The sequence below is a fragment of the Leptinotarsa decemlineata genome, unplaced genomic scaffold, assembly GCF_025532065.1.
Source record: "Leptinotarsa decemlineata unplaced genomic scaffold, Ldec_3_MD MMD2_P_RNA_scaffold_14, whole genome shotgun sequence".
In the NCBI taxonomy this organism is placed as follows: Eukaryota; Metazoa; Arthropoda; class Insecta; order Coleoptera; family Chrysomelidae; genus Leptinotarsa; species Leptinotarsa decemlineata.
Window position 1 is genome coordinate 6,522,244 of NW_027412528.1, and position 72,089 is coordinate 6,594,332.

General features: G+C 34.1%; 4 protein-coding genes and 1 long non-coding RNA gene across 5 annotated transcripts; 4 read left to right on the forward strand and 1 right to left on the reverse strand.

The window, feature by feature from the left end:
- Window positions 1–6,589: 6,589 nt before the first annotated feature.
- On the forward strand, window positions 6,590–12,739 carry LOC141483136 (uncharacterized). The gene is made up of 2 exons (XM_074177549.1): window positions 6,590–6,641; window positions 11,958–12,739. The coding sequence occupies exons 1-2, from the start codon at window positions 6,594–6,596 to the stop codon at window positions 12,633–12,635; spliced, it is 726 nt and encodes a 241-aa protein (XP_074033650.1). The 5' UTR covers window positions 6,590–6,593; the 3' UTR covers window positions 12,636–12,739.
- LOC141483120 (protein FAM200B-like) lies at window positions 7,321–10,228 on the forward strand. Its single transcript, XM_074177473.1, has 3 exons — window positions 7,321–7,876; window positions 7,968–8,594; window positions 8,680–10,228. Exons 2-3 carry the CDS (start codon window positions 7,969–7,971, stop codon window positions 10,226–10,228), a joined length of 2,175 nt encoding a protein of 724 aa, XP_074033574.1. The 5' UTR covers window positions 7,321–7,876; window position 7,968.
- Window positions 12,740–20,777: 8,038 nt separating the features above from the next.
- LOC141483133 (uncharacterized) lies at window positions 20,778–22,684 on the forward strand. Its single transcript, XM_074177532.1, has 2 exons — window positions 20,778–21,539; window positions 21,857–22,684. The coding sequence occupies exons 1-2, from the start codon at window positions 21,084–21,086 to the stop codon at window positions 22,226–22,228; spliced, it is 828 nt and encodes a 275-aa protein (XP_074033633.1). The 5' UTR covers window positions 20,778–21,083; the 3' UTR covers window positions 22,229–22,684.
- A 10,990-nt stretch (window positions 22,685–33,674) lies between these two features.
- LOC141482371 (uncharacterized) lies at window positions 33,675–36,131 on the forward strand. The gene is made up of 2 exons (XM_074175477.1): window positions 33,675–33,877; window positions 34,169–36,131. Exon 2 carries the CDS (start codon window positions 34,170–34,172, stop codon window positions 36,129–36,131), a length of 1,962 nt encoding a protein of 653 aa, XP_074031578.1. The 5' UTR covers window positions 33,675–33,877; window position 34,169.
- Window positions 36,132–41,335: 5,204 nt separating this feature from the next.
- Window positions 41,336–55,311, reverse strand: LOC141483141 (uncharacterized). The gene is made up of 3 exons (XR_012465930.1): window positions 55,096–55,311; window positions 50,502–50,646; window positions 41,336–41,560 (listed from the first exon to the last, which is right to left on the reverse strand). It is a non-coding gene; the product is annotated as an uncharacterized lncRNA (long non-coding RNA).
- Window positions 55,312–72,089: the final 16,778 nt, after the last annotated feature.

The window sequence follows — 72,089 nt, forward strand, 5'->3', positions numbered from 1 at the left end:
ATACAAATGTATCTCTGTCTCATAAGGTGTTACTTCTGCTCGATAATCACTCTTCACACGTCCACATTAACGCACTAGACTTTTGCAAGAACAATGGCATTATCTTACTATCTTTTCCACCCCACTGCTCGCACAGACTCCAGCCACTTGATCGATCGGCATATGGCCCTTTGAAGAAAGCTGTCAATTCAGCCTGCGATGCATGGATGCGAAACCATCCAGGAAGGACAATGTCCATTTACGATATACCAGGGATTGTAGCGTCTGCTATGCCAGTTGCTCTTACGGCTTCAAATATTCAAGCCGGCTTTCGCAAAACAGGAACTTATCCGTATAATCGGAATCTGTTCACTGAGCTTGATTTCGCTCCTGCATTTGTTACGGATAGACCAAATCCCGAAAATACTACAGAACGAGCTGTTGTTCCTGTACCAAATACTACCCTACCTGTAGAGCCTGTATTTGTAACGGATGTGCCAAACCAAGAAAATGCAGCAGAGGTAGCAATAGTTCCTGTATCAGTTACAAATCCACCTGAAGACGAAACTCCGCCATTATCACCTTCTCTATTAAATTACAAACAACCCGCAGATATGGTCGCTCAACCAGGAGCTATCAATAGTTCATTAGTCCCTATAATTGAAAATCAGGAAACTGTAACTACACCACCCAGACACCACAGCAGCATTAATATTCAGGAAACTTCTCCGAAACCCAGTACAAGTGCTCAAACAATTTCTTCTATTATTCCCGCTGTATTTTCACCGGAAACAATATGACCATTTCCGAAAGCTGCTCCGAGGAAAAATAATAATAAAGGGCGCAAAATCAGGAAGTCTACTATTTACACTGATACTCCAGAGAAAGAAGAGATAAGAAAAGAGCATGAAATAAGATTGAAACGAACAAGAGCTAAACAAGTGAAGAAGCAATTGGATGGAGGAAGAAAGAAGCAATTGAATAGAGGAAAAAAGAAGCAACTTGATGGAGGAAAAAATAAAAGAAACACCATAAAAGGTAAACAGAAAAATATACAAGACGAGGTATCATCAGAAGATGAGGAGTACTTCTGTCTTGTCTGTATGTCTTCATATTCAAAGAGCAGACCCGGAGAACAGTGGATCCAATGCATCAGTTGTAAACTGTGGGCTCACGAAGAATGCACAGAAAGTGGTCTTAGCTATATTTGTCAGAATTGCGACTCTGATTGATCTTTAAATTTGGCTTATCCTAATTGGACTAATGAAAGCCAAAAATTGTTTTCTTTCAAACTTTTTTTTAAATATTATTGTTTAGTTTGCTATGTTTAAAAAACAAACAGTTGATTTTGGTTTAATTTACGTAAATTTTATATCAATGTTAAGTAATTTGTAGTGACTTAGTTTTTTGATGGTTGATAATATACTTATATTTTAAATAGTGTGCTTTAAAACATTAAAGGCTGATTAAAAATATCGTTTCAAGTATATAAATATTGAAGACTGATTACTAATGTCAAAGGGTTACTTAATTATACTCAGATTTAAAATAAACAATTAATAAAACGTGTTGTAATATTATATTTTGTATTATTCGCATGTGTTTCAACTGACCCCATTCACTGTTTCAACCGCCCCTGGTATGGGGACGGTTGCAACAAATCCGATTTATTTTTTAATTTGATCTACTTTTAAAAATAACACACCTGGGACTAAAAACATATTGCCTATTAGTAGACAGAAACATGCTCTTTTATTTAACATATCTTCTTCATCGCTCGGGTTATAAAAAGCAGAACTATGGACGTTATAAGTGAAACTGTTTCAACCGTACCCAGTCTACCCTATTCCGTGTCTAGAAGAACGAAGAGATGGCCTTTGGTTTTATTTTTTCAACTTCTAAATATATCTGGCATAAATAGCCAGATCTTGTATAACGCGTCCCACATAAATAACCCACACAAATATAGGAGGAATTTTCTAAAAGCGCTAGCTATTTCTTTGATGAAGCCTTACCTGGCGGAAAGGGCTGAGCTAAAATTTCTGCCTTTGGACATTCAGCTATTTCTTAAGAAATACAAAAATCAGCCAGAAAAAGAGCCTGAAAAAGAACCACCTACAAAGGTAAGGGGAAGGTGCTTTTGCTGTGGCAGACAAAAAAATAGAGTCACTACTATTTCGTGCCAAACATTTAACAAACCAGTTTGCAAACAACATGCAATCATTTCAACTACTTGTCCAGAGTGCCAGAACCAACCAGATGCCGACGAATAGTAAAATGGAAATAAATTCTATTTGAGGAATGACTACATGTTAGGAATTTCTTATACATAACAATCAGTATAGTTGACCAGTTTCAGTTTTTACATTAAACTTTATTTCTGTTTTATTTTATTTTGTAACCTATGCTAGGAATTTCTTATACCTAATAATTAGTTTCAGTTTTTACAACTTTTATACTTTTATTTTTGTTAACACATGTATTAATGTTGAAATAAGTATTTAGTATGTGTTTTTTCAACATTAAAGTTTTATTTTTTAGTATTTTGTGTTTTTTAGAAATGCACGTTACCCATATGTTTTTAAACAACGGATAATAAATTAGTTTTCAGTAATATTTTTTATTGGTGTATAAAATACACCACGCGTGTACTTGTTTATAATTTTAGGGCGCGTGTAGTTAAAGGTTAATGAAAAGAATTTTTCAGGAATCACAAAACCGAGAGGACCAGGAAAAACACGACGAAAGTGATGGAGGAAACGCGGACAAGGCCGAGGACGAGATATCAAATGCAGAATACAATGATGCCGTTACAAGAACACCGATTAAAAAAACATTTACTTCCCCCAAAAAACCACTTAAAAAACGTAAAGTAAATTCAACTTCTGATGTCAATGTACCTATCATTGATGATGCAGTAAACCTATTGAGAAGTATTCAGTCAAACAAGCAAAAGAAAGATGAATATGAATTATTTGGTCAGCAGGTAGCAATTCAACTTAGACATATTACCTCACCAGAAGCAAGGTTTACCGCCCAGCAGCTTATTAATAGAACATTATTTGAAGCAAAAATGGGGATGGGCAGTTTTTCGTATAATTCTCAACCGGTATTTCATCAAACATATCCCAACATGTATCCTTCTGGAAATAATCAGCCCCAGCTTTCCCCCTACCAATCGGCTCAGCCTCCAATGGTAACTTCACCACACCAATCCTCAACCTATCCTGGCTCACACTCAACCTCACCTGCATCCTTCCTATCTGATACCTCTCAACATAATTGCAATACCGAAAATCAGTACGAGTTCTTGTAACAAGTAACCACCGTAACTTTTATATTTTTCTAAACATTATGAAAATAAAATTTAAAAAATGTTAAAATAAATGCTAGTACCTACATTAAAACTTTTGTTGTACTTTTCATACCTTTACGTAATCTCGTATCGCTAATGTCAGGGCATCACAGACTTCCGGTACAATGTCAGCTGATATTGCTTGCTTTGAAATTTTAAAGAGGTGGCCCAATGATACGTAAGAATCTCCTGTTGCCAAAAAACGCAGAGTTATTGCAAGGCGGTCGCTCACTGAAATAGCTGGTCTGAATTTTGTGTCTTGTTTAATGATTACTGGTGCAATTTTCCTTAATATATTTTCAAAATCGGAATTACTCATTCTAAAAAAGTTTTGAAAGCCTACGTCACATCTGTATTCCAAGTTCAAATCATCAACATCATTAAGCAATAAATCCTTCATAAATTCTTCAGTACTATACTTTTTTCTACTTCGGACAAGGCTGGGCCTTACCCAAAACCTCCTTGGACGGCGACGACGGCGATCTTGCTAACTTTCTGCAACTGCAATGATAATTGCAGCAGCCGCCACTGCAGCGTCTTCTGAGTCACTCATTTAAATTTATTGAAAACTTTAATTTAAACTTTAACGTGAATACATAATACACTTTATTACTTTAATTCAAATTCACTTTTTATCTGTTTACACCGGCGTGTACCGCCCGACTAGTCCACATATACAGAGGTATATGGACAAGTCAAATATCGAACGTGTCGATCGACACGTGCCGATCGACTTTGTCGATCGGCATAGTCTGGACGCGGCTTTAGACGTGTTGTTCAGAGCTGATATAGGAGAATTTACCCCCGCTCACAACGTACGCAACACTGCTGGTTACTACAGTTCAAATTACAGTACACCCACACCGACTTTGTCTGGAGGTAGTTACCCTCCAACTCCTACTCCTCCACCTTCCGATGCTTTACTTATTCAATCAGAAATTGATTCAAGGCCTCCACTACAAGAAGGCACGTCCTTACTACACTACCTGACTAACATTACTCCTGAACAAATTGAATAACATGACATGTTGTAATATGCAAGCTACATTGTTTTACATTACAATATATTGATCTTTTGAAGGAAAGTGTTTTCTTACCTTTATGGGCTTCTATCAGTGCATCACATACTTCTGGAATAATCACAGATATTCGTTGTTTGGATATACGAAAGAGGTATTGCAAACTTGTAAATGAGTCTCCAGTAGCTAAGAATCTCAGAGTAACAGCTAATCTTTCCTTGGTGGTAATAACACTTCGCATGTACGTGTCACGTTTCTTCACGGCAGGCTCTATCAATGTAATTAAATGTTCAAAATCTTGCTTGGACATTCGCAAGAAATTTGGCACGTCTTCTTCGAACCTCACGTCTTCTAGGAGTCTGTTCCCATATTCAAACCGATTTCGATAAATTTTTTTGACCCACCAACGGGGTTTACGTCGCTTTTTCTGTTGTGTTTTCCTAATAATCGTCGCCATCACGATAAAAGCAGCGGCAGCAACTTGCGCATTTCTGGAAAAAACAAACATATTGTCCCGACTGTCTTCACTACGAATGCGGGTGGTTCGCTTGCTCGCAGTGAGCATTCGTGGTCACAAACAGCTGCTAGCTGAAGAGCTCACCCTGAGACGAGGCATTCGCAGCGAGCAGCCCCGCACTGTCGATACCGGCCTTAACGATGTTCGTAATGCATCAGGATCGAAGAAACCGATATGCAAACGATGATAGTCGCGACCCCGAAAGAAATAACGATCGCGCCAGGTCAAGTAATAATACGACACCCGAAAAATCCGAGATGTTGGCGACAACCCCTATCGCAGAAGAACACGATAAATTAGCCTTATCCAACCCCTTTTCTAGGAGTTATTGGAAATACGAAGATGTCAGGATAATAACGAGATAAAGTCAAAGATTGTAACCTTTAAGGAAAAATCAAAATGTGTTGATAATAACAAAATAAGTTAAGGCTCAGATTATTCTGCCAATTTATGTAATAGATATAAGAAAATTACGACTTAAGATATGTATACTATAAATTCTCCGATAACTTGTGACCCAGCGACTAGTTATCGCACAAGATGAATGTTTTTTCATCCCTATTTAACATGCAGAGACAAAGTTTTAAGCTCAGTAATAGTGACGACGCGAGTGAATAAATATTTAACCAGAAACTATATCAAAATACGTGAAGCCGTTTGAAGGGTGTGCGAATTTTTTTAAAGAGTGTAATGCGAGATTAAAAGTTAAACGCTCAACGTTGATTAGAAGTAAAACCTCTACGGTTAGTCGAAGTGTGTGAGTAAAACCGGCGAAATTTTATAAAAATGGAATCTTTGTTGGACGCGTTAAGATATGTGGCGAATCCGGAGTGCAAGCGAGAAATACTCCGGGTAGTATTGAAATACCTAGTTCTGGATTCTGATCAAATTCATGTGATCTTGGATAGACAGGATTTGATGATTAGGAGAAGTGAAGTAATTGCTAATATCGTCGTGTGCCACATCGTGTACACGCGAATACTGCTAGAATTAGGGATAGACCGCTGCGATTGCCTGTGGTATCCTGACCCAATGAGACCCATCCAAGCAGTCCGGCCGCAGCGAGACGCCAGTTTCACCCCTTAAGCCGCGGTCAGACTATGCTGTTTAGCAGCCGCTACTAACCAGCCGCTGGTAATATTGCCAGCAAGCAGCCTAGTCTGACCCAGAACCAGCGGCTGGTGAATGCCAGCGGACTAGCCACAATCGGAAGTTGAACATGTTTAACTTTTTAGCGCTGCCTACCATCCACAGGCAGTCACGTGATCTCGCTGGCGCCAGCCAGCCAATGTGAACCCCTAGTAGCTCACAAGCGGCTGGTGAATTAACACGTGTCTAGTTAAAAGAAGTGTTGGTTTTCTATATTTTTCTATTCTACTGTATTTTCTATTCATTTTTTCCAGTGAATATGGTCGACAGTAACAAGTGGTCGGGTAAAGATATAATTACTTTCCTAGATATATTCCAAAATTATCCTTGTCTGTGGGACGCTTCGTGTGCAGACTATATCAACAGAAATGCCAAAGACTCAGCATATAAGGAGTTATTGCAGAAACTTGAAGAACGAGGACTGAAAGTAGATTTGGCCCCACTGAAGAAAAAAATAAAAAGTTTGAGAGATACTTATCGAAATGAAGTGTACAAAATAAAAAAGTCAAAGAAGAGTGGTGCGGGAGCAGATGACGTCTACAAACCTAGACTGGTGTGGTTCTTGGCAGCCCAAATGTTCTGGAGCAGTAGTATTGTTGGTCGTGACTCATCATCGAATCTGGTAAGTTTAAAATTATAGCAACATACCTTAGATTTGTGTTAAAAATATAAAACTTAAAGATTATTCTTCAAAACTAATTTTTTATTACTTGTATAAATTTGTTAACTATTACTAAAGGTTTGTTTAATATTTGACGAAATGTACACAAAACATGTCAAGTATAAGCCTATACAGGAGCAAAATATTAGGGTTTTGAAAATTCATTTGAAAATGTTAAAAGTTGCCCCTCATTTTGGCTAAAACCAATAAAAACCATTGTATGCGTCAAAGTGCCAGTTAACTGGTTAAAGTTTATTTTAGTACAAATTTAATCTTTTTAAAGTAGTCTAAAAACTAATCTAGTACGGTAATCGTGAAATTTTTAAGGTAGAGACAATTACTTTTGGAAAACATTGTTTTTCTGCAAATTAAAGTTTATTTGGGAAAATGATGTACATACAAATACTGTCAATTTTCCTAAAAAACAAACATTTCTTCGTGTATGTATCAGATAGTTCTTGGGCAAATTAGTCGCTTTCAGTACATTCATGTCCGATAGATTTCATTTGCCAAGGAACAGCCAAGGTTGTTGTAAACTCCTGGGTAAACCACTCTCGCACGTCATTTCCTTCTTGTTTGTAGTTGTTGGATGCATACAGTCTTTGTAATGGAGACATAGCAGCGTTCGGAACCGTACGATAATTATCGTACACATACGATAATTTTGTGCCTACGTACGATGTACGATAGCATATTATTATCGTACGCAGATTGTACGATAATTTCTATCATGATGAAAAATTTGAGAATTTATATTATTTCACTCATGCGTTGATAGTCTAAATCGCACTAGCATGATTTTATTTTGTCCAATAAAATCTTGGGAAAATACCGGGAAATACAAGTTCTCTATTCCTATTGGTCCTTACGATCCGCTCTACTAAGTTTCACCACTGTCGATACTGTAACTTTATCCAGCGCCTGCTGTACACGCTTTCTTATTGGTTAGTATAGCATCTACCAATGCGAACAAGAGAATATAAGTTCGATATTTCGATATTTCGATTATGTTCACACTTCATATGTATCGTATATTTTGTATAGAAAAGTTGGCAGTTATTTCGTTATATTATTATGATTATATGTCTGTATTCACTCTGACAAACGGAATTATTCAAATTAAGTGAAGAAAGAAGTAATTTTCTAAAGCAGCAAAATTTTGATTACACACTCGGAGTGATTGTTATCAATGGCAAGTAGGTATATTTATCAAATACATTTTTTCAGTGGCTGTATATTTTCTGTAACTTACTAACCTATTAATTATTTTTTATCTGTGCAATGAAGAATGAGTCCTAAATGCAAAGTAAATAGTACGAGCAGTCAACTGACTGAATCAGACTCGGATATCACACCTCCCAGAAAAATAACCAAGATCAACAAACATCGCCAGCAAAAATTCAGAGACGCCTGGCTTAAAAATGATGATTACAAGGAATGGCTTAGTAAAGTGCCTGACGACCAGTACAAAGCTAAATGCCGTACATGCAATGTAATAATGAATGCAGAGTTGACTGTGATAAAAAATCACATGACATCGAAAACTCATCTTCGAAAGCCTTTAGCATCTCAACAGTCAATTTCTACTTTTATAAAAAAAACTGACGAAATCAGCACGAAAGCCAAAGCAACTCAAGCACTTGAATTAAAGTTATGTGGTTTTCTAGCCGAACATAATATATCCTTCACCACTTTAGATCATTTGACAACACTATTGAAAAGTTCTGTGCCAGACTCTGAAATTGTTAAGAACATGCAGATGAAATCGACGAAAGGAACTGCGATAATAAAAAATGTCATTGCTGAGGCCGAAAAAGAACATCTGCAAAAAAAATTGCAGATCAATCGGTTCAGTGTTTTAATTGACGAATCAACTGATATTGGGGGCATACAAACGATGTGCATCATTGTGAGGTAAAAAATAATAATCATATTTCACTGCTTTTACGGATAATAATTATCTATTATGTGTTTTTATATTTTAAATTTTGTAAAACAGGTTTTTTGACGCTGAAGAGGGTCGAGTGGTCAGCAAGTTTTGGGATCTCTGTCAAATTTTCGAGCAAGATTCGGAGGTGGAGAGTGCTACGGCAGAATATTTGTTCGGACTAGTAATGAAGTCCTTTGAAGATTACGAGATTCCATTAGAGAACATCATTGGATTCGCGTCGGATGGAGCCAGTACAATGATGGGAAAAGATAACTCGGTAGCTTCAAGATTTCTCGAAAAATGCCCTGGCATTTACATTTTCAAGTGTATATGCCACTCATTGCATCTTTGTGCCAGCAATGCATGTAAAAAATTACCAAGAAGTTGTGAAGATCTGGCTCGTAATGTCTATGGTGAATTTAAAAACAGCGCTAAACGACAGCACTTGTTCAAAAAGTTCCAAACATTTTTAGACATTGATGTTCACAAAATTCTCCGCCCAGCACAAACGCGTTGGTTATCTTTAAAAGCGGTCGTTTCGAGGATAATTGAACAGTGGCCTGCACTCGAATTATACTTTAGAGACCAAATGCTAACTATTCGATTAAAATCTGTTGAACAGATTGTCCAGGCTCTCAACAATCCGATCATCAAACTATTTTATCTTTTTCTGGACTTTATACTACCTAAATTTACTAAACTAAATGAACTCTTTCAGTCATCGTCGGTAGTTGTTACAAGCCTCCATGATAAAATGTGTAAAAGCTATCAAGAAATTTTAGAAACGTACATGTCCAGAGATTATATTTATCGAACCGATTTAAGTGAACTAGACCCATGCAATGAGTCGCATCGTTTACGTCCGGAAAATATGTACTTCGGAGTTGAAGTCAGAAAAATGCTAGATCAGGTCGAAATTCGCAATAATGAAAAATTAAAATCAGATTTCGCTACGACTTGTACCGATTTTCTAATTGAAGGTTGTAAAGAAATTAAAAAGCGCTTTGATTTTTCAGATCCTGTTTTAAAATTAGTCTCGTATCTGAATCCGTCAAAAGCAATGTTGAGAAAGACCAGAGATATTGTCCCCAGTTTGCTGCCCTTGATGAAGGCTTTGCCTCGTATTGCATCAAGTGATCAACATCAAATAATCGATGACGAGTGGCGTCAATTACCGTCTTTCGAGCTCCCGGCAGGTATTGATGTAAATGATCCGGTCGATATTTTTTGGGCAAAGCTGTTGGAATGTGAAGAAGGAGATCAAGGAATGACTTTTAAAAACCTTTCAAAATTTGTGCTCGAAACAATTTCACTTCCACACTCGAATGCTGACAGTGAACGCATATTCAGCAAAATTAACTTGATTAAAACTAAGGCTCGCAATAAAATGACAATTTCGACGGTAAACGGCGTGCTATTAGCTAAACAACGAGTTAGAGGTAAAGAAAACGATTGCACAACGTATGATCCATCACAGAGTGAATACAGTCGGATGAACAAAGCGTTACTATACAAAAAAAAAATTACTACAGAAAGCACTGCTAAAACGGTTCAAGATTTATATAGTGACGCGGATGTAGAGGAATTTAATAATATTTTAATGCCAAACGATTTCTAAGTGATAAAACAAATAATTAATCTTTATGAATACCTTAATTATATTAAATTATTTCTTAAAAACTATATTAAAATATAAAAATTATATTTTCTGTTTTTATGAATATAAGTGTATATTGATATATAAAAGAAATTCTTTCATTTTTTATTTCACTACCCATTCATATCCATTTCTTCTTTATAAATACAAAATTTTGGCGTGTTTCATACCCAACTTGCATGGGAACAGTGAAATTTTGTCTGAGTGAATTTTAAGCTTGGCGCGTTTATTGAACTTAAAGTGGAAAGGGAATCAGTTCAGGTCTGTACCACGTGTAAAACATTTGGGTTTCAGTGTTCTGTTGATTTGACAGCGGTGGTTTAAAAAAGATAAACTATCGAGTACTTGCATGCATATCAATATTACAATTTATATGATTTATTTATCTATAAGAGACAGTATCCTAAAAAATACGATAATTTCGATCCATGTACGATAATTTTACGCCCCTGAGTACGATAGTCAGTCCACTTCAAGTTGCTAACGCTGAGACATAGTGTTAGGGTCTTGGCGCCATTCACCTGGGTTTATAACTCCTGTCATCAAGTCCTCTTCATCAACTGATCCCGGGGTCATATACGTCTGTGATGATGTCATTCTTAACCAGTTGTGCAGACCACAACTTACTTTTACAAGAATTTCCACTGTACCCACGTCCAACGGAATAGGTCTGCTGAATATGCGGAAACGGCTGGCCAAGATACCAAAGGCGTTTTCAGCAACACGCCTAGCTCGAGATAGTCTGTAATTGAAAATTTGCTCTTCCACAGAGAGACCTCTATGTGAATATGGTTTCAACATGTAAGACGTGAGACAAAATGCATCATCGGCAACGCAAAGTCCTCCTATAGGCCAGTTTAAAAGGTTTCTCTCAAGAGCAATTTTCAAAGTGGAATTGTTGTAAATGGTACTATCATTAGATCGGCCATCACATCCAACGTCAATATATCTGAAGCAGTATTCTGCATCCACCATGGCAAATAAAACAATACTATATGTCCCCTTGTAGTTATAAAATAGAGAAGTGCTGTTTGGAGGTCGTTGAATTCTGATATGTTTTCCGTCCAGTGCCCCACAGCAATCAGGAAAGTTCCACTTACATTCAAACGACTTTTGAATTTGTTTCCATTCAGCTATTCTATCAGGTACCTGAAATAGAACGTACAAAAGTAACAATTGTAATTTTCTTAAATGTACAGGGGGTTCCGTAAAAGTACCAAAACTTTCGTAGTTTGGTTGTCTGGGTCAAAATAAGCAAAAACGTTGATATGGACAAAAGTTCTATCTCGCTTCTCGCGTCTGTCGGCCTGTAAAGATTTTGAACAATCGTTACAGACTTTCGTATTTTTTTGTACAAAATCTGGAGAGACCGAAAGACGGGAAAACACGCGAGATCAAAGTTTTGTCAATATGAACTTTTTTGCTTATTTTGACCCAACGAAACACATTACGAATTTTGTGTACGAGGTTCTTACTTACGGAACACTCTGTAAAAAATTTATATTAATTTATATTAATATAAAAAAATTATATTATATATTATATATTATATTATATTATATATTATATATTATATTAATATATAAAATTAATTTATAATAATTTTACCGTCTGGAAGTGTATGTTTAATTGTTATAAGTTAAATTGTTATTTTCTTATCCTACTTTTTTTAAATTTTTTTATTTTTTAGGACCACATTACGGAGATGGCAATGCAAAATGAGGACTACGACTATCCATCTGAGGACACCGAAGCAATCACCTCTGTCAAGATTAACACTCCAAGCCCTTCAAAAAGAAATAAGTATTCAACGCCTTCTGCATCAGGTAATAAAGCAGCAAAAAGATCTCCTGAAAAAATGCTACCCCCATCTCGTCACTTGAATCATATTAAAACAACTTCTGGTAGTAAGAAACCTCAAACACGTTTTGAAAAGTCAGTGGATAAGTTGCATGATATAGGTAAATTAGTTGCTGAAAACGAAGATCAATTCGACAAATATGGCAAGTATATTGCTAGCCAATTAAGGGAGATGCCATTAAGAAATTTCATCGCCCTACAAAGCAAGATTAACACCCTTATCACAACAGAACGCTTGCTCTGTTTGGATAATGAGCAAGGACAGTGTTCGATGCAGCAGCGCTTGCAGTCACCATACAGCAGCGGTAGCTCTTGTTCGACCCCACATCCCCTGATGTCACCGTACAGCGGTAGCTCTTTTTCTCAGATGTCACCATTCAGTCACAACAGCTCTGGCCAAACACCAGGTATATCCAACCAAGACGACATTGGAGGTTTGGACATTGTATCCCAAGCCATGGTTGGAATCTGTGATGCTGGGACCCACCTTGCCGATTTTAATAACTGACTTTCCAGAAACTAAAATATTTCCAGTTTGTTTTACATAACAAAATTAATTGTTATACACAAAGTGAAGAAGATTAATAAACTACATTATTGTTAAAAGTAAAATGTGCTTATAAATTCTTGTCCTAGGCCTCCTAACTCTCCTGTAAGAAAATATCCCTTGCTCGTTTTTTCAGAAAAGGTCAATTATTTTCTATTTGATAAGCTAACTACATATACAAATAGGAGTAAATAATGTACCTACTACTGTACCTTGATAAACTGCTGTAAAACCTCGTAAATGCTGCTCAACACTTCTGGAACGAACACTGAAATTGAGTTATGAGGAACTCTAAACAGGTAGGCCAAAGACTTGTAACTGTCTCCAGTTGCTAGATAACGTAAAGTTATTTCTAGTTTTGTTTTACTTGGAATAGCCTGACGGAATTTGGTGTCTTTTTTCTGGATAAGCGGAGTGACTAACTCTAATAGCTCTTTAAATTTTGGAACTGACATTCTTAAAATGTTTGCATAAGATGACGGATCTTCCAATTCTAGTTCCTTAAAAAGTCTTGCTGATGCCCCCAGATCGTTTCTTCTTAATATCCAGGATCTAACCCACCATCGCCTTTTCTTTCGTTTCAACATCTGTTCACACAACTCTTTTATTCCAATATTTAACACACGTCTCAGAACTTCACGACTCACACCAATAGATGACATGATGCACACAACACACCACACACGATGTTTTCAAGTCACCAACATCAACTGTACTAGCGGCTAGTTACCTTAAATGTGAACCCCTCAGATCCGCTGGCTGATGGCGATATTTACCAGCGGCTGGTTAGTAGCGGCTGCTAAACAGCATAGTCTGACCGCGGCTTTACGGTCGACCACAGAGCGAGTGGACGCAGGCCAGTGTACGAGGAAACAGATCTCCGCCGGGATGGGACAGAATGGATAGGAGTGTTTAAGGACCCCTACCAGCCTGGACTGACCTACCACCGCCAATGACGAGACTCGAGGACCCACCCGAAGGACCTGAGGACTCTACCACTACGTACCAGAATCTCAGGAACAACACACCCACAGCATCCCCTACCGTATCGCCACGAGGTGTTCTGAGATGCACCGGGTGTCCGAGGCCACCTCCGCCGTCCGAAGAAGAAGAAGCAGTCGAGCCAGAGGAAAGAGAAATGAAACAAGAAGAACTGCCACACGCGGCTATCCGCCACGTGCTAAATGGACCTCGACACAAAATGCTAGTAATGAAGAAGCTTCCTCAGAGTAGCGACAGTGACGACTAAAAGAAGGTAAAGACACAAAGTAGTTAAGGTAATCAAGTTAAAGGCAATATTATAGAGAGTAAGCTTCAATATAGTTTTTTTTTGTAATTGATAAATGAATCAAAGAGTATTTAACCCGTATAACTAAGGATAGTTAGGAAATATGAGTTAGGAATTTTCGAATATGCCAGAAGTAAAGAGGTAGAATTAATGACATTGAATAAAAACGAAATGACACAAGATGAATTAAAAATAAAATATTATACGTTTATAAGTCGCGATGGAAACATATTGAATGATAACCATCTCTTGAGTAGGTGAGGAGGATTATAATGCGCCGAGAACAATTGAATCATCGAAAGTTGCGCGCGCTGCAGTTAATTAACAAAAGAGCCGAGATTTCCATATTATCAATTTAAACTAATTAAAATAAATAACATGCCGACGAATGTCACCGAAATAGGATTATAAATTACGTGAGCTGTCAAGCGGTATCGGCCCGACAAAATGTAATGAGCTATAAATTACTGAAAACATATATCACCACGAGATTATTGATCGATTGACATTTACGATCTCAGGTGGTCAACTGTTTGCGCGATAAGCCGGATATAAAAAAATCTCCGTCTAGCAAAAATAATCATTCAAGTTCTGAAAGTCAAAACGAAACCATGTGCATCAGTAATTCGCGAAATAGTCAAGTTCTTCGATATTAGTGAAACCCGAGTAGTACGTAACAATGTGAAACACAGTGCCAGTTGTGACAATTTGAATGTCCAAATTAGCACGCTAAAAATATTATCTCCAGTGAATTTAATTAACGTTGGCTGTCCGAAAGTTGGTGGCCTAGTATTAAACAGAAGATTATTGTATTCGAGAGAGAAAGTTTTCAATATGATCTTGCAAATATTCTTATGTGAGTATAAATAAGAAAAAGCCGAAATAGTGGACGCTGATTAATCAATGTGCGAATTCTACGAATAAACTCATATTACGTTAATCTCCGAAATAAAGGTATCACTTGATCTGCTGAAATGTTTGATTACTGCAAATTATAATCTTGTGTCATTTACGAACTGATTACCTATAGGGGAAGGTGGTACAAAATGATCCCTCGAGGTAAAATGATCCCTGACTCCTTTACCGACTTAATAGCGCCATCTAGGATATTTTTTGTGAATTTCTGGTTCCTATGGCCTAGCTGTACAATCTGTGTCAGTGTCATGGCGTTGTTCGTTGTAGAAAAGTTTTTATCACAAAAAATTCAAAATTCCTGTGTTCAATCTAAGGTAAGCTGTTATTTGACATTATGTAGCTTTAGTCTATGTACATATAACGTGACAGGTATGTTTGTCTCGGGTTTTGCTGTCAATTAGCTATCGATTTAACCGCCTTTCATGTCAGTATTTAAAAATCATGGGTTATGTTTTGATATTTTTCTTTAATGGGGCATTTGGGACAAAATGATCCCTACATTGGGTGGACAAAATGATCCCAGGATCATTTTACCCTGTGCCAATTGTGTTCAGTGAATTTTCAATAAATGGGTGTATACATGTTTTAAATAGGGGAACCAATCATAACGGATATCTTTCTGGGCCGATTTTGGTTTTGTAAATGTTTGTTGTAGTTCAAGGAAGGTTTGAATGGTGAGAATAAAAAGTAGGTATGTAGGTAGTAAGTAGTGTAATGTAGATTTATATGTTGCAGTGGAGGTTAGGGTAGTGTAGTGTAAAGCAGTATAATGGTAGTGTGTAGGGTAGGTTAGTGTAGGGAGGGGTAGTGAAAGGTAGAGTAATGTAGGGTAGGATAGGGTAGCGCGTACGGTAGTGTAGAATAGATCAGTGTAGGGCAGTGTAGTAGTTTATATTCTGAAGTGGTACGAAGTTCCCCAGGGGGCAGCTAGTATATGAATGTAAACCATGCATTTAATAATCTGATAAGTATTTAAGACCCCTTATTTTCTTGCTAAAAAAAGCCGGACTAATTCAAAATTATTTGCTTTTAGAAATCATGCCACGAAATTATATTCGAAAAACCGTACGCCAAAACTGGAATGAAAACGCCATGTTTAACGCCATAAATGCCGTAAAAGAGGGCATGCCATATAAAACCGCCTCCAAACAATTCTCAGTTCCACTTATGGCACTTAAAAGAAGAGTTAAAGGAAAAAACGTTCATGCTGTGGGTGCTTCTAAAGTTTTAGGGAGCTTAAAAAGAGTATTTACAGATGAACAAGAGTTGGAACTTGTACAACATATTCAAGATAATGAAGAGACTATGTATGGATTTACAGTTGATGATGTCCTTAAGTTTGCTTTTGAGTTAGCTGAAAGAAATAACATAAAACACTATCACAGTTCCACTATCAAGAAAAAAAAAGGTCACCCGTAGTATATCTGTCCCTCACCAGGAACATTTTTTTCTGCAGGTCTAAATGAATGGAGTTTGCTCTTTTAGTGCTAAATGCATATTGTCCTGTGTAAGGGACTACCTTTGTTTAGCGATTAAAAGCTGCCGCACGCCTATGGAGATTGTTGGAATAATTGCCGGTCGATATAAATCAGCTGATTCAGGCGGAGCACGTGTCGTGAAGTTGCTTTTGTATAACAAATCTATGTTTTACCGTTGTTTGACTAAAGAAAACGCTGTTATTTGTGGAATTTAGTAAGTATAAGATTTAGTTTTGCTATAACCACCAAAATTTCTGTATTTATACATAGTTTGGAGGTGGAACAGGAGAGGTTATGTTTGATGTCATTTAGTAGGGACAAATGAACTTCACCCCAAAATAATCTATGTATTAGTGCACATGCTTTTTTTGAAGTTTTTAGGTTTTTTATGATTTGAGTCTTCCGATATTTTTACACGTTGCTATACTACGCAAGTTTTTAGTGATGATATGTATTTCAGGAAATGTCGAAGTACAAAAAACCTCTTACTGCAGAGGAACTCATGTATTACCTGGAAAATGATGAAGAATCGGATGTTGCATTGTTGTCTGACGAAGAGGACTTCGAAGAACAAAACAGTGTCCATGATGATGACATTTTTGAAGCTGTAAATGCGGAAGATGATATACAAAATATAGTTGATGATATAGAAGATACGGAGCTGGACGAAACGCATGTGGAAGGACCAAATGAAAACGGAACAGAACCAGGAGAAATAGGTGACACTCTAAAACAAGAAATAGAAAAATTTCAAAGAGAATATGGCTTAACGGAAAAATCTAAGATTAAATGGATGAATAATGTACTGTATGAAACAAGAAATATTAATTGGTATAAACCCCCTTCGCTGGACCCCGTTATTGAAATGCCACCACCAATATCTTTTTTCATGAAATATATTCCTGAAGAAATAATGCAACAGATGGTCGACATGACTAATTTATATGCAACTCAAAAGAATATGCCTCGATTTTGTCCAACAAAATTGGAAGAGATTAAAAAGTTTATTGGCGTACATATTGCAATTGGAAATTTGCAGTTTCTCAGAGTACGTATGTATTGGAGTCCTAAGTATGGAATTCCACTAATAATAGATTCCATTAGCCTTCATAGATTTTTTAAACTCCGCCAAGCAGTTCATTTAGTAGATATAACTAGTCGCCCGGAAAATAATACAGACAGATTATGGAAAGTCCGGGACATATATGACAGTATTGAAAGGAGATGTCAAGAGCTTCCATTGGAAACCATCTTATGTGTTGATGAGCAAATAGTACCTTTTAAAGGCCAACTTAATATCAAGCAATACGTAAAGAATAAACCAAAAAAGTGGGGTATTAAAATATATGTTATGGCAGGACAAAGTGGTACTATTTATGACTTTTTGATCTACCAGGGTAGCACTACTGAAATAAAACCGGTCTATAAACATTATGGAAGCGCCGCAGGAGTTGTCATGCAGTTAACAGAAAGAATAAATGATAAGAATGACGGTCTGTACTTTGATAATTACTTCAGCAGCTACAATCTTTTTGAGTTCCTGCAAGCAAAATCAATTTTCGCTGTGGGTACGGTAAGAATAAACCGTTTTTCAAACCCTAAGCTACCCAGTGACAAAGAATTAAAATCGAGAGGGCGAGGCAATTTTTCTATTACACTTAGCAAGGACGGTATTATACTAACCAAATGGTATGATAACAAATCAGTTATCACAGCTTCTAATTTTATTGGGGTTGGAAACGAAAGCAATTGTACTAGATGGGACCAAAAAACAAAAAGGTACATTCAAATTCCAAGACCAGAGGCAATAAAATTATACAATGAAAACATGGGAGGGGTGGATAAAGTTGATTTTTTGCTAAGTATCCAGAAAATGGACTGTCAGAATGATGTGTCATGCAATTGACTTATCATTAGTCAATTCATGGCTGGAGTATAAGCAAAAAGCGGCTGCATTAGGAATTCAAAAGAGAAAGATAATGGATCTCCTGGCATTTCGAGAAAGCGTTGCAGAGCATCTGATACTGTTCAAGAATCCTCCTAAGAGGGGACGGCCAAGTAGTGACATAGATTCGCCAGTTCAGGTAAAAAAAAAGTTTGAGGCAAGGCCATTTGAAGAAATGAGGTATGATGGCTATAATCATTTTCCAAATGTGGATGAAAGGAAAGAAAATTCCAGATGCAAATTAGAGGGATGCAAAAATAAGACCCATGTGCTTTGTATTAAGTGTAAAGTTCATTTGTGTTTGATGAAGGGAAGAAATTGTTTCACGAAATTTCATTCAAAATAGTGTTTTTTAATGTTCTTATTTGAATAAATATTTCCATCAGGAATTTTGGTTAACATTATATCACTACTCCAAGACATAATGTTCCTGCTGAAGGACATTTCAAAAAACTAGGAAACATTATGAAAATATCATGTTTACGACTTTTATTCTTTAAAGCATGACAATCAACGTAATTAAATTGAATAAAATATTTTTTCCACAAAAAATGACAGATGTGTACTTCAGAGGTACTTATGACAGTGTCCCTCTGGAGGGACAAATACACTGAAAGGGTTAAATCCCAGTTATCCATAAACTCGCTTGTTCAGGAACTACCGCTTGATTCTGAACAAGTGAATCAAGCTTTTTTTTACACACTCATGACGTTTCGAATTACCCAAACATCATCTCCAGTATAATCCCGAACTGTAGAGAGGGTATTTAGATTGTTCAGAAAGTGTGGGAACCGTCTCCTCTGAGTCACCAATTGAAACCAGGCCAACCAGGTGATATATAATATACCCATGATACGGTATCTATAACGCAGATGAGTCAGAATTGCTGTGAGGCGTGTGAGAGTCCGCTTACAAATTTCACAAGGGTCTCAACTTGCGTAATATGCAATAGTGTCAAATCTGTGACACATTAACCGTGGGCCTTCAGGCCAATAAAACAACAACCCTTTTCAGGGCTACATAATTCATACAAACAGTAGTAGCATATGAAACAAAAATCATCATATTCGACATTAAACGACTTCAGCTGCATGAACGAAGATGCTTTTGGAGTGGACCTTTTGCAATATCAATACAAGCAATACAACAATACAACACAAATCATGTATTTTGCGATTTGAAGACACATTCACAAAACGGTAATTCAGTACGACCCACATATTCCATTTGATAAGATCCAAAGTTTTATTTCATAACAAATAATACATTTTAGCAACACATCACTTTGCATCTATTTTCCTGGAAAAAAATCATGTATCATGCGATTTGAAGACACATTCATCAAATTGTATTTCATAATATCCCACATATTCCATTCTATAAGTTAAAAGGTTATTTCTCACAACAAATAAAAAATATGAGCAATACAGCACTCAACATCTATTCTCCTGGAAGAAATCATGTATCTTGCAATTTGAAGGCACATTCAAGAAATTATATTTCAGTATTGACCCACATAATAAATTTTATAAGATCGAGGGTTATATTTCATAACAAATACAAAAATATTGGCAATACAACACTTCACATCGTGTATCTTGCGATTTGAAGACACATTCAACAAATGTATTTCTGTATGACCCACATATTCCATATTATAAGATCGAGGGTTATATTTCATAACAAATAATAAATATTAGCATTAACAATATAAAATATTAGCAATACAATACTTCACATCTGTTTATCTGAAAAAAAAACATGTATCTTGTGATTTCAAGAGAAGAAAAACGATTGAGAAGCAGCATACTACAAAGTATATACTGATATAATTTTTGCAATATTCAGCTCATAGTTATTATTGAAAATCAAATAAAGTAGTTGTGGAAATATACTCAATATGTCAGTGAAGTGAATTTATTATCGTCAATAACAATCAAAAGTGCAAATGATAGCTAATGCAGTGATGGGGCAGTAGCTTCAATCATGGATGGACACTCGATCATGTTAGCGAATCCATGGCCATCATCAACAATGGTTAAACATCGATTGCCCGTAGAATTATCTGTGATTACGAAGCTATTGGAGAAAGGTTAGCTACAACGCAAGCAGCTGACCCTAACCTACATTCTCTATATAGGTCATTTCAGACGAAGAACAACAAGAAACAGAATTGGAGAATTCAACCAAAAGACGTGGCGAAGTAAAAAATCCATTCGAAAAAATTGAAGTTTTCCAGTCGAAGATTTGTGAAACACCTACCTGACTTGGTTCTTCGAAGTTCAAACCATTATTTGAATTCAAAAAGCGAGTAACCGACTTAGAATTTCTTTTGGAGACGCATAAAACCAAGAAAGAGGCGACAGATTATAAAATTATCTTGCCGAGTTGGAAAAGCGAAAGGCTGTTATACAGGTTCGCATTGATACAATTAGAAAGACAATGTCAAATATCGATAATGAAAATATTCGGGAATGTCAATTTGAACAAAAAAGGCTTTTACAGCCGATTGCACCAACTTTTTCTTATGGCACCATTAACAAAGGGACTCTTAACTTTTATTGGTCTCTTAACTTCAAATGAGTTGCACCATACATTTACAAACCAGATTTTACTAAAGGACCATTAATTAACAGTACAATGTGGCAACGTGGAGCATATGTAGGGATTTTCTGTGAGTTTGGTTATTTCTGGAGAAAATCGACAGTTGATTACTTCATCATAAACATAAACTCCAAAAGTATTTTTTATATTGTGATTTAAAGTTTGTTCTTTGTTGTGTGATGGCGGACAAAGGAAAGAAAAAGCGGATTCGAGCAGTAAATTTTACACCTAGGGAACAAAATTTACTTTTTTCTATTTGCCTAAATTATAAAAATGTAATAGAAAATAAAGAAACTAACGCAGTAGTCAATTCAGAAAAAAATGAAACATGCACAAAAATTTGCCAAGAATTTAATTCTACAAGTGGTGACTTCAATAACCGTTCGGTTGATCAACTGAAAAGATGTTATGAAAATAGACGACAGAATGTAAGAAAAAGAAGGGCAGAAGTCAGACAGGAATGTTTGAAAACTGGTGGTGGTCCACCTCCACCCGATATAGAAGAAAAGTTGGTGCTTGCCACAATGGATCCACTCACAGTGGATGGGTATTTGAATCCGTTTGACTCTGACAGTGTAACAAGTGTTGGATCACCAAGGAAGCAAAATCAAATAGAATATGTTTTTGAAAATCTGGTAAGGAAATACAGTTTTTTGCATTATTCACCTGCACACATTTTAAAGCTCAAGTCCATCCAGTTGGTTATTTTTACATAAAAGCTTGACTTACATATGTTAGAATTAGAAATTTTGTTTTACTTCTGAATAAACTGACGTAAGATTGTACTTTAGTGCTTGATTTCTGTGCTAGTACCTAGTAAATACAGTTCATATTACAGTGCTTTCTGTTAATGAAATATAATGTTCTTCGTTTCAAAACATGCTTAGTTCTAATACATTGGATTGGGATTAAAGTAAAATAATTTGTTGATTTACATTTCTATTACTTTTAGGAACAAGAATCTGAAGTTGAAATTCAAGATCAGGAATATGAAAAAATCCAAATAAGAGACTCTCAGAAAGATCAGTCTCAAAAATCGGAGGAGATTGAAACAATAAAGTATAACTGGGAAACTTACAATGTTAATGATTTAAAAAGACCCTTAAATCCAGTATTACTAGAAAAAATGGAAGTGAAGAAGGCTAAACATGAACCTAGAAGAGACATTATTGTTATGGAGAGTAAAGAAGATGAAAAAGATGTGCCTGTAAGATCAAGAATAGATGCTGAACGTGGAAGAGGGATGAACAGGAGAGTGAGTATAAATATTACTTTTTCCAAAGTTATTCTTTTCGAAATCCTTCCACATGGAAATTACATTTAACATACAAGGCTGGCAGTATTAAAAATATATTATTTTTGATTCGTTATATTCTCACACCAATAGTTTTTTTAAATTTTATTTGTTTATAATACCTTTTTAATCGTAGGGACATAGAAGACCAACAGCAACAGTGGTAAGATCCCTTGCATCCTCCAGCTTAGCCCAAAAATATAATGACTTGGCAGATAAGAAAGATATTATAGCAAATCATGTAATACATAAATTAGAAAGGGAGAGATTGCATGCTGAAAAGGAACATGACTTAAAAATGAAAAGTCTGGCACTGGATATTAAAATTAAGGAAAAACAATTAGGAAAAATGTCAATATAGTTTTAAGATTGACACGTTCGTTTTGTTATTGATTTCAATAAAAAAAATGACCAAAATACATCTTTTATTTATAAATATGTGATTTAAAATCACTGAGCATGACTTAAGTGTAACTTTTCTTAGTGAAAACCTTACAAATTTCAATTACTTGTTTGAAACAAGAATGACCAAAAACATTTACATTGACCATGTCTAGTCTAAGAATTTTTAACAAAAATGTTGCTGACAAAGTGAGATAATTACAGATCTCGTCAAATGACCAAAGAAATACTAAAAAAGGAGTTTTTATCTGAACCTTTATTGAATACTAAAATTTTTTACAAATTGAAATAACGAATTATTTCATTTTGAGTATAATTCACACCCACATTTTCATGGTTATCCATTTGAATTTGTTGAGTATTGATAAGATAGTTTAACTCATCCTCATTGAGATCTTCTGGTACTGGTGGCTCAGGTTCATTCATATCCCTTGCCATGTTATGAAGAACAGAAGTAGCTACTATAATGGCTAAAACTGTCTCAATTTTTAGGCGAAGTCCATATGCAAGAACTGGAAATCGACGTTTCCATAGCCCAAAGGTCCTTTCTATGGCATTCCTTGTTCTAATTAACGCCTCATTGTACAAGTGGTCCCCTTGCGTGGCAGGATTTGCTAATGGTGTAAGCAGGTAACTTTTTAAAGGAGAACCACTATCCCCTGAAATAAAAAAATAAAAAATAGTTGAGCTACAAAACTTTTAGTTGGTACATACGATACATGGTACAAGTGATATCTACCTAAAATCACACATCCTGGGAAATGTCCTGCTTCGAATCTTGCCCTGATGGCTGAATTTGCAAAAATTGTGGCATCATGAGTTGAACCAGGCCATCGTGCAACCACATCCAAAAATTTTAAGTTTGCATCTGTCAGACACTGCACATTAATGGAGAAAAATGATTTTCGATTCCTGTATATTTCAGCATTTTGGCCTCCTGAAAATTATTAATTGCTATTTCTCTCAAATCTATACCTATATACCTGAATTTAGATAGGAACAATATATTACCAGGTGATTGGATCTTTACGTGAGTACAATCTATTAAAGCTTGAACTTTAGGAAATCCAGCAATTCCATAAAATTTATTTTGTGCAGTAACTGATTCTTGTGGCTCTTGCATCTTGACTTTTTGTGGTCGAAGGTATGCTATAGTTCTAGTTACATAAGCCACAATCCTGCATGCAGTTGAAATGTGCACGTTCATGAAATCAGCCACTTGAATGAGCTGCCCACTACTAGCATAAAATCTTAATGTAAGCAGTAGCCGATTCATAGGTGATAGACTGTTATTTCTAAAAAATAGCAATATTACAAATAAATTATATAAATCACAGCCTAATTTTAAGTTGGCATTTTTATAAATAGCAACAGGCAATAAATAAATGAAAAATATCTTTTACTTATAATCAGGGTACTCCAGTTCATTTTCAATCATCTCCAAAAGCTGCATTACTGTAGGTTTTGTTAGCCGGAACCTTCTAAAAAAGTCCAAGTCACTCAGTTCCTCATAATAATTGGGTCGCTCATTTAACCTGCGTGGAAACCCAAAATCTTGGAAGTCTACAACTTCTATGTCATCTTCGTAAATATCTTCAATTAAATCATTTTCCAAAACATTAATATAATCCATTATTTTTGAAAGGTAAACAATGGCAATATTAAAAGAAGCGAGTAAATACGAAGAAACCTAACCTTACAAAGTTAATGAACCGCTAACGTATGTTTAAAGGAGAAAATTTGGCGAGTTAAGTAAGGGTTTCTTAATAGGTATTTAATAGTCTCTTAAACTGTGGTGCAAACGCTAAAGGGCGTTAACGGACCTTTAATGTCCCATTAGCTTAACGCTCCCATAATAAAAAGTCGGTGCAATCGGCCGTTAGATATTTAACATTCAAAAAGTATCGAAGTACTATATCTATTGTCTTCATAGAAGTGCATATGTTGATGCTGAATGTTAATAGGGCCTTGTGATTTTTTTATTGTGTGAATAGAAAGCTTTGAAATGTGAATATGACTTAGTGATATTCTTTTCATTGTCTTAGAGCACGATGAGATTGTGGAAGGAGATATGGTAAATGATGAGGGTGACCTGAGTGATGAAGGTATTTCGGTAGAACCCACATATTCCATTTAACCCTTTCGGTCACAGTGTAGTCAATTGACTACGTCAATTTTTCAAAGCCCTTATGATCTTACAAACTGCTTGCAAATGTTTGGTTCATATTGTAGTCGTTTAACTACATCATAACAACATAATGTAAGACCGCAGTGCCTTCTAACAACAAAGTTCGGGACAAACAAAACAAAAACGTTAGCTTTCTGCAGGTGCCTGTCGGCCATAATAATAATACTAATTATTCATTTATTGACTACGTTATAAGAAAAATTATTTGTAGCAGGTCAATTACAAGATATATGTGACAATCAAAGCACCTTATCAATATAAATAAAAATATGAGATGAATATAAACTATTATATGATGATCATGTTGATAAATGATTTTTAATTGATTTGGGTTTTGTAATATTTTTTTTTATTATTATTGTTGTTATTATTTTTTTTATGAAAATTTTAATCGGCAAGACTCTTACGTTGAGTTTAAATCGTATACCTCAGTGTATAGAGATTTTTCTCAACCTCTCAGGTGGATTCAGGCAAAAACACAACAATTACTTACCAAACTTTGATTTTTCTAGTAGATTTCACCTGTGGAAAAATTTGGAAAAAGACACGATTGTTTTTAGGAAATATAGAACAGTTTTAATTGTAAAAGTAAAAATATGTTTGATTCTCAAATATATAAATTTATCAATTGCCAAAAGAGAAAATTCCTTAATTCTAAGATAGTCCTAAATCTACACCGAACAAATGTGGTAATTGTCAGTTTATGAATTGCAGGTCACTGTAATTCGGCAGAGTCCAATTTCTGGTTTTGATTTCAAGTACCTTTTATTCTTATTCAGTTCGTAGGTCTTTTCATTAATATATGCATATATTGTTTATAAATGGTTTAAGTAAATACCTTACTTTCCTCCAATGCTGGTGTGTGTGGTGTGATATTTCTATGAAGCTTGAACTTGAAAGCCCATTTTATTTTTTCAAATTGTACTTTACTGAGGAACTATTTGAGACAATGATGCAATATACTAACTTATATGCCACACAACAGAATTCACGATTTGCTTTTACATCTATTGCCGAGTTACACACTTTTGTTGGGATCCACATAATTATGGGAAACTTACATTACCCTCGAGTTAGGTTTTATTGGAATACTTCATATTCTATAAAAGTACCCATTGTTGCAGATAATATGGCTGTGAATAGATTTTTTGCAATAAGGAATAACTTTCATTTTGTCGACACACAAACCAGGGACCCAAATTCGTCAGATAGGTTTTGGAAAGTGAGACCACTTTACAATACCATCAGAGCTAGATGTTTATCGCTACCATTAGAATCGGAGCTGGCAATAGATGAACAAATTGTACCTTTCAAAGGCCGCTTAGATGTGAAACAATATATCAAAAAAAAAGCCCAATCCGTGGGGCATAAAGATATATGCCATATGTGGCTCCAGTGGTATGTTATACGATTTTATAATTTACCAGGGTGCTACTACTGAATTGGATGCCACTGAAAAAGATGTATTTGGGTTGGGTGGGGCAGTTGTCTCAAAACTAAGTACCCGTATTGATCAAGTACCTGTGAAACTTTTTTTGACAATTTTTTTTTCAATTATAATGTCATCCAATACCTTTAAAACAAATCCATTTATTGCACTTGCACGGCTAGAATCAACAGGTTTAGGCAACCACCACTGGAATCAGATGCAGTTATGAAAAAGAGAGGACGTGGAGCCATGGAAGAAGTAATAAGTGAAGACGGTCATGTAATGATGACCAAATGGTTAGACAACAAGCCACTGTATATGGCATCTTCTTTTCTGGGCATAGGTCAACCTGATCGTTGCAAACGGTGGGACAAAGTAAAAAAAGAGTATATATTTATTCAACGGCCAGAAGTAGTGAGGATTTATAATTAATCCATGGGAGGACTAGATAAGTTGGATTTTATGATAGCAATCTACAGGACCTTTATTCGGTCAAAGAAATGGACGTTGAGGATGTTCACACATGCTATAGATATGGCATGTGCAAATGCCTGGTTTGAATACCGTCAGAAGGCCGCAGATTTAAAAATACCTCAAAAACATATCTTGGATCTGCTGCATTTTAGAGCCCATGTTGCTAAAGCCCTAATACTCAGCAACAAAACACCAAACAAAAAACGGGGCCGCCCATTTGCGGAAGCTGAAGATCACCCGTCTTCCTCGAAAAGGTTACAAGAATTACGACCTGTGCGGGAAGTACGTTATGATTGGCCTATACATGAAGAGAAGAGTTTCCCTTACCGATGTAAAATGGATAAATGCAAAGGTTTTTCAAGAGTAAAGTGTCAAAAGTGTTCAATACATTTATGTTAGACAAAAACTAAAAATTGTTTCCTAAATTTTCATACCCACTAACACTAAGTTTTTGCATTTGTTTAAATTTAAATAAATAATTTGTATCCAACACAATTTTTTTATGGGACCAACATTATTTGTTCACAATGTAGTCAACTGACTACATCTAGCAAGACTTAATTAGGGGTACGTACAAATTTGCAAATATTCTTAAAAATCCAAAAAAAAACAATTAATCACTGTGCAACAAATCAGAATTGTTACTTCATTGATATTAATTCGTGACCGAAAGGGTTGATAAGATCGAAAGTTTTATTTCATAACACATAATAAATTTCAGCAACACATCACTTCACATCTATTTTCCTGGAAGAAAATCATGTATCTTACGATTTGAAAACACATTCATCACATTGTATTTCATGGTGTCCCACGTATTCCATTTTATAAGATCGAAGGTTATTTCTCGCAACAAATAATAAATATGAGCAATACAACACTTAACATCTATTATCCTGGAAGAAATCATGTATTTTGCGATTTGAAGGCACATTCAACAAATTGTATTTCAGTATTGACCCACATATTGAATTTTATAAGATCGAGGGTTATATTTCATAACAAATATAAAATTATTGGCAATAAAACACTTCACGTCGGTTTTTCTAAAAGAAAATCAGGTAGCAATACAACACTTCTCATCGGTTTTTCTGAAAAAAAATCGTGTATCTTGCGATTTGGAGACACATTCAACAAATTGTATTTCAGTATGACCCACATATTGAATTTTGTAAGATCGAGTGTTATATTTCATAACAAATATAAAATATTAGCAACACATCACTTCACATCTATTTTCCTGGAAGAAAATCGTGTATCTTGCGATTTAAAGACACATTCAACAAATTGTATTTCAGTATAATCCACACATTGAATTTTATAGATCGAATGTTATATTTCATAACAAATATAGAATATTAGCAACACCTCACTTCACATATATTTTCCTGAAAAAAAAACATGTAACTTGCGATTTGAAGACTCATTCAACAAATATATTTCTGTATGACCCACACATTCCATATTATAAGATCGAGGGTTATATTTCATAACAAATATAAAATATTAGTAACACATCACTTCACATCTATTTTCCTGAAAAAAAAAACATGTAACTTGCGATTTGAAGACTCATTCAACAAATGTATTTCTGTATGACCCACACATTCCATATTATAAGATCGAGGGTTATATTTCATAACATAACAAATAATAAATATTATCAATAACACTTCAAATTTATTTTCCTGGAAGACAATCGTGTATCTTGCGATCTAAAAACACATTCAACAAGTTATTTTTCAGTATGACTCACATAATCCACTTCATAAGATGAAAGGTTATATTTTATTAAAAATATAAAATATAAGCAATACAATACTTCACATCCATTTTCCTGAAAAAATAAAAACATGTATCTTGTGATTTCAACAGAGTTTTAGAAGGAATACTGATGAAGAGAAGAAAAAAAGAGTGGGAAGCATACCACAAAGTATATACTGCCCTGCTAAGCAAAAGTGCCGTATGTACAAAAATGGTCATTTTGAAATTTTCGGATGGTTGTAGAATATGAACATTTTGTGTCCTCTTTACCAAGCAAAAACTACGTATATAGCAGCAGAAGTGGAAATATTCGTTGATTTTGTTTGCCATATGTACAAAATTCACTGTGAATACTAGGAACGAAAGCAGTATATTCAGTATATTTAACAAAAGTGCGGCATATGCAATGTACATACGGCACTCTTTCTTAGCATATGTGAGTTACTGCCTTTTTGCTTAGTAAGTTGATGAGATGGCGCGATGCGCTGCTGTTAACTGTCTGTTTGGAGGTTACAAATAAGTAGTAGTTTTTGTTTGATTGTTTACGCCGGTGTATTAATTTATCAGGACTCATAAGTGACTTTACGATGTCGAGACGTATGGATAAAATTAAGGCACATTACAATACAGACTCTAAACAAATGATGAGTAGTTCTTCGGTGAAAGGGAGAGAAATTGAAGTTTTGGAAGAATCTGTCCCGACGTCGCTTTCTTGTGATGTCCATGAAGTATCGAAAACAGAGAGGCAAGCTATACTCCTGCAGGAAGGACAAGAAATAACACAACGTGGTTAGTTGTTACAAATTATTAAACTATTCTCAAATAATAAAACGTAACTGTGAAATTCAACAATAATCGATGAATATTTCAATTATTTTTAATTTTTAAACGTCATTACCAAGTTTCAAAACCAATATCACATCAAATTACATTTTTCAGATGATATCATGCAGTGGTTGGAATCATTACCAGTTGTACTTGCCACGGGAATTCATCCTGAAATCTCACAGATGGACAATGCTGTTGTAGACAATGACTTTCTGCAGAGCGACACTACCAACAATAATTATATAATTTTGCAAAGTACTCCCCAAGAAATTTTAAAAGACCAGAATGAAAAAACTGAACTCAACTCTGAGAATATATTAGTACTCAGTGGAAACAATTCGGAGAATCAGCGTGAATTCAATGCTGATCCACCTGATGTCATAAAAACATCACAAAACATCATAGATAATGCACCTGAAACCACAGATTTATTCACAAAAGAAGGTAATCTCAGAAAACGAAAAAAATACGTTGATTTCCGACGTTCGGAAATCAACGAGCAGTTTTGGAATTTGTCTTGGTTAGAGAGACAAACATTCATATTCAATACTTGCAAGCGTTCTGCAGTGAAAAGACGTCCGAAATCTGCGGAAACTGAGAAAAAACAAAATACATTTAAGTATTTTTTTTCTGCCGAAAGTTCATCAGCTGACGCAGTAACTTATCAAGTCTGTAAGGTGTTTTTTTGACCACACTAGGTTATAAGAAAACAAATGATCGGCTGATAACAGAAGAGTTGTCAAAAACTGAAAAGGAAAGCCTTCAACCAAATCGAGATGAACGCGGAAAACATGAAAAACGCAATACATTCCAACACGATGATTTACTTACACAGCATATAGAATCTTTTAATCCCACAATATCTCATTATCGTTGTGAGCATGCACCGCAGACTAGATATCTACCCAGTGATGTGAATATTTCTATAATGTTCAAAGATTTTGGAGAAAAGTATCCAGATTTAAAATTATTCTATGAATTGTACAGACAGAAAGTTAAGAGCTTACGTATATCGTTTGCATTATTAGGCCAAGAAGAATGAGAAGATTGTGAGAGTTTCAAATTACATGAACATTCAGAAGAAAATCTACAACTCCATTGTGATCAATGTCAAAACTGGAAAATTCACATAGATAAGGCCACTAAAGCTCGAAATCTATATCGCGAACATACTCAACAACAGTCATTTGCAGATGGCACACTTTGTTTTTCAGCAGATTTACAAAAAGTAATTATGTTGCCACGTGTCGACTGTTTCAAAAAAGTTATCTTCACAAAAAGGATCATTGTATATAACGAAAGCTTCGTTCCAGTAGGGAAAAAATCAGATCGAAAGCCACTTGCGTGTTTATGGCATGAGGGTATCACTGGTCGAAACAAGGACATTAATAGTACCTTCTACGCATTTTTTTTTGAAATATAGAGATTCACCACGTATTGTTCTGTGGTTGGACAACTGCTCCAGGTTTCAGGGATTTCTCGGAATCTGTTCAAAGTGCCAATAAGTCAAAAGTGGACGTGAAAGAAATGAAACACACAGACTTTTTTCTCTGGAAGGATTTCAAGTCGCAACAAAAAATTCAAAAGGCAGAAAACAGATTATACTTAACAGACATCGTCCATATAAAAGCAGTGAGGGGAAATTATTATCTGAAATGTAAAACAGATTTGGCGAAAGATGATTATATGACACTGGATTTTCTGTGTAAAAAGAACATGAAAAACAATGGAATGCCCGCACCAACCCCTTTATCATCACCATGTGGAGTGTCAATAGAGAAACGCGAAAGTATTCTCAAGAATCTCAATAGTGTTATTCCAAATAATAGGAAACGAGTTGGAAATCAGGCCCCCCTTGCCTTCAAGAAATTAAGAATTCATGATAAATTACAATGATAATGTTAATTAATATTTCAATGGAGCAATATAAAAAAGATTTGCAATTTAGTTTCTCTTTCACACTATTCAGCTAGTTACTACGCATGAATGCAGTATGTGAAGACTGCCCGATAATAAATCAGTATGTGCGTGTATATACTGCATTTTTCGTTTGTAATGATTCAACAATTTCTGCAGCATATGTTTTTTCTAGCGGAAAAACGTGGAGAAATTGAAAAATTACTATTGTGGAAAGTAAATAATGTCCAAGTTAGTCAAGAAACGCGTGTATCATTGCGCAATTGACCGTAAATTCTCTTGGTCAAAGTTAAATGCAAATAGTCGCATATCTCAAAATGGCTGTTTTGTACATACGGCACTTTCGCTTAGCAGGGCAGTATACTGATATAATTTTTGCAATATTCAGCTCATAGTTTTTATTAAAAACCAAATGAAGTAGTTGTGGAAATATATTCAATATACCAGTGGAGTGAATTCATTATCGTCAATAATAATCAAAAGTGCAAATGATAGCTAATGCAGTGATGGGGCAGTAGCTTCAATCATGAATAAACACTCGATCATGTTAGCGAATCCATGGCCATCATCAACAATGGTTAAACATCGATTGCCCGTAGAATTGATCAGTGATTACGAAGCTATTAGAGAAAGGTTAGCTACAACGCAAGCAGCTGATCCTAACCTACATTCTATAATGGTCATTTCAGACGAAGAACAACAAGAAACAGAATTGGAGAATTCAACCAAAAGACGTGGCAAAGTAAAAATCCATTCGAAAAAATTGAAGTTTTCCAGTCGAAGATTTGTGAAACACCTACCTGATTTGGTTCTTCGAAGTTCAAAGCATTATTTGAATTCAAAAAGCGAGTAACCGACTTAGAACTTCTTTTGGAGACGCATAAAACCAAGAAAGAGGCGACAGATTATAAAATGTTCTTGCCGAGTTGGAAAAGCAAAAGGCTGATATACTAGTTCGTATTGATACAATTAAAAAGACAATGTCAAATATCGATAATGATAATAGTTGGGAATGTCAATTTGAACAAAAAAGGCTTTCAGATATTGAACATTCAAAAAGTCTATGATAGACATATGTGACGAAGTACTATCACTATTGTCTTTATAGAAGTGCATATGTTGATGCTGAATGTTAGTAGGCCCTTGTGATTTTTATAGTGTGTGAATAGAAAGCTTTGAAATGTGAATATGACTTGGTGATATTCTTTTCATTGTATGAAAGATATCTTTGAAGGACACAACGTACCCATGGTGACATTGAGAGGGCTTTTCGAGTTTAACCTTGCTGCATGGAAGAATAGGCTTTTGAAGTGCGTTTTCAGCTCGACCTTGAGTGGCCTCTTGCAATATCATATGCCTTTGCTAAAGAAAGTCACGGCGCAGGCACCTATAGAGCTAGGAGTGAGGACAGTGTTAGGCGCTACCCCGACCTCAACCGAATCAAGAACCTCACTCAGTATAAGAGAGCACATCAAGATGAATTTCGAAAAAATGATCGCCTTATTAGCTAGGATATCACTTGATGATGAAAATAATTGGACGGATGATGGGTCATTGAATGGGGGTGAAATGGCCCCCAGCATGAAGGGAGTGGAAGAGGAAGTTGAGATCATTGGCGATGAGACGGATATTGAAGCTAATGAAGATGCTAATGTCTTAGAGCAGGAGGAGATTGTGGAAGGAGATATGGTGAATGATGAGGGTGACCTGTGTGATGAAGGTATTGTGGCTGATTCATCTGAAGATGGCGGTGCTCAACGTCACCGACACATTACAAGATCATCTGGATATGTATTATGTAACAGATGCACACGTACGAATCAGAACTATCGATGACGGTATCCAAAAGTTATATTGGTGCTGTTTCCGGTTTTACTGTCTACGAAACAATAATTGTGACTGGTATCAACATATGAATACCCATGATACGGTATCTATAACGCAGATGAGTCAAAATTGATGTGAGGCGTGTGAGAGTCCGCTTACAAATTTCACAAGGGTCTCAACTTGCATAATATGCAATAGTGTCAAATCTGTGACACACTAACCGTGAGCCTTCAGGCCAATAAAACAACAGCCCTTCTCAGGGCTACATAATTCATACAAACAGTAATAGCATATGAAACTGAACAAAAATCATCAGATTCGACGTTGAACGACTTTCAGCTGAATGAACGAAGATTCTTTTGGAGTGCGTTCCCAGTTTCACTTTGGGTGACCTTTTGCAATATCAATACAAGCAATACAACAATACAACACGTCAATACAAGCAATACAACACTTCACATATGTTTTTCATGTATTTCGTGATTAGAAGACACATTCAAAAAACGGTAATTCAGAATGACCCACATATTCCATTTAATAAGATCGAAAGTTTTATTTCATAACAAATAATAAATTTTAGCAACAAATCACTTCAAATCTATTTTCCTGAAAGAAAATCATGTATCTTGCGATTTGAAGACACATTCAACAAATTGTAGGGGAGACCGAGGAGGGTTGTGACAGAGGAGAGTTGTGACACGCGCGATTTCGCTGTATCTGTGACCGTTAGCGAGCTGTCAACGTCGCACATTTATTGTTTTCTAGACTGCTTATTGGATTTAGTACGCGCCAACGGCCCACGAGGAGCGGCTGAGTTACTGTGACGCTGTCATCTAAAAAACGACCAAAAGTAAGTTTTTGATCATAACTTTCTTATTCTGTCTTTTGCTATGTATTACGGGAGCATTAGTGTAATATTTTTTCTAATTTGCATCGGGCCTTCAAGATTCAAAGCCATTCATAATTTTATTGAGATCTCTTACTGTTTGGAGGTTATACATTATTATTCTGGCACACTCACGATTTTGCGCACCTAGGAGAGTTGTGACAGGCTGTCACAACTCTCCTATTTTATTTACTAACAAGTGATATGGCTATTTTGTATGCATTCGATTGCTGCATTGCTTTTTTATTGTTTCAGAATGCCTAATACATATGTTCGTAAAACAGAGAGAGGAATGGCTAGTATCGAAATTTACGATCTGGCCTTTGAAGAGGTGACGGTTAGAGGCCAAAGCCTTCGAAGTGCAGCATCTTCATATAATCTAAATTATATGTCTTTACAAAGATACATTAAAAAGAAAAAGGCACATCAACAACAATTATCAGACGAGGCTCCATCTGTAGGCTATATCAGCCCAACAGTTTTTACGAAGGACGAAGAAAAGATATTGAGCGATTATTTGTTGACTTGTGCCGCGTCTAATTATGGACTGACTACAAAAGAGACAAGGAGTTTAGCCTATTTATTAGCAAAAAAACACAATAAAAAAGTTCCTGAATCATGGGAAAAAAACGAAATGGCTGGAGAAGTGTGGTTAAAGCTATTCATGAAGAGACATTCAAATTTATCTCTTAGGCTACCTCAAGCTACAAGCATCGCTCGCGCCACGAGCTTTAATAGGACAAATGTCGCTGCCTTTTTTGAAAACTATACAGGAGTCTTGGCCAAGCATACTCTCAGCGGTAAAGATGTATGGAACGTCGACGAGACCGGGATTACTACAGTCCAAAAACCTGATAGAGTAATCGCACGACGTGGAGAAAAACAAGTCAGTGCGATGACTTCTGCGGAAAGAGGAACCTTAGTAACGCTGGCTTTTGCTGGGAACGCCTTGGGTAATTATATACCACCTATGTTTATATTCCCTCGGAAGCGATTTCAAGAACATTTTATTCGGGATGGCCCAACAGGTTCAGTAGGAACAGCAAATGGATCCGGGTGGATGCAGGAAGACGACTTTCACTTTTTTCTTGAACATTTTACAAACCACGTGAGGCCAACAAAAGAGCAAAAAGCTTTGTTACTTCTGGATAACCATTCATCCCACATGGCTTTGAAAAATATAGAGTTTTGCAGGGAAAACGGCATAATTTTGCTCACGTTCCCTCCACACTGCACACACAAGCTGCAACCAATGGATCGTGCAATTTTTGGTCTTCTTAAAAAGGCCATTAACACAGCTTGTGATAATTGGATGCGGTCAAATGCTGGCAAAGTTATGTCTATCTATGATATCCCTTCCATAACAAAAACTGCCTTTGATGTGGCGATCACTGCAAAAAATATCAGCGCTGGTTTTGCTGCAACAGGAACATGGCCTGTTAATACAGATATTTTTGGAGAAGCAGATTTTTTGTCAAGCCAAGTTACAGATCGCATTTTGACCAATCCTGTGCCAGAACAAGCTTCCATTACTGCAGAAGAAGAATTGATAGAAAATCCGGAAGAAGGAACCCCCACCCAAAATTTGTCAGTTGATATAGTTGAGAACGACGTTGTTGTTGGGGAAGGTCTAGAAAAAAGAGATCACAACGAGCACGTTGGATGTGAAGAACGTAATGTGACTCCTCTTGTTATGACCGGCGACAACTCTAAAGAGCTTGCAAATATTGAACCTGTTGCATCTACATCTACAGTTCGTAATCCACTTGCCACCCAATCTAATGTATTCTCGCCAGAAACAATAAGGCCGTTGCCTAAAGCTCCGCCAAGAAAAGCCACGCAACAGAATAGACGTAAGATCAAGTCTGCCGTGCTAACAGATACACCAGTTAAAGATGAAATTGCTGCCATAGAGGAAAATAGGAAAGTGAAGAACGTGAAGAAGCGCATTTTTACTGATAAAAATGCTAAGAAACCAAAGGGGAAAAAACCAAAAAATAAATCAAAGACAAAGAATATTCGTGACGAAGAGGAGGACGATAATGAGGGCAGTGATGGCACAGAAAATGAATGTTTTTGCTTATGTTGCCTCGAGCCCTTTGCCAATAGCAGGCCTAACGAAAAATGGGTGCAATGCATTAATTGCAAAGGATGGTCACATGAAGATTGTACTGGGGGAGAACTGCAATACGAGTGTCATAATTGTTTTTCGGATTAAACTAATATTAAGTATTTTTATTCTCTCTGTGCCATTTAGAAAGATGATTTATTTTGTTAAGTTTTAATAATTATGTTACTTAATTAGCCAAAGATTATGATTAAAACTGTTTCGTAATTACTTGTTCATTTTTAATCTACAAAAAGTGCCGATAAATTCCAAACACTGAAGTGTCACAACTCACCTCGAGCACTGTCACAACTTACCTTGGTATTAGGAGAGTTGTGACACGGGTTGTCGCTTTGGTTTTAATCCATTATCTCGGGAAACTTATTAGTTTTGTGTATTTTTATTTTTGATTCTAATAGAGAATAGAACAAGCTTTGACTGATGTAAAGTTCACAGATATAGGTCAATTTTTAACCAAAATATATGAGTGAAAGCAAAAAGTGTCACAACCCTCCTCGGTCTCCCCTATTCAAGTATGACCCACATATTCCATATTGTGAGATCAAGGCTTATATTTCACATTCAATAAGTTGTATTTCAGTACGACTCACATTATCCAATATCGAAAGTTATGTTTCATAACAAATATGAAATATTGGCAATATAACACTTCACATTGGTTTTTCTGAAAGAAAATCAGGTTTCTTGCGATTCAGAGAAACATTCAACAAATTGTATTTCAGTATGACCCACATATTGAATTTTGTGAAATCGAGGGTTTCATAACTAATATGAAATATTAGCAACACATCACTTCACATCTATATTCCTGGAAGAAAAACATGTATCTTGCGATTTGAAGACACATTCAACAAACTGTATTTCATAATGTCCCACATATTCCATTTTATAAGATCGAGGGTTTTATTTCATAGCAAATAATAAATATTAGCAATACATCACTTCACATCTATTTTCCTGGAAGAAAATCGTGAATCTTGCGATTCAAAAACTCATTCAACAAATTGTATTTCAGTATAACCAACATATTAAATTTTATAAGATCGAATGTTATTATTTCATAGCAAATATAAAATATTAGCAACACATCACTTCACATCTATTTTCCTGGAAGAAAATCATGTAACTTGCGATTTGAAGACACATTCAACAAATGTATTTCTGTATGACCCACATATTCCATATTATAAGATCGAGGGTTATATTTCATAACGAATAATGAATATAAGCAATAACACTCAACATCTATTTTCCTGGAAGAAAATCCTGTATCTTGCGATTTGAAGAAACATTCAACAAATTTTATTCAAATATGACCCACATATTCCATATTATGAGATTGAGGGTTATATTTCATAACAAATAATAAATATTAGCAATACAACACTTCACATCTATTTTCCTGGAATACAATCGTGTATCTTGCGATTTGAAGACACATTCAACAAACGGTATTTCAGTATGACCCACATATTCCATTTAATAAGATCGAAAGTTTTATTTCATAACAAATGATAAATTTCAGCAACACATCACTTCACATCTATTTTCGTGGAAGAAAATCATGTATCTTACGATTTGAAAACACATTCATCATTTTGTATTTCATAATGTCCCACATATTCCATTTTATAAGATCGAAGGTTATTTCTCACAACAAATAATAAATGTGAGCAATACAACACTCAACATCTATTCTCCTGGAAGAAATCGTGTATCTTGCGATTTGAAGACACATTCAACAAATTGTATTTCAGTAGGTATAACCAGAATATTAAATTTTATAAGATCGAGGGTTATATTTCATAACAAATATAAAAATATTGGCAATACAACACTTCACATCGGTTTTTCTGAAAGAAAATCAGGTGTCTTGCGATTCAAAGAAACATTCAACAAATCGTACTTCAGTATGACCTACATATTGAATTTTGTAAGATCAAGGGTTATATTTCATAAGAAATATAAAATATTATCAATACATCACTTCACATCTATTTTCCTGGAAGAAAAGCATGTATCTTGCGATTTGTAGAAACATTCACAAGTATGACCCACATATTCCATATTATGAGATTGAGGGTTATATTTCATAACAAATAATAAATATTAGCAATACAACACTTCACATCTATTTTCCTGACAATCGTGTATCTTGCGATTTGAAGACACGTTCAACAAACTGTATTTCAGTATAACCCACATATTCCATTTTATAAGATCCAAAGTTATATTTCACAACAAAAATAAAATAGCAATACAACACTTCTCATCGGTTTTTCTGAAAGAAAATCGTGAATCTTGCGATTTAAAGACGCATTTAACAAATTGTAATTCAGTATGGTCCACACATTCCATTTTATAAGATCGAATGTTATATTTCATAACAAATATAAAATATTAGCAAAACATCACTTCACATCTATTTTCCTGGAAGAAAATCATGTAACTTGCGATTTGAAGATACATTCAACAAATGTATTTCTATATAACCCACATATTCCATATTATGAGATCGAGGGTTATATTTCATAACAAATAATAAATATCAGCAATAACACTTCATATCTATTTTCCTGGAAGACAATCGTGTATCTTGCGATCTAAAAACACATTCAACAAGTTATTTTTCAGTATGACTCACATTATCCACTTTATAAGATGAAAGATTATATTTTATCACAAATATAAAATATAAGCAATACAATACTTCGTTTTTCTGAAAAAAAAATTTTTCAGAAGGAATACTGATGAAGAGAAGAAAAACGAGTGAGAAGCAGCATACTAAGAAGTATATACTCATATAATTTTTGCAATATTCTGCTCATAGTTTTTATTGAAAACCAAATAAAGTAGTTGTGGAAATATATTCAATATGTCAGTGAAGTGAATTTATTATCGTCAATAACAATCAAAAGTGCAAATGATATCTAATGCAGTGATGGGGCATGTCTTCAATGATGGATGGACACTCGATCATGTTAGCGAATCCATGGCCATCATCAACAATGGTTAAACATCGATTGCCCGTAGAATTGATCTGTGATTACGAAGCTATTGGAGAAAGGTTAGCGACAACGCAAGCAGCTGAGCCTAACCTACATTCTATAACGGTCATTTCAGACGAAGAACAACAAGAAACAGAATTGGAGAATTCAACCAAAAGACGTGGCGAAGTAAAACTCCATTCGAAAAAATTTAAGTTTTCCAGTCGAAGATTTGCGAATCACCTACCTGACCTGATACTTCGAAATTCAAAGCATTATTTGAATTCAAAAAGCGAGTAACCGACTTAGAACTTCTTTTGGAGACGCATAAATCCAAGATAGAGGCGACAGATTATAAAATGATCTTGCTGAGTTGGAAAAGCAAAAGGATATACAGGTTTGCATTGATACAATTAGAAAAACAATGTCAAATATCGATAATGAGAATTTTCGGGAATGTCAATTTGAACAAAAAAGGCTTTTAGATATTGAACATTCAAAAAGTCTATGATAGACATACTATTGTCTTTATAGGAGTGCATATGTTGATGTTGAATGTTAGTAGAGCCTTGTGATTTTTTTATTCTGTGCAGGACATAACTTTCTCGCATCAATTACCGGTAGATGGAGACGGAGACACTGAGATCAATGAAGACGATCCTAACTGGCTTCCAGAGTCTGAAAATGAAAGTGACATAGATGAAGGACAAATTATTACAAACGAAGAGACACGGGTAACCAGGGAAAATAACGAAAGGGTAAAGAAAAAGCAAAGAAAGATTGCAGATCCTAAGGAGTGGATGGATTTTAAGAGTAAAAGAAGAAGGGAACTTGGAGAAGCGTATACGGGCTGGACAAAACCAAAAGGTGAAAAAGGAATGAGGGGGGCGCCAGAGTCAGAAAGAAAAATAGGAGCAACATGCAAGTCGAAACATTGTGAAAAAACAAAAAAGGTTTACCAGAAGATTAGCCAAAAAGACAGAGAATTTTTTTTTTTTTACAAAAATGAGTTGTGACCAAAAGTCACATTGTATCTGGGTACCTCCAAAAAGACGAACTGTAGCCACTGTTGAAAACCGTAGACAAAATAACCCTCTCCAATATAGGCTACAAACTCAAGATGGCAAAATACTGAAAGTTTTCAAAAACATGTATCTTTCAACACTCTGTTTGAAAGAATGGGTGGTGTTGAATTGTGTTAAGAACGCAAGCGGAGGCATGTCTGAATCTATGGCGAATCTAAGTTACAAAAGAAAATCATGTATCTTGCGATTTGAAGACACATTCAACAAACTGTATTTCCCACATATTTCATTTTATAAGATCGAAGGTTATATTTTATAACAAATAATAAATATTAGCAACACAACACTTCACGTCGGTTTTTCTGAAAGAAAATCGTGTATTTTGCGATTTAAAGACACTTTCAACAAATTGAGTTTCAGTATAACCCACATATTCCATTTTATAAGATCGAGGGTTATATTTCATAATATAAAATATTAGCAATACAACACTTTACATCGGTTTTTCTGAAAGCAAATCGTGTATCTTGAGATTCAAACGCTTATTCAACAAATTGTATTTCAGTATTAAATTTTATAAGAACGAGGGTTATATTTCATAACAAATAATGAATATTAGCAACACAACACTTCAAATCGATTTTTCTGAGAGAAAATCATGTATTTTGCGATTTGAAGACACATTCAACAAATTATATTTCAGTGTGACCCACATATTCCATTTTACAAGATTGAATGTTATACATAACAAATATAAAATATTAGCAATACAATACTTCAAACCTGTTTTCCTGAAAGAAAACCATGTATCTTGTGATTTCAACAGATTGTCATTGTCAACTGATGAAGAGAAGAAAAAAGAGTGAGAAGGGGCATACTAAAAAGTAATGGTTAGTCCATTTTCATATACTGCTATAATTCTTTCAATAATATTGAATTAGGTACATACTGATAAGTGAAACATTTGGCTTTGAAAACTCATGGAAGCACACGAGAGTAATTGATGAATTTTGCAATTCAAAATTTTGGAAAAATAACATTAGCTATACAAACAGGTATATTTCATTTTCAGTTTCACCAGTTGGAACAATGAAAAATTATCTCTTATAATTCCTTTTTCACTACAGAATCGGATTGCGCACATAAAAATCCCTCCTCCCACAATTGAAGATATTAGGCATATATTGGCTGTGACAATATTGGTCCTCAGAGGAAACGTTATAAATTGATTCCTGATCCAATATTTGACAATATCTTTCTTTGAACGATGTAGTGACGTCCAAACAATTTCATGTACTTTTATTTCAATCATTTACATGGGTAAATAAATAGGTCCAACTAAGATCAAGATAAAATATTCACAATAATGAAAAAGAAAATTACATTCCAATTGACCCATCTGCATCCTCGATATACTACCACCTACATCATCCAGAAGTGTATCTCCATGTTGATGTTTCATTCTGTACTATAGGCTGACAATCTCATCAGTTCTTGTGCAGGAATTCTAAAAAAAAAAATATTTCAATTGAATTTACTTCACTGATATAAGTCCTATATACATTTTTGGGTTTTCCCCCCCCTTAAAATTAGAATCGCAGATGAAATCTTTATGGGGGAAATACTAAATTTGAATAGAAATGTTACTGTTTTGGCACAGTACAGACAAAAAAGATATATTATAATTTATAAACATATTTCTCATTGAAAAATATATATATGAATAATATATGAACATAGACTTTCACGGCCAAGGTCATGATTGAAAGGAACAAAATCCGGGCTAGTAGGCCATGATCGAATGGAACCTGAAGTACTGTCCGAGTCCACCAGCCCGGGTTTTGTTTGTTCCCAAATATTTCATAAAACAAGGAATTCAAATCCTTCATCTGACTGATAAAAACACTATGAAATCACAATTAGTTAAGAAGGACTTTTGGACAATTTTGGAAACGTTGCTCTGTTGAATAGAGAGAGAGAGAGCTGTGTAAGTTGTCAAACCATTGCATCGTAAATTTGTGTTGTTAGAACTCTGGTGTGTTCGTTATTGAAAATTTGATTTTGACATAAAGTGTTTATACACAGGTTAGTCTATTGACTCATGATAATAATTTGTTTGATATGCAAGCAATTTTGAAAGTATTACCGAAATCACTAAGAGGATCAATTTTTTTTAATAATTCAAAGTTCAATTATGATTTTAGTTGTAATTAGAGCAAATCATGTTTCTAATTATCATTTCCGAATGATCTTTGTAGCATGTAATCACATAATAACAAAAAAATGTTGCATTTATTTGCTCTATTTGCAGAAAATATCATTTAAAATTAACAATGCCAATTGTCAGTTTGAGAGTTATCGTTTTTTGTTATTTCTAGGAGCGGGTTCCTCAGAAATATGTATAACTAAAAGGAAATTATTCAATAAAATGAATGGTTATGGTTATTCAAAATTAGAAGAGCGAGTTAACGCCTGGAAAAATTTCGTCAAAATGCGTACAAAGTGTCCAAAATAAGGTTTACCTGCACTTCTTAAAAAATGTCGTTCTTTGCCCTGGATTTCAAGGAAAGATGGCGGAGATCTAATCGAATTCATGACAGATTTGTTATGAAATACTTCAATAAGTTTTCCGAATTTTATCATTTCATCTAAGAAATCAGGTAGACCTCAAATTACTTTCAGTGCATCTTCAGAGAGAACAAAACTCCAAAAAACGGAGTCCCTAAGAAAAACCTTCTCGTCCGAAGAATTATCTTTCGCCTCTCATATGAGTTAGCGATGTTTTGGTCAAGTTGCAGCAGCAAGTGTGGTGAAGGATGTCACTCAAACAACTCCGACGCAAGGGAAGAAGTATAAAACTGCTTTCAAGTCTTATACTGTACCTAAAAAGCGACAACTCACAGGAGCAGAGGCTCTGGCTATGGAAGCCCGATTGACAAGACACCAATATAATATAATAAGAGAGCAAGATAAGGAGAGATTTCCATCCTATAAGAAGATCCAAGCGGCGAAAAAGGAATGGTATCCTAATAAGGACAGCATTATAGAAACTGAGACTTCTGCCGAAGTACAACTGCAAGCTCTTCTCAATCATACCGCTTCAATCCTCCTAGATGTTCAGCACGCAGTTTTGAGTAGCAAGACACCCAAGACTTTTCAGAAATTGATTTTAATTTGTAAGTGGGGTTTTTATGGATCAGGACAAGCAGAATATAAACAAAATTTCGACAGTGATCTGAATGCCAGAGATGCAAATATTTTCATTTCCTCTCTTGTACCTATTAGACTGATATCGGAAAAACCTCAGAGCAACAGGAAATTATTGTTTGGCAGAACACAAGAAGTTCCTCTACACGGTATTGTAGACCAATAAGATTTCAGTTCCAACATAAAACCCAAGAATTGTCCAGACGGGAAAGAGAATATATAGATGCACAAATACAGCAATTGCGGCCACTGACATATTAATTCAATAACACCCATATTGAGGTAATTTTCAAATTGCTACTCACAATGATTGACGGCAGGGTGTGTAATGCACTCACGGAAACTACATCAACACAAAGATGTTTTATCTGTGGTCTCACATGCAAAGATTTCAATAATATTGAAAAAATCTCCTTTGCAACCGAACTGGACACAACTAGATTGGAATTTGGCCTATCTGTGCTTCATGCAAGAAAGCGGTTTTTCGAATGTCTACTACACCTTGCATATAAACTACCGTTGAAGATATGGCAAGCCCGTGGAAAGAAAAACAAGCAAATTGTAGCGACGACAAAAAAAGGTATCCAAAATCACTTCCGACATGAATTAGGTCTATTGGTAGATAAACCAAAGCCCAGTTTTGGAAGTACCAATGACGGAAATACTGCAAGGCGCTTTTTCAATAATCCAGATATATCAACAAAAATAACTGGTGTTAACATTGATATTATAAAACGCGTACATAGTTATATTGTAGTCTGGTATATATTCAACTAGATCAGCAGTGTATAGTGAAAACAGTATTGGGGCTAGTACGCTACCTTGCGGAACACCTACTTCCATCCTTACATGTCCTGAGCGATACCTACTTATTGGCCCATCTGGTTCATTATGAGATATTTGAACGAATTGACTTCTATCTGACAGGTATGAGGTAAACCATTTTGCCGCTGTACCCCTAATTCCTACCAGCCAGAGTTTTTTAAGTAAAGCTTCATGAGGAACGCAGTCAAAGGCCCTAATTAGATCACAGAAAAGCCCTATTGGTGTTCGACGGTTGTCAGTACAAGGAAAATTATAAGTTCTTGATTCACCATCAGAATAATTCATAACCCTTCTGATTTCAACTTGTTCTCACTGAAACTGCATACGTTATAGTCCTATTTGTTTTTTAAATCCTGCGTTACCGCACGGTGAGCGCGGCGCTCACTTTTTTCTAAAATATGCGATAACTCACACAATTTGGCAACAATGTGCGTATCCATCTAGGGTATCATATTTTTCCGCCTACCTCTATCCAAAGTATACATTTCCTGGCCTCATTGTAGGGAACAAAGTCGTACTTTTCCTCACTAGGGAGGAAAAGTAAAAGTGACGTCATGGTACATAATCAATGAAATAATTTATACGGCATTGACAACCTAAACTATATTCCATTATATAAATATAAAGTTTACCGTTTATTTATAGAACAACCTGTATTTTGCAATATGGTATAAATTAGTAGATATTTTAATTTAACGATTTTTTCATATTGCTTTCTTGAAAAGGCAAAACCAAGGATATAAACATAATAAGGCAAAAACCTTCTCAAGAGAGGAACTAAATAAATTTTTATTAGAAGCCCCCGATAATAATAATTTATTAATGAAGGTAAGATATTTTCGAGAAGTAAATATATTTTAAAAATAAAAGTTAAATATTATAATAGAGCTAAAGTTTTATGCTATGTTTATGATTCCGCAAAAGTAGTCTCAATAGCGCAGTGAGTTGGTACACCACTCATTATTCATGACGGCCTTGTAGTTTTTGATTCGAATTCCAGCGTCGAGTTTTTTTTCTTTTTTTTTTATTATTTTTCTTTGTTTTGTAGGTTCTCCTCATTTTCGGAATTTCAGGAGCATGCAGGTGTGACGAGCTCCTTAAAATGGCCACTACAGTTTGTTCGAAAACAAATATTCAGAGAACGTTTGTAATCAATGCTTCACAGAGGAATGACCCTAATTATATTGATATTTATAGAAAATATATATCGTTACGCCCTAAAATAGATCAGACACGTTTATTTGTCTGCTATAGAGCAGGAAAATATATCAACCAAATGGTTGGGAAAAATACTATAGCTAAAATTCCTACAAAAATTGCAGAATTTTTAAAACTGCTTAATGCCTGCAAGTTTACTTGCAAATTCTGGAGGAGACATTCTTACTTTAAAGCAACACGGAGGTTGGAAGTCTACAAATATCGCTGAAGAATATGTGCAGCAATCTCTTGCATAAAAAGCAAAAAATTTCGAACCTAATTATGGGAGTCACTAAAGTTAATGAAACTGATTGTAATCAGCCAAGTACGAATATTTCCGAGGGATACCAGCTGTATAATAATATAGTTAGTGAAAATATCACGAAAACTGCGTTGGATCCAGCTCTCAGTTCTAGTGGTATTCAAATAACCACTGCTCAAAACTGCATGTTTAACATCACTATAAATAATTACTCTAGCAGAAATTAAAAATATGTAGGATGCAAGTATGAAAATACCGTCCCTATGAGTTATACTGTACCTACTTCTCAGTTTTAGTTCTTTAATAAATTTTGTTTGTAAGTTTCATAAATGAATTATTTTTTGGTAGTTTCATAAATAAATTATTTAAAAATTTGAGGGAGGCGGAAAAATCATATGTATAACATGGGGGTAAAGTGAATTTTCCTCCCTTGAATGATTACTGCCCTCCGCTACGCGTCGGGCAGTAAACTTCATTCTCGGGAGGAAAAGTAACACTTTCCTCCCTTGTTATACAAATAGCTATTCCAAGTCAGTCAGTCTCACTTAGGCCATAGTAAATGTATCTAGTTTAATTCGATATTCATTTGAAGTAATAAATGAGCGATCCGCTCACTTGCGGGTAACAGTGACAGTATTATTTTTGGTAAGTTCTATGAGAGAATGTTGTTCAGTGAGGAAATATAATTGATATGTTAATTTTATAGGGTGATTAAAGTATTTTTATAATGGATCCGAAAGAGGAAGCAAGGCTCTTGAAAATATTTGAAGAACTGGAACAGAAAGAATTGCTACATATGCAAAATCAGATCCCAGAAGAGGAACTTGATGATGAAGAAAGTGATGAAGACTATGTGGAAGAAGAACATGACTGCGGATGAATTAGATTACCCAACTTTTCACCGTTGGTCCAAAGATGGTCCCAATTACGTGGGGAAAGATGGGAAAACTCTCTAGAAAATTCATCATACAAAGAGATAAAGTCGAACAAAAACTCAAAATATAATTACAAGTTACCAGGTGTTAAACCACACGCAAAAAATGCTCGGTCTGTCTATGAGACATGGAACATGTTGATTACTGATCAAATGGTTACAGATATTGTTATATTCACATATATATATACCTCCAAAGTATTCATGACAAATACACACGTCTTCGAAATGTTTTGGATACCGATGTCGATGAAATCAGAGCCATGTTTGGCATATTATACATGGCAGGGGTTCTCAAGTCGAATCATACCAGTTTGGCTGATTTATGGAAGACGGATTCAACTGCTCCAGAATTTTTCAGAATGGTACTGTCGAAGAATCGGTTCTATTTACTTTTACGAGCTCTTCAATTTGACGACGTTAGAACAAGACTAGAAAGAAAAAAGTGGGATAAATTGACACCGATAAGGCAAGTATTCGATATGCTTCAAGATGATTGCCAAGCTTGCTATACACCAGGCACAAATTGCACAATTGATGAAATGTTGGAGGCTTTTTGGGGTAGATGCGGCTTTCGGCAATATATTCCAAATAAGCCGAGTAAGTACAGTATCAAAATTTTTTCATTAGTTGATAGCCGTATTTTTTATACCATAAAGATGGAAAATTACGCAGGAAAGCAACCGGCAAGCCCATTTAGAATGGATAATGATTCAAGAAGTATTGTACTTCGCATATCCCAGCCAATCCACAACTCGGGACGAAACATAACTTGCGACAATTGGTTCACATCAATTCCGTTAGCTATTGAGTTACTCAAGAATTATAGGCTCACTTTGGTAGGAACTCTTCGAAAGAATAAACGTCAAATTCCACCTTCGTTTTCAGAAACTAAACAAAGACCCATCTCTAGCAGTATGTTTGGATTTGGACAAGATTGCCTGCTAGTGTCATATGTTCCAAAAAAAAACAAAAATGTCTTACTTTTGTCTACTCTTCCTGAGGATGACACTATCGATAAAAGTACAGGCGACGCTTGCAAGCCTGAAGTGATTATGTACTATAATCGAAATAAAACTGGAGTCGATACAGTGGACCAACTCAAATCTATTTATTCTGTAGCCAGGATTACTTGTAGGTGGCCTTTGACAGTATTTTTATCAATGCTCAATATTGCTGGTATAAATGGATTCATTATTTTACGGTCAAACAACGTACATTTGAATATGCCGCAACGACTCTATTTGAAATATTTGGCAAGGGAGTTGGTACAAAACCACATGAGGAAACGTCTTAATCAAAATTTGCCATCTCTACTAAGCTTGCAAATGAAGAATTATTTAGGAATCCTTCCAATAAATGAACAAGATGACAACCCAACTGGGCCTCAAGGGAGACCAAAGTGTACATATTGCCCAAAAAAGAAAAATAGAAAGACAAGTGTTAAATGTGCCAAATGCCAGAAACCTATTTGTAAGGAACACACCCTTACCTATTGCGCTCATTGTGTTCAATCTGATTCGGAGTAAGGATAATATTTTTTATTGCTACTGATTACCTTTTGTTTATTCTTTTTTTTTTCAGACTTAAATATTGAAATAATATTTGTTTTTATTTTAGAATATAAAATATTTTTTTACCTAAATGTTGTAGTGGGTTTTTTCATATTTGTGTCATTTCATGCAATAATCTATGGTAATAGGTGAACATGAGCGCAGCGCTCACCAGCGAGCAATGGTGTCATTATTTGTAATGCAAAGTTACAGCTTGTATTTCTGCTTCCTGTGGAAAGTGTGATTTGTTTTACTGTGTACCAGTCTTGATCTTAAAATGATTAAAAGTAGGTAAATAAAATTACTTCAAAGAAAATATCCTACTCATTTGGCGTCCGATGTTTGTCTTCAATGGAATTTTCGTGGGTGATTCATATGTATGTCTGTGTTTTGATTATTTATAAGGTTCACAAGGAGTGTCTTCAAACTGAAATTTTCTTTTGGTATTTCCGTTCAATTGTCAGCTGTTTGATGACATTTCGACTGTCAACTGTTTCATTTTTCGTCAGTGTAGCCAATTTAGCTTTAGGGGGTGTCTGTACCATTACTTTAATCTGTTCAGATTGGTCCGTTATGCATGGAACATGCAAATATTGGTAGGTCAAAACGGTAGTACCCTATCTTCCGAAAAGAAGAAGAAGATCAGTTATGATGGTAGATTTTGCGGAAGCTACAGGTGTCTGCCATACAGGTGTTTTTGGTTTTGTTCAGCTGACGAATCCTGAATTTGTTAAATAATTCTTAGTGGAGATAAAACCCTTCACGGAGGGTGAGTTTCCAACTTTTCATTATTCTCTTGCTGGCGACAATATAGGACAGTTTCTAGAAAAAACATTTATAGGGTTGTTGTACCTGGAGGATTTTCATCCAGGGAATTGTCACGGTTTCTGTTCTGGTTGGTTATCTCCCAAGCTTTGGTTTAACCCCACGTCTACATCTTAAGGACATTTTTGGTATTTGGTATTATGGTTCCAGAGAGAAGTAAAGCTATCGTATTATCGCTTCACTCATCACTCCAGTGATGAGTGGGATTCCGTACTGAGTTTTCAAAGGACTGTCGCCAGAGGAACAGGTTTCACTTATATTTTTTATACAGGATAAAATCCTACCATTTAAATTTTTAATTATTAATGTACATTCAATCTAGATACACTCAGGTTGAAGTATGTTTTTCAACGATCATATGTAAACCACCACATTGTACTATGCACTGGGAAAATTGATTTCCTAAAACATCTTCTGCCTAATCAATTAACCTCTCGAAGTAACTAATATTGAATATTATTATTAGAATCACACGTATTATTTCTGAGAACTTTTACTCTGAACCATTGAAGAGTTATTCATATTAAATGTTTGTATGTTTAATTATGTTTTATTTATTTATTAATTAACATTTATCAATTTGATAACATCTTATGGTAAAGTCTCTTAGTTTTGGGTATAACACCTATTTAGTCATTATTCAGTTGCTCAACTTTCCAAGTAAGTACTCTTTGATATAGACATTTTAAAAGTTGCAGTGGCGCCCCTCTTATTTTTGACCAGTCAATTACTATACAATGATATAGTTTTGTTTGTAAAGGAACCCATAGTGCCAACCGACGAAGAGCTGCCGTCTGCATTGCTCCTTTTCATTTAATAGAAAAAGTGCTGCAAAACAAAAAAAAGCTATTTCCGAAAAGAAGAAGAAGGGGTTAATTACTTTATTTAAAAAAAACATCATTTGGAATTTTACAAAGTTCTTTATGCTAATCTTTAATATTTCTATTACATAAATAAAGATCAAAGTTATGATAATATCTTCTTAAATCATGTATTTTGTTAAACATTGAAATAACGTTCGTTATTTTTTTGGTTTTCATACAGTTGTTTACTGGAAGTTTGTTTTGCAAAAACAATATTTTAGTTATTTTTATTTTGTTTTTATGAAGTTCCTCATTAGAAATAAGCGCAAAATATCTCACGATTGGTCGAGAATTTTTTTCAGCAAGCAAATTGTTACAGTTAAGGTTAATAATGTCTTTGTAGATCTGTCATATCTTTGTTTTGACAGGTTGATTAATATATTTTTTTGGTTAATGTAATGTTGTTGCCGTTTTCTTTTTAAATATAACCATTTTTTTTCAAGATTAACGACACATTTATGTATATTTCTTTAAATTTGTTGAAAAAAAAAATCATTGGGATTACAATGAAATAATTCAAAGCCAAAATGAACCAAATCGGTCCAGCCGTTTTCGAGTTTTAGCAAGACCCAACAACAGCAATTCATTTTTATATATTAGATTTCAGGAGCTTCAAGTTCAACGGTGTATATTCCTTAGAACAATTTGATCTGACCAAGATGAGAAATCTGTTGAAATCTGTTTTTCATAACTCAACCCCCATACCCCAGAAAAATGTACAGATTTAAATTCAATTTTCTAGGCAAATAGCTTACATGCCTGACAAATTATTAAATAGTTACCTTCTACAATTGAAGAATATGCATAGATTCCATTGATGGTCTAATTGACAGCTCTCCAATTACAACTAACTGCGCTATGAATTAATCCATTCATCCACTTCAGAATGTAAGCAGTACAGATCTTCAAATTTGGGAAGCCAGTTACCTGAAAAACAGGTAATATATTGATCAAAATCAATATGACTGATACATTCCATTTATATGATCATCAATAAGATCATTCCGTTATATAATGACAAAAACCCTGCATTTCTAGGCCTGAGTTGATATACATATATATCTACTAGCCCTGATATTCATGAATGATAATGATATAATCACGGTTGAAATTGCTGACGACTGTTTGCTGCCTTGTCATCCATATCACCTAGCCCCAGTTTCAACAACTACCTCTAACAAAGATTTCAACAATCTGGAATACGACAACTTTTACTTCGACTTCAAGAGAGCAGATTACATTGGACTTAACTTTTACCTGTCCACTGTAGACATGGACTATCAGCTAGACAAAATTAATAACAGATATCAATCATGCCACAGAAAATTTCTCTAATATTTTATATGTAGGCATAAGCAATTTCATTCCTAATATTCGCTGTAGCAAACCAAAATTTCCTTGCTGGTTTAGTAATGATATGAAATATTTGATACGTGAAAAGAAAAAAGCTCATAGAAATTATAAAATTACTTTCAGATGGGATGATTATTTGATTTTCTCTGAACTAAGAAAACAGTATAAAATAATGAGTAAAAAATGTTATGTTGACTATATAAAAGGGGTGGAAAATAACGTAGGTAGGAACATTAAGCATTTCTAGAACTTTGCTAACCAAAAGAGAAAGAAATCATGGCTTACCTTATACAATGTATTTAGTAGAACAATCATGTATAACAGGAAATGAAATTGCTGATGGCTTTGCACGACAGTTCCAATCAATCTATAAACAAGACGCTGCGAATGCTCAATTACTAGAATTCAATTATGAGAAAACTATCAGTATGAATTCCTGTAACTCAGCTTAGAATCCATATTGAATAAATTATACCAATTAGACCCCAGGACCTGATGGAATAGCTCCTTTATTATTGAAGAAAGTCGAAACTTGTGCGAGCTAAGGATTAACGAGGTCTTACCCTTTTATTCTTTATTCTTTACCACAACAATAACCACCCCACATAGAGACATACAACATTTTGAAGAGATCGTTATTAGAAAATATAACCAGCACTTATCACTATAGACCCACAAGTTCGATAACGAATCCACGGTCAGCAGGATCTCGACCTTTCTCGTTCGAGGTTCAACTCGCACTCCCCGGTACCTCACTTCATACCCTTTGGCATTCCCAGGTGAAAATTATCAAACATCCCAAACTGTCTACCTTATACTTTTCTTATTAAACTATCTATCCTGTGACCGTGGCTACGTTTAGTGACCAGATGTCTCACCTCGGACCCAGGTATACCGCTATAAGCCTGGCAAAACATAATCGGCTTGAGTCATAAACAACTACTCTGAATTTTATCATTTAAATACTACTGCAATGAAAGTCTAGATGAAAGGTTTTTCCAGGGAAAGTTCCAACTATTGTTTCGTCTCCGACATATATATATATATATATATATATATATATATATATATATATATATATATATATATATGGGTGTGTTTGTATATATGGTGTGTGTAAGTGTGTATATATACATGTATGTATATGTATATCACATTGTCCTCGGTTAGTCCTTGGGTTCACTTTTAATTTTTAAGTTTAATTTCTTAGGTTTAGTTTTAATACTGATCTTAATCATAAGTATTTATGTACACCTTTGTAATAACATGTTTGTATATTGGGTGCTGCCCGTTAAATAAATAAATAAATTATATTTATCCTTGAATATCTGACTTATTTTTTGGAACTCGTAAATGTTAGAGCTAATAGAAGACATCTAAATAGTGCAAATCTCCTTCGTGGGATTATTACGGATGAAACCCCATATTATCTACAAAGAAAAACTTTATTTCATTATTTTGATACCATTAATTCTGAAAATGAATAACAATATCTATTTGTGAAATCAATACAAAGACTACAGTGGAAGAATTTTTTTGTAGAGACCTGTTTCTACAAAAAGTAACCTCCGGCTTTTATTTTCATTTATACTGAATTATATTTAGATGAAAATAAAATAGTGTCTAATAAGTGGAAATAATGAAGATGTTTATTATTATTATTACTTTGTCTTATCTTAGGAGATATTGATCTGCTAAATCACCACTGATCATGTAGTAGATCCATCAATGTTTACAGATGAATGGTAAAAATTCCAAGCAACCAGGTTATTGATTTTTGATTCTACAGAGCTCTTTCAGTATCAAGTATTGAGAGGATTGTCTTTCAAGTTTTTATAAATTGTTAGATGACACAACTGAATGTGACATCACATTATTGGTAACATTCACCTTTTAGCTGAACCTTTCCTTGTACATCTGAACAAAACTTACATTCAGAGTCATGAGTGCAACATGAAAACAATCCAGCTTCTCAATGTGAAGAAAAAACTGATCATTTTGGTTCAGTAAATGACAATTGTTATAATTCTGTAATTCTCCACTTTATCCGCTTGTATCTCAAAAACTTTTGTGAGAAAATAGTTACATTTGACGGGGAAAATTTTTAGAACACAGATTGTTCATGGCTTTTGTACTTCTCTCAAATTAGAATACCTTCCTAAGTATAAATAAACCACCTTAAATATTTTGGAGATTAGAGCCACACTTTGTGAATATCTATAAATATTTTTAACCATATATAGCCACTAATTTATTAAGAGTACATGTAGTGAATGCCTGTATGCAACAGAAATCCAATCCAATTTTTTACAAAAAAAAATAAATCCGAAAATTCAACACTCTGTCTCTAAAAAATTAGCCATGGGATTGGTTGGGGCCATTGATACTTTTAGTTACTAGGTCGAGTACAACACATACCAAACTTTCAGAAATTTCGACCGGTCACGAATTTACATAACTAAAGTAAGGAGTCCTTTTTATCTGTGCACTCTTATTTCAGAAACTATTCAAGCAAATAGTTGCGACTTTCACTAAAATATTGTGGTAAACTTTAGTTCATATTTGGTGTTTGATTTATTTCAATGGGCAAGTAAATAAAAAAAGTTATGCCAATTTACAGAATCACGTTTGTTTGAAAGTGGTTGACAATGTTTCGTGGTGTATTTCATCAGTTTGGACTTCCATTGTCTAATATAACATAAATTGATTTGAAATCTCTGAAAGAATCTGTAAAAAAATTAAAAAGATTGACTGAAAAATAACAATTTTTGTTATTAATTTTTATTATTAATTGTTATTAATGAAAATTGTTATTTTTTGATTAATCTTTTCAATTTTTATACAGATTCTTTCAGGGATTTCAAATCAATTTATATTATATTATACAATGAAAGTTCGAACTGATGAAATACATTACAGAATCACAACAAACATTTATTGAAAAAAAATCTGGTTTGGCTGAAACACTGTTTATAATTTGTGAAAATGGTTTTCTTATTAATCAAATATAGGCAAATGAATTCAACATTTTGCTATTGGAAAAGATGAAAATCCAACACACTGAATGAGTAAGCGAGATGACATCTGTCGGATATACAAAAGACTGAACCCAGGAATGTAGAAGATATAAGAGGCCAGTCAAGTTACAAAACTGAGCTTCAACATTCAACTGCAGAACAAGAATCTTCTTTGTTCACCTGGAGACAACTGTTTGAAACCAGACTCCAAAAACAAAGCATTCATGATCCAACCTCAGACGTTGCTGTTTTGACTCACATATATATCATCAGTAGTGTTGGGAGTGAAACACGAATTCATTTCTAAACTGAACTCTTCTTGAAAGACACACCTGAATAAGTAAAGGCAATTCTATCTCTCTTTTCATTCACGAATGCTTTGTTTTTTGATTCAGGTTTCAAAGTAGTTGCCTTATAATGAAAGGCAAACAAATCTTGTTCAGCAATTAATGTCGAAGCTTTGCTTCACTAGTGGCCGACTTGATAAGTATTTTTCACTAAACTCTCTAGGTCTTTTTATTTGTTCCTCAAACTATTGTGATTATTGCCTTATGTAACTAATTTTATAATCTTTGAACAATGTATTTGTATTAGATGAGCTATAACTCAAAAGCTACTGAGGTAAACAGACAAATTTAATCTTTTAAAAATCCAGTTTAAAATCATGTATGAAACAGTTTTCTCCTGAAAACAAAAATTGGTTAATGGATAGTAGTAGATCATTTTTGATTTTTAATAGCACGTCTTTTCAAATACTCTGCATCTTTAAAACCAAATGAAAAATGAGTACAATACACTTTACTTTTTTTTCCTCTTGGTGCAGGAACATGGTTTTGATAATACTGACAATGTGTTATTCCTGAATCATTTCGGAAAAGCTTTGTATTACGTTTTTAAAAAATGCATAGTTGAGATTAAAAATGATGCCGCCTTCTGTATTCAGAAGGCGGCATTACAATAAAATCTCAGTGAATCTCAAGTTACTGAAAAAGATACCCCATCTTACCTCTGGATAAAATTCCATTGCTGAAGTTTCTGTGAAATTTAGCAAAAGAACCTGCGATCTTCCAGAAAAAGCAGTAATCCCATTCCATATATTCTCTTTCCACTTATCAAAAAATATTAAAAAACGGGAATCTTAAATACGAAATTTTGTTTGGAAGTCATCATGCACTTTCACAGAAAATCAAAAACTAAAATGTCTGCTATGCTTTTTTTTTTCTCTCTCTCTCTCTCTCTCTCTAATGGACGAATGGACGTTGCTTCCCACTCGGGCGCATTTGTCCAGGCTCCTTTTATCAAACTGACAGAAGCTTCGTCGGGGGGGGCGCAGCGGTATATATATATATATATATATATATATATATATATATATATATATATATATATATATATATATATATATATATATATATATATATATATACCCAATGGAAAAACAACAACTAACCCAGCTAATGCCGCGTAGAGAGTTGAAGTAAAACCATCAGGCACCTGTGCAATGTCAACGTTAGGGAGTTGAAAACGTTAAGGAGTTTAGGAGTTTTCAAAAGTGAACATATTAAATTTGCCCAATGCCTCGTTATCACTACTAATAGTCTATTTTCCAAAATTAAAACTCAGTTGAAACTTTAGAAAAGTCAAATGTAGTATATGAAATTCCTTGTCATACATGTGACAAGATGTATATTGGACAAACATCTAGAATTTTATCTGGACGCTTAACGTCTCACAGAAGTGATTGTAACACAAATAAGATTCAACAAAGCCACATGTGCACTTGCAGAACATGTCATCAGCACTAAACACACAATGAACTACACCGAAGTTTAAGTTTTGTGTACTGAAAGCAACTTACAAAAACGGTTGTTTAAAGAAATGTTCTTTATCAAAAGGAATACCAACAACATGAACGAACAGACTGATCTCAACAACCTCAGCAATATTTACAATTACATTTCCAAATTGGAGCTAATTCCTCGAGGTTCCCCATGCAACAGATAATTTTTTGTTTGGGCGCAGTGCTGAGTCTGTCAAAAAACATTTACTTCAGTTGGGTGTGATTGGCAGCACTGTACCCAGAGTCAAACAGATGCTTTTGATTTTGTTTTGGGTCAGCCATGGGGTTGGTTGCCAAAAATAAAAGACAATGATCCTTTTTCCTGAGAATAGTACAGCGAACGTGTCACGAGAGGCAGCACTAGTAGTAGGGACAAACATAAACTATTCACATGTAAAACAGTTTTATTTACGTAATATTAATTTATTATTTAAAAATATAAATCTGATATAAAAAATTATTTTGTGATAGTATAATGCCAACAAAGCATTGCTGTTTTGCGAATTGTACGTCGGATAATGGATATCCGGAAGGAAACGTGTTTTCCATACCATTTATAAAACCGCACATTGATGAGGGTAGATGTAAGAAATGGACACATGCTTCGAGGAAAGTGGATTTAACGGTGCAGAAAATAAATAAATATTCATATGTATGCTCTGAACATGAAATGAATAGTAAAATTTTCATAGTTAATTACCATTGATTAGAATGAGATATAACCTCAATCGTTTATTAAATTATATTTATTTATTATATTTAATTAAATGTATTTCATTACCATCTATATTCGATTCATATTTCACTCGGAAATGAATCTGAAATTCATAATTATTTTAAATTTCTTTTACTACAGTTTGAATCTACCTTTACAGTTGCAAATTTTAGTTTTGTTCCAGGAACATTTTCTTGTGTTAAAAACATTCTTTTTTAATTGTACTTTACCATATTATGTTTATATGAGGATTAGGCAGTGTTTGTCCCTATCGAACTACTAGCGCTGCTAGTGAGTGATTTTTCGTACTTCAGGAAAAAGGTTCATTAACAGTGATGGTACCACGAAATGAGAAACGTAAATAAAAATAATAATTTGTGATTACCCTCCGAAGAGAGTTGATAAATAATTAAATTTGATTCATCTGTTGTTTATTAATTTGTCTAATCAGCAGAAGTTGACATTACTGACTATCATAGATATAATTTTTATATTTGTATTTGAATTTCCTGATATTGAATCTCTTCAATTGCTCGGGCAATGAATTATAGAGTTTTACAGTACCAAAAAGCAATGATATTTGAAATTGTGCAGTGCGATGTTGTGGCATAGTTAATTTGTTTTTATGTCTAAATAATTAAATAATAAAATAAAAATATACATTTAACATCTATTTACAGATCACCATCTACATCAACTAATAATGTCATTGAAAGTTTGTCAGAATTTCTAGAATCTTGTGAAGATAACAATATTAACGATAGTATTCTGATAGGAGATATCAATATTAATATAATGGAGAATGATGACATCACGAATAACTATCTGAATACGCTCAGTGCTCATGGATTCATATCTTATATAAATTCGGTAACAAGGATTAACTCTGGTACTTGTATAGATCATTGTTTCGTAAAAGATACCTACCTCAAATAACTACAAATACAATTCATTCGTCCTTGAAACAGATATAACTGATCACTTCTCTATTGCACTATAAATCATTTCACCTGAAACAAAAAAAAATCATTTGATTTATTGAAATATAATAAAATTTATTGATAACAAAATTGAAAATAATAAAGGAGAATCCTCTAAACTCTAAACTGTGGAAAACTATTAATGAAATGACAAATAAAGGGAGTAACGAGAATACAATCAAAGAAATTCAATCTAATGATGGTTCTATGATTACTGAAAGGAACCAATTTGTGAAAATCAAAGACACTTTCAGTGGATCTCGAATAGTACAATATGGTGTACCCCGAGGGACAGTTCTGGGTCCAATTCTCTTCGATATCTACCTGAACGATATTTTTATGCTAGATGTGGAAAGGGACATAATAAGCTTTACAGATGACACAGTAGTCATTTACAAATCGGAAACGTGGAGCTGTCTGAAAGAAAAAGTTGAAGAAAATTTCAAAGCTATAATTCAATGGTTTGAAAGTAAACTACTGAGTATTAATATGGCTGAAACCTAAAACATTTTACATTACCTTTACATCTTATGCTAGCCATTTACTAAGTTTCAAATCACTACTTATATTGACTATTTGGTGAAAAAATTTAGTAGGTAGTAATACATATAGATTGAAATACATGACATCCTACCTAATATTGCTCAAATGCTCATGCTATACTATACCTTGTTTGAAACTCACCTCTCCTATGGGATAGTTGCCTGGAGAGCAGCAAGTAATTCTCATATAAAAATCCAAATTCAAAAATTAACTCTGAAAATAATCACAAATAAAAGAAGAACTTATCCCACAGAAGCGCTATATAAGGAAACATTGACTTTAGACATAAGGCAACTGTACTTCTTCAAAACTGTTATAAGGCAACACAAAAATAAACATGAACTTAGAAAAATTGAACACTACTATGACACTCGCCACAAAATGAATTCAACCTATGTACCAAAATCAGAGAAAAATACTTTACAAAAGTGTTAAGGCCAGTTCATATTAGAACGATTGCAATAATATTTTTGCGGTCCCGCAAATTTGCCTCAATTGTCAAAATACCCTGTTTTCATGTTGAAGCGGGCAATATTTAGGGATTTCATTGTTGAATTTCAAATTTTATTACATGAACCTGAATGATGACATACGACTCATACGAATTACGACTTTTAAGGCTAGACCCTATCATATCAGAATATAAGGCTAACAATTTTCTCAAGTTTTATTTAATAGAAGCGTGTCTTCAAACCACTTATCTTAACGTTACTGCCTGCTGGGGCGAGGGGTTCTTTTGCAAAATGAGTTTTCTTTAATGAGGGGCCAACCAAATTCAATAATTTATTGAATAATGAGAGTGAGCCTGAAATAGATGAAATATTTCTCTGGATCACTAATTCTCATTTATTTCAGCCACAAGATTGTGATATTCTCCATATTTTTTTCTATTTTTGAAAATATTTTTCACTATAAAGACGGGGTTTTCTCAATGAAGTTTTTTACGGTAAAGTTGATATAATTTGAACAACCTGACACATTCGTCCATTTCGGATTCAATTTCGATATATGGGCTTAAAAAACGAGAGTAAAAGCAATATAATCTCATTATATGTTGACGTATAATATTTTGCGGAAACCGCAAAAAAGTTCAATTTTTTCAACTTTTTTAAGATAAACACGACCGCATTTCAAATCGCACTTTTTATGCGATGTTCATCGTTCCAACATGAACTAGCCTTTATACTTACTTAGCTCCTCGGCTGTATAATCTTATTCCAGCACATATCAAAACTATCTTTGGCATTAATATGTTCAAAAATAAGCTTAAAGCTTGGATCTCAGGTTTGCCTAGAGCACAGATACACCAATATGTTAATGTGAAAAATACATATTACTACAATGTATAAATGTCTGTAGAAGATGTATGTGATTAGAGTTTTGTAATCTGTAGGTCAACTTCTCCATGGTTTGTTTGTTTGTTTTTTTCATTTAAAAAATAGGGTATTTGTTTGATTGATGTGTGAGTGATGTTCGATGTAATTTATCTATAGCGATTGTTTCATTATAGGTATAACCTAAATGTTTTATTTATATTAACTATATGTAATTTTGATGTGATATCTATATATAATTTTTCTAGTGCTTTTTTTTTTGTTCATGCTGAATGTTTCTATTTATATTGACTATATATGATTTTAATGTAATATCTGTATACAATTTTTCTAGTACTTTTTTTATTCATACCGAAAGAAACTTTATTTTTTATATTTCATTCATTATAATCTATTGTAGATTAAAATGATATAGCCCACGCACAGGTTTATCCTTCTGTGGAAACTATATTTATTTGTCGTTAACCAAGATTATTGTGTATTTCAAATTGAATGGCAAATAAATATTATGATTATTATTAATGTTTCTTGAGTGAATATTTGTGAAAACAACCCAAATGATGAATCATACAGTTTTTCATATTGAGCCAGCGGAAGTTTTTAAAGGCTTCAGAAATTGAATCATACTTACGAAGTCAATCCATAAATTTGGCGGCAAAAAGAGTTTTGCACTTTTTGTATTCTTTTTTCATCTGAATCATATAAGTATGGCCCATATGTGAAGTCACAGTAGTTGAAATGGCTTAGCCCCAAACTATCACAGAGCATTCTTTTTAGAGGTTGGCTCAAAATAAAACGATCACAGTATAACAGTTTCAATGACATATAAGCTTTTTTCATTACATTTTTAACATGACTAGTGAATTTAAGATTACTGTCAAGCATCACCCCTAAGTTTTTAGCTGTATTGACAGAAGTCAAGATAGTAAGTGACCTAGTTATAAATGGAAATTGTTTTCTGCAAATTTACGATTCTTCTGCGATCCAAAATGCGTCATTATTGTTTTATTAGGATTGATTTTCAAATCATGTTCACTTGATAGCCCATTGATCAAATCAAGATCAGTGTTGAAGAGATTTTGTGCCTCAGCATACTTATCGATTTTGAAGTGCATGTATAATTGTATGGCATGAGCTTACACCTGTATTTTACATTTTTGATGGACGAGATAATGTCAGTAGTATAAATGATGAACAATAAGGTCTGAAAATGGAACCCTATGGTACTCCTGATAGAATATCAAGAGGTAAGGAGTGATGACCATCAACAACAACTTTTTGAGATCGACCAAGTAAATAAGACCAGATGAGAAATAGGCAGCACTATCAAAACCATAATATTTGAGTTTCATGCAAATCAGCTCATGATTGATGGTATCGAATGCTTTCGAAAAATCTAGTAGTACCAGAGTGCTAATCATTCCCTTATCAAATCCCTCAACAATGTCTTGTGTAACAGTAGCAAGAGCTGTACCCTTGCTAAAACCCAGCCTAAAACCATATTTCTCCTTAACTAGTCAGTCAAGACTACCCTTCGATTATTGAATAACGAAATTAGTTAGCTATATTATTAAAGGGGAGCTGTTAGAAGGTAGGATACACTCTCAGAGTAACAAAAGACAATAGAGAGGCCTTTTCCATACTTACATTGAAGGCAGCATAACTTTGTTTGTTTACGGGAAGTAAGTTGGACCATAAAACAGTGGGGTTGGTTTAGTTGATAACGGGAGGGATATGATATATTTATAAAATAAATCATTTCAGGTGAAAATGTATTCTATTAAAATAGTTCCTACAGAAAATCTGATTTATTTTTAATGATTGTGGAAATGGGACCAGTTTTTCTACCACCTACTAGATTTTTATTTATGTATGGCTTTATAATAAAGCGCGTGGTTTACTGGGTCGAAACTAAATTATTTCAAATGAACTGATTCATAACAATGATAAATGGTAATTTCAAAAGTGATGAACTTTGCTTCATAAAACCAGATGAAGAAATTTGTGATTTATTCTCAGATTTGATAAGCGGTACGTTTTGTGAAGTCCGATATAAATAATTTTCGATTAGAAATCATGAATATATATAATTACGATTCAGGTTTGATATTATTATGTGATTTCATTCAAAATTGGTATCTAGGATTCTTTGTGGACTAACATTATGTATTTTTTTCAATAATTCATATCCATTCTGTGATCAACAGATTAAAAAGCTTTCTGCCCAAGTTTGTATACTAAATAGTTATTCTTGTGCAACCGGTGTTATATATGTTATTGCTCACTTAACAACTAACTTACGTCACACAAAGAATATGATCTCCGTTTTGGTTATTCTTTCTTTGCACGAGGCTTTCGAGTTGCATACAGACAATATTCAATAAAAAATGACGGTTGTCATCAAAATATCCCCTTTCATTTTTTTAAAATTTGAAATTTTTGATATTAATATTTATCATTTTTATGAATTAGTTCATTTGGAATAATTTAATTTTAACCCAGTAAACTACGAGCTTTATTATAAAGCCATACATAAATACAAATCTAGTAGGTGGTAGAAAAACTGGCTTCATTTCCATTATCATTAATAAATAATAAATAAAATTTCCTTTAGGAACTATTTCAACAGAATACGTTTTCACCTGAAATGATTTATTTTATAAATATATAATATCCCTCCGATTATCAGCTAACCCAACCGCCACTGTTTCATGGTCCCACCGACTTCAAATGTAAACAAACTCTCCATAACCTCTCATTACCCGTCACCCCTCCACGCCCAAAAGTTGTACAAAAAAGGATCACTTCACTTCACTCAAAGTTCTTAGCACAAACCACCTACTGTAGTTTGTGGTTCTTAGCCTTTGCTTCCAGATAGGCGCATTTAGCCAGCTCGATTCGGATGGTTACAGCTTGGTCTGATTGTGAATCATGCTGTAATCCAAGACTTGTTTTTTTAATTAGGTTTGGTGTTTACTGGTCCGTTATCTCTTATCGTGCTAGATAAAGGATAAGTGACAGATAGTAATACAAGCAAATGTTAGAACGAAAATAGGAAATAAATGGATGAAGATCATAATTTGATTTTATTCTGTTCTATAAATTTTATTAAAGTTTTATTTATTGGAATATTCAGTTGTCTCAATACGGTTGTAATACTAAACGGAGTAGCAATTCCTTTGAGGATGAGTTCTTTATATAAATCCTTGTTATCAGTCTCATTGATCGGGCACTCGAAGAATATATGATTAAGTGTGTCTCGCATTCCACATTCACAGTTAGGGTTACCTACAATTTTTAATCTGTATAAATGTTCTTTATTAGTACAATGACCCGTTTTCATTCTGATAATCGAGGTTATGTGCATTCTATCCATGTATGGCACAGAACTTAAGTTCTGTGATGTATGGATATTTGTGGCAAGATGATGACCTATGGCGATCAAGGACTCTACCCTTAATTTAGCACCAATGCAACGACGCAACATAATGTCACTTTGACCAACACGAGGCGTACGGAGCGAGAGGGGACCGCGGTAGCTGATTCCTCGACTTGATAGTTTTGATGATGTCAACATGTTTTATATTTGATGATGATGTATTATAATAAGACAGTTGCTAGTAAGACCTGATTGGGGAAGGACCCCCTTGTACAACTCCTAGGCAATAAACCTAGTATCTAAGTATTCTGGTGTTTCCCTCATAAGGCTACCCCTGAGTCACCCCAAACCGAAGTTGTAACAATATTTAAGATACCATGTATCCTTTGGATACTCTTCATGAATTAGATGATACATTTTACCTTTTTGTTGGATATCTTGTTCCCATGATCTGTAAAATTCCTCCTTTATGTTACTCTGGAAAAATGGCATTAGACTATATTTGTTTTTTATCGACCTTTTTTGGGTGTTTGTTACCTTCCACAATCTGAAAAATATAAAAATTATAGTGGAGAACTTTATACAAGTGTAGAAGGACAAACTTTTAAGTTTACCACGATAAGTTTCTGCGTAAAAATCAAAGTATTTTTCACAAAGAAAAATCTTCTATTTATCAGTAACTTGTCGTATTTCATATTTCAAAAATTCTTTGACATCTGTCGAAGAAGTAAAGAAATAAGATATCAAAAAAGGAATAACTGCGAATATATTCGAATTTTTTATCCATTTCTGAAGACGGAGGCAGATTTTGGCCTCCGAAACGTAAAAGATAAGTATTATTTCTAAAGAATTTTTTTGATAGGCAAAATTGTTAAATACGACAAGTTACTGATAAATAGAAGATTTTTCTTTGTGAAAAATACTTTGATTTTTACGCAGTAACTTATCGGGGTAAACTTAAAAGTTTGCCAATTCTACACTTGTATAAAGTTCTCCACTATAATTTTTATATTTTTCAGATTGTGGAAGGTAACAAATACCCAAAAAAGGTCGATATAAAACTGATTTTTCCTCCACAAAAATGACTTTCGTTGAATACTATATTTTAATATTCAGTGGAATATTAAAATATAGTATATTAAAATATAGGTTTAATATTCAGTGGAATATTTAGTGTCGTGCCAAGTTTAGCCAATGAATCGGCTTTTTCATTACCATCAATTTTCGAGTGTCCAGGGACCCATGCAAGTTTGAAAATAACAATATTTATAGAGGACAGATAAATCATTTGCTTGATTATCATACTAATGTAATCACTCATGGCAGATATGTGATGTGATTTGATTCTATTTATTGCACTATGGGAATCTGTTATTATTATATTTTTACTGATATTTTTTTCTAGGCATATCGTAATTCCTTTATGAATAGCAATGAGTTCGGCGTCACATATAGTTAGATGCTCGTGTAATCTGGCGGTTAATTATATGTCTCTTTGAGGAATTACGACTCCTATTCCTACCCTGTTTTGCATTTTAGATGCATCCGTGAACACAAGATTATATTCTGCATAGTTTTCTGAAAAATTATTGAATTTGATTCTGCATAACGCGTCGTTTTTTTGTATGTTAGAGTGAATCTGTTGGATATTGTGAATATATATATATATATATATATATATATATATATATATATATATATATATATATATACATCCCGATATCAATATGGCATCCATACATTGAATGCGCTGATAGGGCGTCCATCATAATTTGAAGAATTTACCGAATATATTTCATGGTAAGTACTAGAAAACTGATTTCTGTAGGCTGGCATGACATTTTTACCACCATAAAAAAATTGAGTTCACTATTGATTCGATAGTAGAGCGTCCGTCCGTCAAACATTCATAAGAACTCCTCAGTATACACCATCATCAGACATCTGATTGATAATAGGGAGTCCAATAAGTATATTTTCATACATGAAATAGATTATTGGGAATCCTTACAACGTTGCCAATATTTACCGCATTAAATGTAGGCAGCAAGTGGGTTTTAATTTCTTCACATCTGTTTTTCAACAAGCGTTGTGCCAACGACAAATTGCGTATGGATTTCAGGTAGCCGGTATGTATTTCATTTTTACATAGGTACCAAGTGATATTGACTGATCATGAAAAGTTTATTCCATAACGAAATTTTCAATATCATTCGATAATTTTTGTCTTGGTTGGCATATTTCCATTTTAACACTGTATGATATTTAAGCGAGCCGAATATAATGATAGGAGAAGTGAAACCGACACATGCATGGTGTGATTATTGAAAGTTCAACTTTAATTACAAAAAGTTCATTATATATTTCCATTAGAAAACAGCAAGAATTCAAAGTATTCAAACTAGTTGAAGACGCCAAAATGACAGACGATAGGATAAATAATATGAATTACCAAAGAATGTAAATATTCACGGCCGTAGATGACAGTGTAAAATCTGTTTTCAGCGTTTGCGTGGTTTGCAGGTTTTTATGCCTGACGTTTCGTCTACTACTGCGGTATACATTATCAGAGGCGATGTGGTAACGGTTGCAAAGCCCGAGTTCGTGGTCGAGTTGTTGTTCCCGTTAACTGAGTTATTGAGCATTGAAAAATTTGGTTGTTGAAAATTGGACGTGCCTGAGTGTTTTGTTGAGCACAGTCATATTTACTCAGTGTCATATTTATTCCATTTGGCTGATACACACTACACAGGATAGCCATCTAGAAGGCATCAAGACCTGTCAAGATTCATTTCCGTGTATGGTATACGATTTTTCGAGTCATGCATTTTTCAATATTTCTTTAAGGACTGACCTAAATATTTTTTAATTTTTTCTAGAGTTTTTCGTTTTGAATACGCTTTTATTAGGTCGACCTGTATGTATGTATGTAACTATGTAGTCAAATCTAAGAAAACTAATTTAACCATCTTTTAAAGATCGTAGCGTTATGAAAATTGGCAGTTTTATGTGATTTTGATGACAATATGGTAGGTACTCTGGAGCTGATCTGATGATGGAGCCGGAAGATAGGCACTAGGATTCCATGATGAAATATCGTATCATAGTCGTGTTTGGTCTTGTAATGAACGTGAATCTCTTTTTATCAATGTGCTCCACAAGATCACATTATAAAAGTTCAAAAACATTATATTTTGTTCATTATGATTTTTTTTAGTAACATAACATATTGTTTTAATTTTTCTATATATTTATCATTATATCCTGTTTCTGTATCAAATAAAGACATTCGGTAAGTTGAACAAACTGTTTTAGCGCAATTTGTTTATAAATTGTGTATGACCGTATGGGAATTCAAAAAATTTTTATCTTCATAATATGATATTCAGAAAAAAATACGATTTTTAATTGTTTATGAACGTTTTTTTATATATCTCGAATGTTCAAATGATTATTCGGAGAATGTTTTCTATTTTGAAAATCATAATTGACATTTCTCTACAAATTGACAGAAACATTTTTCATAATTAATTTTATCATTTATTACCAAAACAATTTATTATTAACGCATTCTTAACCGTCAGAGTTAGTATCTGAGTTTGATACGTAGAATGCCTGAATCAGTTTTCGATATACTGGATGGTTAGTATTTTGTTGATCAACAATCATGCCGTACTCGAAGTTGAAATTGTCATCATCCCAACAACATCGGATGCACTCATCACTGTTTTTCTACTGCTTTAAGTTTTACTGCAGTTAGATACCTACTATGCCACTACAATGAACTAGTTTCAGTAATTCTAAACCTGCCAATGATTATGGTGTTTTCATGGGCAAAAACAGAGTCTCTGTTTTTTCTCATCCCCAATCTGTAGCTGTTGAAAGATTGTTAAGCTATGTTTGAACTTGACTAATCTGATCAAGAAGTGCTTTTTTCCGAACTTTCTTCAGCAGTCTCCGAAAATTATGGTTGAGGTGTCATTCGATTCGGAATAGCGTCTAGAAAGTTTTTGAAAACGGACGACTTCCGAAAATGAAAATAGCAAAAGTTATAAACAATTTAGTGAAAAATAAAAAACGGGTTTAGTTATTTCAAAACTAATTGAGATTTTCAAATTCGAAAATAGGAAGAAATTTTCTATAATAAAGTCTTAACTCCCGGAACTGTATGACCAATATTTATAATTTTCCCGAAGCCCTGAAAATGAGATCGTAATCGGATGTTTGGCCGCCGTGAACCGTGCCTGTTTGGGCCGTTTTTACAAAAAAAATTTGGCATATAAAATTTATAAATCAAGGAATGAAAGAATTCAGGCAGATACTCAAATGCTAAATTAACAATAATCTGTCGGTGAAAATGTTTATTGCAATTATTCGATTTATTACGCTATTGTTAATATTTTTATTTTCACCACTAGTTGACAATTTTTTTTAAATGTTTTTAAATGTTTTCAATTATTTGGAACAAAAAAAAATTAAAATTTTTAAAATTTTTCATTGTTTTATAAATAAACAATTTGTAATAAACAAATGAATTTTTTCATTTCATTTTTGTTCTTGTTGCAATTAATGAATGAAAAACAACCCTGTATTTTTTTTTAATTTTTTTAATTTTTTATCGAATTTTATAAATTTTGGCGCTCTATAATCAATCTATTTTTTCATCATTTAAATTATTATATTCATTAAACTAATGGAGATACAATGAAAAATCGCTAGACTCATTTTTTCTCCATTAATAAAAGAATATATTCAGCTGAAGTTTGATTTTTTTTATAAAATTATTCATTCGAATTATTCTAATTTTTTACAAATTTTTTTTTGAAATATTGACAATTAGTGGTAAAAAAATTGTAAATTAACAAATGCGGTTTTTTGCATTGCACACAATTTTTCAAGAAACGCTATTTTTTTTTAATCATAATTTTTATTAAAGATAAGGATCCAAAATAAATTCAAATATGTTATAAACGCATTTGTTTATAACAAATTTTTAAACAATAGGTGATGAAAAAAATATTTTTATGTAGCTTCTGATTTGAAAAAAAAATATACTAATAATAATAATCAAAAAAAAATTGTTCTTCGATTATTTAATAAACTTTTTAATTCAAAAATGCAGTAAATGGTTAATAAATAACTGAAAAATAATAATTTTTCAATATTTTGGAAGTAAATCAATTCCTAACCGTTATAATCATAACTCTATGGAAGGAAAAAAATTCCACACTTTTAGTTTGAAAAATATCACACTTGCAATAATGATAATCGAGTGATAAAAAATTGTTAATTAACAATAGCATAATAAATCTAATAATTGCATTAAAAATTTTTTACCGACAGATTACTGTTAATTTATCTTTTGAGTATATGACTGAATTTTTTCATTCCTCAATTTATATATTTTATATGCTATAAATTTTTTTTTGTAAAATTAACCTAAACACGCACGGCCTACACGCGGCTAAACACCCGATTTAGAGCTCTATTTCAGAGCTCCGGGAAAATTATAAATATTGGTCCTACAGTTCCGGTAGTCAGGACTTTACGATAGGAAATTTCTTCCTCTTTTCGAATTTTTTTTTTCGATTTTGAAAATTCCAATTAGTTTTTGAGATATTTCCAAAAAACTGGACCCATTTTTTATTTTTCACTAAATTGTTTATAACTTTCGCAATTCTCATTTCCGAAAGTCATTCCGAAACATTGGCAAATGTTTCTCTGAAAATAGCTCAGCATTCTTGGATTATTCTTTCCTTCAGTGGCTTTATTGAATCAGATTGCGTCGTCTTTAAAACAACCTATTTTAAGTAAGTGGCCCAGAGGAAAAAATCTAGAGGAGATAGGTCCAGGGATGTGAGAGGCCATTCAGTAGAATCTCTTCTTCCAATACATTGATCAGCATAATTATTATCTAACCATTGAATAACTGGAACTACAAAATAATAAGGTTCCCCATTCTGTTGAAAATGTAATACATTTTCTTTCAAAGAAAAATTGCCGTGTATGTCTCTGTGATTCTCTAATTCATGAACTATCCGAGGTTCGATAGATCTTTCTAGCATGTGATCATACATTTCGCCATTTACATTTTCTTCTATATACAGTGTGTAACAACGAAAACCTAACAGAGCCGTTTTTGAATATAAAAAGTAAGATTTTCAAAAAAGCTCGGACACGTCGATTTCTAATTGAAGGGGGACACCTTTCAGACTAATCAGATTTTTTGTAGTACGCACCCCCTCAGAGAGGTGCGTCCGACGACCTTTATTTAGATGGGGAAAGTATGTCGAGTGGCACCTTGTTTTAAAGGTCTTTCGAATACCTTCACAACTCTGTTAAAAGAAAATTTTTGTAACGATTAGTTTTCGAGATAATTTGAAGTTAAAATTGCCATGTTGATAATACATTAGACAGACCACTCGGTAACTTGTATGCCTAAATAAAAAAAATTTTAAGCAGTTCTTCTTATCAATTTTTTGTTAAATAACAACGTTCGATTGTTTTGTTGAAACGGGTCGTGTATTGTTATTTGTTTAAACATTTCTTTCACTACTGCCGAAAGGGTTTCAGTTATTGCTTCATTTTTTGGCAACGACCAAAATGCTAATAAAACATCAATTTTATTTAACGAGCAAAAACCTGGTAAACACCTAAGCAGAAATCACGTTCTGGATTTGGTCACAAAATTCAGGGAGACAGGTTCGGTTTTAAATGAAAAAAGTGATGTTCAGAGAAGGGTAGTGAATGACGATAATGCGATTGTAGTGTTTGGTCAAGTCATCGCCAATCCCAGGTTAAGTACCAGAGGTTTATCCGCAATGGCAGGAATAAGCCATATGATCGCATGGAGAATCCTTAAAAACCACAAATACCATCCTTACAAAATTAAACTTGTTCGTGAACTCAATGAGGATGATTTTGACCGAAGACAGGAGTTTTGTGAGGGCATGAGTGAAATATTAATGCAAAATCCCGAACTGCTTTATAACATCTGTTATTCGGACGAAAGCTCATTTTATTCAAATGGTTGCGTGAACCGTTACAATTGCCGTTATTGGTCGGATGAAAACCCAAGACAATACGCAGAAATACATACCCAACATCCCCAAAAGTTGAATATCTGGGCCGGAATATTAGGCAATCATATTATAGGTTCATTTTTCATTGATGGAAATTCAACCGGTGATTCTTATTAACAACTTCTTGAAGAGGCAATTCAACCTCCATAAGTAGGTGCCACTCAATTTACCTAAAATGTAATGGTGGTAACCAACCCCATCCCCCGGAGAAATCTCCTCGTAATAAACAAATAATTCGACATCAAATGGACACGTATTAGCAGGTTGTCATAAAAAGCAAAAATTTATTTTTTTTATGAGAGTTCTGAACGTAACTTGCACCTTAAAAACAATTTGATTTATTTTAAAAAGAGTTGAACTCAATGCAAATACCTTTAAAACTTCAAATTATCTCGAAAACTAATCGTCACAAAAATTTTCTGTTGACAGAGTAGTAAAGGTATTCGAAAGACCTCTAAAACAAGGTGCCACTCTCCTTCCCTATCTATCCCTATCTATTATCGAGACGAATAAAAAAAAATAGAAGAGGCGTAAAATATTCAAGTCTTAATATTAATGCTACGATGGTAAAAATCATGTTTTTGAAAATTTACTAAATTAATAATAGAAAATAAAATTTATTCTGAATGAATTCTTTTATTTGATGAACCAAAACTTACTGCATCGAATGTAGCTTTGAAGAGTACCATTGAAGAGTATATCTTAAGAGCTTTCAGATAATGTATCACAAGTAGGTGGTTGCCTTTCAAAAATATGAAGTTGTGGTGGCTGGGGGCAAGGGTGTGAGAGAAAAAACAAGTTAGTCATCACATCATTTGTTTCTCCCTTTGTATTATGAAAGTTGTTTTCAGCGATTTCTTATATTTTATTTGGTTGCTCAGAGATAGACCTTGTAAGTTTTCAAATTGTCACCCTGTGTATGAAACCGCCGCCGACCTACAAACATACCAAATCAACGATATTTCTAACAAATCATTGAGACTTCCCTCTCGCAAAAACTATTGCATTGTTGTCAGTTATATGGACGCCTCATAATCGCTCACATGTATGAAAAATATACGGCACAAGTATACGCGTACCTCCCGAGCGCCACCAAAATAAAAAAGACTCAACTAGAATATACGCCAATACATATAATTTTGACAATGAAATTGATAAATAGGCGCCCATCTGAAATTTTGTCAGATGGAAGATAGGGAACCTCTGAACTGCCTGGCATGGTGAAACAATTCGGCGTCCATATATGGACGCCTCATTGAAACCGGACGCCCGATTGATAGAAAATTGTAAATGTACGGAAGCTCTATTGATAGTTGGATATATATATATATATATATATATATATATATATATATATATATATATATATATATATATATTCAAAGCTGAAGGCTGGGATGATTTCATTGGTGTATATTTGATTTCGGACTGGATATATGTATTCCAATGCACTGACCAAGTATGGGATTTCTCTATTCTTCCAGTATCCTTGTTTATTTCTACATATGTTACTTAATGATTCTAATAAATCTATAATAGGCGCGGTGTGATCGACTCTAATTAATACAAATTTTGTTGCTAACCATTTACGTCTAAACTCTAAACTTATTTCACCAGTTTCTGCCAGCAGTGCATTAGTCGGGGTGGATTTCATGATACCTGTAATTGCTCGCAAACCCTGATAAAATACGTGTTGAGTTTGCTCAAGTTTTTCATGGTACTGGGTTGGAAGAGGATGGATCCAAAATCAAGATGAGTTTTGACTAATCCATTAAGAGCCATTAGAAGGCATTTGGGATCGGCGCTCCACTACATCGTATTACATTCATTCCTTGATTAGCGCGTTTAATAATGTTATTAATATGTTCATCCCATTTGAGGTTGTGTGTGATTGTTACCCCTAAGTATTTAATTTCTTTTTTAACTGATATGTTGTTTGAATCAATGCTGATTGTGAGATTGTGGTTTACTTTTTTATTGTTAAAGAACCTTATAGCGTCGCATTTATGAATGGCCATCTGTAACTGATGGTTGTCCATCCATTTTTTTATTTTTTGTATTGTACAGTTAGATTCGTTTTCCATTACTTTTATATTATTTCCTTTGACCAATAAAACTAAATCATCG

Coding starts and splice junctions, on each gene's coding strand:
- LOC141483136 (XM_074177549.1), top strand. CDS start 6,594: ATGTTCTGGAGCAGTAGTATTGTTGGTCGTGACTCATCATCGAATCTG. Junction 6,642..11,957: donor GTGACTCATCATCGAATCTG/GTAAGTTTAAAA, acceptor TTTATTTTTTAG/GACCACATTACGGAGATGGC.
- LOC141483120 (XM_074177473.1), top strand. CDS start 7,969: ATGAGTCCTAAATGCAAAGTAAATAGTACGAGCAGTCAACTGACTGAA. Junction 8,595..8,679: donor ACGATGTGCATCATTGTGAG/GTAAAAAATAAT, acceptor TTTGTAAAACAG/GTTTTTTGACGCTGAAGAGG.
- LOC141483133 (XM_074177532.1), top strand. CDS start 21,084: ATGGCGGACAAAGGAAAGAAAAAGCGGATTCGAGCAGTAAATTTTACA. Junction 21,540..21,856: donor AATATGTTTTTGAAAATCTG/GTAAGGAAATAC, acceptor TATTACTTTTAG/GAACAAGAATCTGAAGTTGA.
- LOC141482371 (XM_074175477.1), top strand. CDS start 34,170: ATGCCTAATACATATGTTCGTAAAACAGAGAGAGGAATGGCTAGTATC.